Below are 54,554 nucleotides of genomic sequence, written 5' to 3' on the forward strand. Positions count from 1 at the left end.
GCCATTGCACTAAAGGGCATCCCAGGCCGCCCCGGACCTGTGGCTCCAATAGCAAGCAAATCGGCCGAGGTCACCAAAATGACCCAAACACAAAAAAAACATCAAAGGGGGGGCCCCATGCATTTTGGGGGGAAATCCGAAGCTCACCGATTTCATCCAAACTTGCGCCACAAGTACACAGTGGCACAGGATCCACACCACCGTAGACAGCGGAATCCTCACACCAAGGGTGTCCAAGTCAGAGCCACCCAAAGGTCACCCAAATGACGTTTATGCCTCTAAAAGGGATACCGTCCCCCTGACTGCCCGGCCATTGCACTAAAGGGCATCCCAGGCCGCCCCGGACCTGTGGCTCCAATAGCAAGCAAATCGGCCGAGGTCACCAAAATGACCCAAAACCCAAAAAAACATCAAAGGGGGGGCCCCATGCATTTTGGGGGGAAATCCGAAGCTCACCGATTTCATCCAAACTTGCGCCACAAGTACACAGTGGCACAGGATCCACACCACCGTAGACAGCGGAATCCTCACACCAAGGGTGTCCAAGTCAGAGCCACCCAAAGGTCACCCAAATGACGTTTATGCCTCTAAAAGGGATACCGTCCCCCTGACTGCCCGGCCATTGCACTAAAGGGCATCCCAGGCCGCCCCGGACCTGTGGCTCCAATAGCAAGCAAATCGGCCGAGGTCACCAAAATGACCCAAACACAAAAAAACATCAAAGGGGGGGCCCCATGCCATTTTGGGGGGAAATCCGAAGCTCACCGATTTCATCCAAACTTGCGCCACAAGTACACAGTGGCACAGGATCCACACCACCGTAGACAGCGGAATCCTCACACCAAGGGTGTCCAAGTCAGAGCCACCCAAAGGTCACCCAAATGACGTTTATGCCTCTAAAAGGGATACCGTCCCCCTGACTGCCCGGCCATTGCACTAAAGGGCATCCCAGGCCGCCCCGGACCTGTGGCTCCAATAGCAAGCAAATCGGCCGAGGTCACCAAAATGACCCAAACACAAAAAAAACATCAAAGGGGGGGCCCCATGCATTTTGGGGGGAAATCCGAAGCTCACCGATTTCATCCAAACTTGCGCCACAAGTACACAGTGGCACAGGATCCACACCACCGTAGACAGCGGAATCCTCACACCAAGGGTGTCCAAGTCAGAGCCACCCAAAGGTCACCCAAATGACGTTTATGCCTCTAAAAGGGATACCGTCCCCCTGACTGCCCGGCCATTGCACTAAAGGGCATCCCAGGCCGCCCCGGACCTGTGGCTCCAATAGCAAGCAAATCGGCCGAGGTCACCAAAATGACCCAAACACAAAAAAACATCAAAGGGGGGGCCCCATGCATTTTGGGGGGAAATCCGAAGCTCACCGATTTCATCCAAACTTGCGCCACAAGTACACAGTGGCACAGGATCCACACCACCGTAGACAGCGGAATCCTCACACCAAGGGTGTCCAAGTCAGAGCCACCCAAAGGTCACCCAAATGACGTTTATGCCTCTAAAAGGGATACCGTCCCCCTGACTGCCCGGCCATTGCACTAAAGGGCATCCCAGGCCGCCCCGGACCTGTGGCTCCAATAGCAAGCAAATCGGCCGAGGTCACCAAAATGACCCAAAACCAAAAAAACATCAAAGGGGGGGCCCCATGCATTTTGGGGGGAAATCCGAAGCTCACCGATTTCATCCAAACTTGCGCCACAAGTACACAGTGGCACAGGATCCACACCACCGTAGACAGCGGAATCCTCACACCAAGGGTGTCCAAGTCAGAGCCACCCAAAGGTCACCCAAATGACGTTTATGCCTCTAAAAGGGATACCGTCCCCCTGACTGCCCGGCCATTGCACTAAAGGGCATCCCAGGCCGCCCCGGACCTGTGGCTCCAATAGCAAGCAAATCGGCCGAGGTCACCAAAATGACCCAAACACAAAAAAAACATCAAAGGGGGGGCCCCATGCATTTTGGGGGGAAATCCGAAGCTCACCGATTTCATCCAAACTTGCGCCACAAGTACACAGTGGCACAGGATCCACACCACCGTAGACAGCGGAATCCTCACACCAAGGGTGTCCAAGTCAGAGCCACCCAAAGGTCACCCAAATGACGTTTATGCCTCTAAAAGGGATACCGTCCCCCTGACTGCCCGGCCATTGCACTAAAGGGCATCCCAGGCCGCCCCGGACCTGTGGCTCCAATAGCAAGCAAATCGGCCGAGGTCACCAAAATGACCCAAACACCAAAAAAACATCAAAGGGGGGGCCCCATGCATTTTGGGGGGAAATCCGAAGCTCACCGATTTCATCCAAACTTGCGCCACAAGTACACAGTGGCACAGGATCCACACCACCGTAGACAGCGGAATCCTCACACCAAGGGTGTCCAAGTCAGAGCCACCCAAAGGTCACCCAAATGACGTTTATGCCTCTAAAAGGGATACCGTCCCCCTGACTGCCCGGCCATTGCACTAAAGGGCATCCCAGGCCGCCCCGGACCTGTGGCTCCAATAGCAAGCAAATCGGCCGAGGTCACCAAAATGAACCAAAACCAAAAAAACATCAAAGGGGGGCCCCCATGCATTTTGGGGGGAAATCCGAAGCTCACCGATTTCATCCAAACTTGCGCCACAAGTACACAGTGGCACAGGATCCACACCACCGTAGACAGCGGAATCCTCACACCAAGGGTGTCCAAGTCAGAGCCACCCAAAGGTCACCCAAATGACGTTTATGCCTCTAAAAGGGATACCGTCCCCCTGACTGCCCGGCCATTGCACTAAAGGGCATCCCAGGCCGCCCCGGACCTGTGGCTCCAATAGCAAGCAAATCGGCCGAGGTCACCAAAATGACCCAAACACAAAAAAACATCAAAGGGGGGGCCCCATGCATTTTGGGGGGAAATCCGAAGCTCACCGATTTCATCCAAACTTGCGCCACAAGTACACAGTGGCACAGGATCCACACCACCGTAGACAGCGGAATCCTCACACCAAGGGTGTCCAAGTCAGAGCCACCCAAAGGTCACCCAAATGACGTTTATGCCTCTAAAAGGGATACCGTCCCCCTGACTGCCCGGCCATTGCACTAAAGGGCATCCCAGGCCGCCCCGGACCTGTGGCTCCAATAGCAAGCAAATCGGCCGAGGTCACCAAAATGACCCAAAACCAAAAAAACATCAAAGGGGGGGCCCCATGCATTTTGGGGGGAAATCCGAAGCTCACCGATTTCATCCAAACTTGCGCCACAAGTACACAGTGGCACAGGATCCACACCACCGTAGACAGCGGAATCCTCACACCAAGGGTGTCCAAGTCAGAGCCACCCAAAGGTCACCCAAATGACGTTTATGCCTCTAAAAGGGATACCGTCCCCCTGACTGCCCGGCCATTGCACTAAAGGGCATCCCAGGCCGCCCCGGACCTGTGGCTCCAATAGCAAGCAAATCGGCCGAGGTCACCAAAATGACCCAAAACCCAAAAAAACATCAAAGGGGGGGCCCCATGCATTTTGGGGGGAAATCCGAAGCTCACCGATTTCATCCAAACTTGCGCCACAAGTACACAGTGGCACAGGATCCACACCACCGTAGACAGCGGAATCCTCACACCAAGGGTGTCCAAGTCAGAGCCACCCAAAGGTCACCCAAATGACGTTTATGCCTCTAAAAGGGATACCGTCCCCCTGACTGCCCGGCCATTGCACTAAAGGGCATCCCAGGCCGCCCCGGACCTGTGGCTCCAATAGCAAGCAAATCGGCCGAGGTCACCAAAATGACCCAAAACCAAAAAAAACATCAAAGGGGGGGCCCCATGCATTTTGGGGGGAAATCCGAAGCTCACCGATTTCATCCAAACTTGCGCCACAAGTACACAGTGGCACAGGATCCACACCACCGTAGACAGCGGAATCCTCACACCAAGGGTGTCCAAGTCAGAGCCACCCAAAGGTCACCCAAATGACGTTTATGCCTCTAAAACGGATACCGTCCCCTGACTGCCCGGCCATTGCACTAAAGGGCATCCCAGGCCGCCCCGGACCTGTGGCTCCAATAGCAAGCAAATCGGCCGAGGTCACCAAAATGACCCAAACACAAAAAAACATCAAAGGGGGGGCCCCATGCATTTTGGGGGGAAATCCGAAGCTCACCGATTTCATCCAAACTTGCGCCACAAGTACACAGTGGCACAGGATCCACACCACCGTAGACAGCGGAATCCTCACACCAAGGGTTGTCCAAGTCAGAGCCACCCAAAGGTCACCCAAATGACGTTTATGCCTCTAAAAGGGATACCGTCCCCCTGACTGCCCGGCCATTGCACTAAAGGGCATCCCAGGCCGCCCCGGACCTGTGGCTCCAATAGCAAGCAAATCGGCCGAGGTCACCAAAATGACCCAAAACCCAAAAAAACATCAAAGGGGGGCCCCATGCATTTTGGGGGGAAATCCGAAGCTCACCGATTTCATCCAAACTTGCGCCACAAGTACACAGTGGCACAGGATCCACACCACCGTAGACAGCGGAATCCTCACACCAAGGGTGTCCAAGTCAGAGCCACCCAAAGGTCACCCAAATGACGTTTATGCCTCTAAAAGGGATACCGTCCCCCTGACTGCCCGGCCATTGCACTAAAGGGCATCCCAGGCCGCCCCGGACCTGTGGCTCCAATAGCAAGCAAATCGGCCGAGGTCACCAAAATGACCCAAAACCAAAAAAACATCAAAGGGGGGGCCCCATGCATTTTGGGGGGAAATCCGAAGCTCACCGATTTCATCCAAACTTGCGCCACAAGTACACAGTGGCACAGGATCCACACCACCGTAGACAGCGGAATCCTCACACCAAGGGTGTCCAAGTCAGAGCCACCCAAAGGTCACCCAAATGACGTTTATCCCTCTAAAACCCATACAGTCAGCCCGACTGCACGGCCATTTCACCCAAGGGCATCCCAGGCCGCCCCGGACCTGTGGCTCCAATAGCAAGCAAATCGGCCGAGGTCACCAAAATGACCCAAACACAAAAAAAACTCGGATTTTCGGCCGAAATCCGAGGTCACCGATTTCATCCAAACTTGCGCCACTAGTACACGGTGGCACAGGATCCACACCACCGTAGACAGCGGAATCCTCACACCAAGGGTGTCCAAGTCAGAGCCACCCACAGGTCACCCAAATGACGTTGATGCCTCTAAAACCCATACCGTAAGCCGCACGGCCCGGCCCTCGCACCCAAGGGCATCCCAGGCCGCCCCGGACCTGTGGCTCCAATAGCAAGCAAATCGGCCGAGGTCACCAAAATGACCCAAACACAAAAAAAACTCAAAGGGGGGGCCCCATGCATTTTGGGGGGAAATCCGAAGCTCACCGATTTCATCCAAACTTGCGCCACAAGTACACAGTGGCACAGGATCCACACCACCGTAGACAGCGGAATCCTCACACCAAGGGTGTCCAAGTCAGAGCCACCCAAAGGTCACCCAAATGACGTTTATGCCTCTAAAAGGGATACCGTCCCCCTGACTGCCCGGCCATTGCACTAAAGGGCATCCCAGGCCGCCCCGGACCTGTGGCTCCAATAGCAAGCAAATCGGCCGAGGTCACCAAAATGACCCAAACACCAAAAAAACATCAAAGGGGGGGCCCCATGCATTTTGGGGGGAAATCCGAAGCTCACCGATTTCATCCAAACTTGCGCCACAAGTACACAGTGGCACAGGATCCACACCACCGTAGACAGCGGAATCCTCACACCAAGGGTGTCCAAGTCAGAGCCACCCAAAGGTCACCCAAATGACGTTTATGCCTCTAAAAGGGATACCGTCCCCTGACTGCCCGGCCATTGCACTAAAGGGCATCCCAGGCCGCCCCGGACCTGTGGCTCCAATAGCAAGCAAATCGGCCGAGGTCACCAAAATGACCCAAACACAAAAAAAAACATCAAAGGGGGGGCCCCATGCATTTTGGGGGGAAATCCGAAGCTCACCGATTTCATCCAAACTTGCGCCACAAGTACACAGTGGCACAGGATCCACACCACCGTAGACAGCGGAATCCTCACACCAAGGGTGTCCAAGTCAGACCCATCCAAAGTACACCCAAATGACTTTTATGCCTCTACAACCCATACAGTAAGCCGGACTGCGCGGACATTGCACTAAATGGGTTCCCAGGCCGCCCCGGACCTGTGGCTCCAATAGCAAGCAAATCGGCCGAGGTCACCAAAATGACCCAAACACAAAAAAACATCAAAGGGGGGGCCCCATGCATTTTGGGGGGAAATCCGAAGCTCACCGATTTCATCCAAACTTGCGCCACAAGTACACAGTGGCACAGGATCCACACCACCGTAGACAGCGGAATCCTCACACCAAGGGTGTCCAAGTCAGAGCCACCCAAAGGTCACCCAAATGACGTTTATGCCTCTAAAAGGGATACCGTCCCCCTGACTGCCCGGCCATTGCACTAAAGGGCATCCCAGGCCGCCCCGGACCTGTGGCTCCAATAGCAAGCAAATCGGCCGAGGTCACCAAAATGACCCAAACACAAAAAAAACATCAAAGGGGGGGCCCCATGCATTTTGGGGGGAAATCCGAAGCTCACCGATTTCATCCAAACTTGCGCCACAAGTACACAGTGGCACAGGATCCACACCACCGTAGACAGCGGAATCCTCACACCAAGGGTTGTCCAAGTCAGAGCCACCCAAAGGTCACCCAAATGACGTTTATGCCTCTAAAAGGGATACCGTCCCCCTGACTGCCCGGCCATTGCACTAAAGGGCATCCCAGGCCGCCCCGGACCTGTGGCTCCAATAGCAAGCAAATCGGCCGAGGTCACCAAAATGACCCAAAACCAAAAAAACATCAAAGGGGGGCCCCATGCATTTTGGGGGGAAATCCGAAGCTCACCGATTTCATCCAAACTTGCGCCACAAGTACACAGTGGCACAGGATCCACACCACCGTAGACAGCGGAATCCTCACACCAAGGGTTGTCCAAGTCAGAGCCACCCAAAGGTCACCCAAATGACGTTTATGCCTCTAAAAGGGATACCGTCCCCCTGACTGCCCGGCCATTGCACTAAAGGGCATCCCAGGCCGCCCCGGACCTGTGGCTCCAATAGCAAGCAAATCGGCCGAGGTCACCAAAATGACCCAAAACCAAAAAAACATCAAAGGGGGGGCCCCATGCATTTTGGGGGGAAATCCGAAGCTCACCGATTTCATCCAAACTTGCGCCACAAGTACACAGTGGCACAGGATCCACACCACCGTAGACAGCGGAATCCTCACACCAAGGGTGTCCAAGTCAGAGCCACCCAAAGGTCACCCAAATGACGTTTATGCCTCTAAAAGGGATACCGTCCCCCTGACTGCCCGGCCATTGCACTAAAGGGCATCCCAGGCCGCCCCGGACCTGTGGCTCCAATAGCAAGCAAATCGGCCGAGGTCACCAAAATGACCCAAACCCCAAAAAAACATCAAAGGGGGGGCCCCATGCATTTTGGGGGGAAATCCGAAGCTCACCGATTTCATCCAAACTTGCGCCACAAGTACACAGTGGCACAGGATCCACACCACCGTAGACAGCGGAATCCTCACACCAAGGGTGTCCAAGTCAGAGCCACCCAAAGGTCACCCAAATGACGTTTATGCCTCTAAAACCCATACCGTCCCCCTGACTGCCCGGCCATTGCACTAAAGGGCATCCCAGGCCGCCCCGGACCTGTGGCTCCAATAGCAAGCAAATCGGCCGAGGTCACCAAAATGACCCAAAACCAAAAAAACATCAAAGGGGGGGCCCCATGCATTTTGGGGGGAAATCCGAAGCTCACCGATTTCATCCAAACTTGCGCCACAAGTACACAGTGGCACAGGATCCACACCACCGTAGACAGCGGAATCCTCACACCAAGGGTTGTCCAAGTCAGAGCCACCCAAAGGTCACCCAAATGACGTTTATGCCTCTAAAAGGGATACCGTCCCCTGACTGCCCGGCCATTGCACTAAAGGGCATCCCAGGCCGCCCCGGACCTGTGGCTCCAATAGCAAGCAAATCGGCCGAGGTCACCAAAATGACCCAAAACCAAAAAAACATCAAAGGGGGGCCCCATGCATTTTGGGGGGAAATCCGAAGCTCACCGATTTCATCCAAACTTGCGCCACAAGTACACAGTGGCACAGGATCCACACCACCGTAGACAGCGGAATCCTCACACCAAGGGTGTCCAAGTCAGAGCCACCCAAAGGTCCCCCACATGACCTTTATGCCTCTAACACCCAGACCGTATGCCTCACTGCCCGTCGATTGCAGCCACGGGCTTCCCAGTCCGCCCCGGACCTGTGGCTCCAATAGCAAGCAAATCGGCCGAGGTCACCAAAATGACCCAAAACCAAAAAAACATCAAAGGGGGGGCCCCATGCATTTTGGGGGGAAATCCGAAGCTCACCGATTTCATCCAAACTTGCGCCACAAGTACACAGTGGCACAGGATCCACACCACCGTAGACAGCGGAATCCTCACACCAAGGGTGTCCAAGTCAGAGCCACCCAAAGGTCACCCAAATGACGTTTATGCCTCTAAAAGGGATACCGTCCCCCTGACTGCCCGGCCATTGCACTAAAGGGCATCCCAGGCCGCCCCGGACCTGTGGCTCCAATAGCAAGCAAATCGGCCGAGGTCACCAAAATGACCCAAACACAAAAAAACATCAAAGGGGGGGCCCCATGCATTTTGGGGGGAAATCCGAAGCTCACCGATTTCATCCAAACTTGCGCCACAAGTACACAGTGGCACAGGATCCACACCACCGTAGACAGCGGAATCCTCACACCAAGGGTGTCCAAGTCAGAGCCACCCAAAGGTCACCCAAATGACGTTTATGCCTCTAAAAGGGATACCGTCCCCCTGACTGCCCGGCCATTGCACTAAAGGGCATCCCAGGCCGCCCCGGACCTGTGGCTCCAATAGCAAGCAAATCGGCCGAGGTCACCAAAATGACCCAAAACCAAAAAAACATCAAAGGGGGGGCCCCATGCATTTTGGGGGGAAATCCGAAGCTCACCGATTTCATCCAAACTTGCGCCACAAGTACACAGTGGCACAGGATCCACACCACCGTAGACAGCGGAATCCTCACACCAAGGGTGTCCAAGTCAGAGCCACCCAAAGGTCACCCAACTGACGTTTATGCCTCTAAAACCCATACCGTAAGCCGGACTGCCCGGCCTTTTCTCCCTAGGGGATGCGAGGCCGCCCCGGACCTGTGGCTCCAATAGCAAGCAAATCGGCCGAGGTCACCAAAATGACCCAAAACCAAAAAAACATCAAAGGGGGGCCCCATGCATTTTGGGGGGAAATCCGAAGCTCACCGATTTCATCCAAACTTGCGCCACAAGTACACAGTGGCACAGGATCCACACCACCGTAGACAGCGGAATCCTCACACCAAGGGTGTCCAAGTCAGAGCCACCCAAAGGTCACCCAAATGACGTTTATGCCTCTAAAAGGGATACCGTCCCCCTGACTGCCCGGCCATTGCACTAAAGGGCATCCCAGGCCGCCCCGGACCTGTGGCTCCAATAGCAAGCAAATCGGCCGAGGTCACCAAAATGACCCAAAACCAAAAAAACATCAAAGGGGGGGCCCCATGCATTTTGGGGGGAAATCCGAAGCTCACCGATTTCATCCAAACTTGCGCCACAAGTACACAGTGGCACAGGATCCACACCACCGTAGACAGCGGAATCCTCACACCAAGGGTGTCCAAGTCAGAGCCACCCAAAGGTCACCCAAATGACGTTTATGCCTCTAAAAGGGATACCGTCCCCTGACTGCCCGGCCATTGCACTAAAGGGCATCCCAGGCCGCCCCGGACCTGTGGCTCCAATAGCAAGCAAATCGGCCGAGGTCACCAAAATGACCCAAAACCCAAAAAATCCAAAGGACCAAATCGGTGACCTTCGGATTTCCCCAAAAATTGCATGGTGTACCCTTTGAGATTTTTGGCACTATGGGGCATTTTCGTTACCTCCACCGATTTACCCGCTATCACACCCACAGGCCCGGAAAGGCCTGGGATGCCCTGCAGTGCAATGGCACACCAGTTAGGCATACGGTATCCCTGCCACAGGCCAGGTGCAGTTGATCAAAATGTCCCAAAATCCAGAAAATCTCAAAGGATTAACACTACGAATTTCACTGAAAATCTGAAGGTGATCAATTTGGTCTGAAATTTGGATACAGTGCACATCAACCTACACATCAGAAGCCTTAGACCAAGGGTGTCGCGGTGACACCCCTCCAAAGTTGGCTCTTTTCAACCAGTAATCACGATTAGGCCTTTGCCACCCATACCGCTGGCCTGACTGATGTCCAATTGGACTCCACGGCGGCCATGGCCGCTCTCGACCTGTGGGCGTCATAGCGGGTAAATCGGTGCACGTCACCAAAATGACCCAAAATCAAAAGAATCTCAAAGGATAGCCCCAGCAATTTGACCAATAAACCCAAGGTCACCGATTTGGTCCAAACTTGTCCCACAAGGAAAGATTCGGATACACCCCTCCAAACTTGGGCCTTTTCACCAAGTAGTATCAAAAGGAGAGTTTCAGTGCATTTGACATTTCAACCATCCCTCAACCACCAAAATCTACTTTTAATATATCATCAATCTAAGTTTAACATATCATGGTTACATTCAACCACCAAATCTAACTTTAATATATCCTCTTTAAATTCAACCACCAAATCTAACTTCAGTCAAAATAAAAGTAAAAGCGCCCCTTGCCTCCATACTACCCTCTCCAACTGCACATCTTCAACCCGCTTCCAGATTCACAAGGGGTCACAGTGCACCTCAATTCGTTATACCTAGTCACCTGACAGTAATCCATAGTCTTGTGCATGGCCTGTCCAACTAGTACTGAATTGGGGGAGAAGGATAGCATGTGGTTGGTATTAATAGTCATCTTCGTCTGAACATGATTATATGCAATTGCTTAATGCGCACTCGGCAATTGGTAACCATTTTCAAACTCAGATAACCCCTCGAGGGAGCACCTCATTGCAGACTCGAACCCGGACCTTTAGCCATACAAGGTCGAATCGCAGTCCACTTGGCCATGGGTGCCCAAGCTACAAACAATCTAGAACTTAATACCATTGTAGAAAATTAACAATAAGTTCCCTGTAATTTCACTCCACATCAATTTTTGCAACCTTCTCCTTCAATTTATTCATCTCCTCCTTCTCCTCCTCATATTTTTCCCCCTCTACTCATAGATTAATCAAAAATATTCGTACCCAGCATTGGAATCGAACCCAAGTATTATCTCCCTCATTTTCTTTCATTAGTCAATGGGTAATTATATCTTTGACAGGTCACCGAAAAAAATTCAAATTTACAAACAAAAAAGGATTTCAAGAAAATTATATATACAAAAATGGATACAAATATCAACCCTAATACCATGATGAAATCATCAAAACCAGTATGTCTAAAATTCCATTGTCAAATTTGTAACAAGACCATTTTGAACCCCTTAAGACATGAGAAATCAGTCTATCACAACAAACGGTTGAATCCTAATTACAATAGGTTAAATAAGGAGGGGAAATTTCATTGGGAAATTTGCGATAGGAATGTTTTCAACCTCGCTCGTCATGAAAAATGTAAGAAACATTACTATAAGGTTAACCCCCAAGATATTCCTAAAAAATAAAAATAAAAATATTTTCGGAACCTCAAATCGAAAATTACATTAAAATAATAGTCGGGAAGGTTGTGGAGATCAATTACGAGTTTATTGTTATTCCGACATTAGTACAATTGATCCAAAACTCTTTATCATGAGTATGGTGGATGTTATAGAGAAGAGAATCAAAGAGCACAATTGGAAAGGTTTCAAAATTTCTCTTTGTCTCAAAGTTGATTCTACAAAAAGTTAGGAAATGGGAGGAGATCAATTCTAGAACCCTGGTTCAATAGTGGTAAGATGAAGCCGATGACTGATCTTTCAGAAATAAAAAGTGTAGTGCTAGATTTGATTGGTCAATTAGAAAATAAGATTGATCAATTCACCAGAGAGGGCTCAGGTTGGATAATTGAGAAGCTTCTCAATTTTGAAATCAAAATAGCAAAATACGAACTATTGAAAGGGACTAGTTATATTGAACTTCCTAATACAGTGCTTCTTAACCTTTTCATTACCACGCCCCCCCTACGAACTACTATTTTTTCACGCCCCCTTGCATATATAGGTCAATATCATTCTCTAATTTAAAAATAGAATAGAAACGGCAATGTCTTTTTAGTCCATTTATTAAGTATAAATTGCAATAATTTGATATTTGACACTTTCGAATAGGTACATGATTAATGAGATATTTGGCACTGCCTCTTGGCTACCAGATCTAGAATACGCGGTCGAATGCTCGAGAGTGCACAACGCAAGTCGCTTTCAACGTTGAGGCGGTTTTTGTACTTAGTCTTGATAGAAACGAGCGTGGAAAATGCCGTTTCACACATATATGTGGATCCAAACATTGTTACAATCCGAAGAAGCCTGGTGTGAGGTCAAAGGGTAAACATGAAGGTATTTGACCCACAAAGTCTCCAAATCCATATCTTTGAAGTCTTCTTTAGCTGTGGAGTCGAACTTCAACTCTAGGAACTCTTCTTGAACTTCTTCAGCTACATCAGCTAGTTGACATTGAAATGGATTCCTGATGAATTTCCATGCTTCACGCTTGTCGTCTATATCTGGGAAGTATCTGACGAATTCCCATTTCAAGTCACTTAGATGAGTCATTATTTGCTCTTTTAACTCCGAGTTGAGGTTACTGTCAGCGAGAGCCGTATCTAAGTTTCTAAAAGTGGCTACATTTCCCTGTAGAACTCGACATTTCCAAAGATCGAGTTTGGCCATGAAGGTACGAATGGTGTCATGGTGCACGAGGATATTGATGTTTTTTTCCTTGTACTTTGAGGTTCACAGCATTCAATGCCTCAAAAATATCCACCAGATAGGCTAAGGTTGCATGAAAGCCTTCAGACTGAATTTTGTCATAAAGGTCTACTTTCTGCTGTGAATCTAGAAATATTTCTACTTCTTCTCGTAACTCATAAAGCCTTCCAAGCATATTTCCTTTTGACAACCATCGCACCTTCGTGTGAAAAAGCAAGGATTCATGTTCGGATTCCATATCCTTACACAGCACTTTAAAAAGACGACTCTTCAAGGCTCCAGCTTTGACAAAATTGACAATCTTGATAGCCACATTCAAGACGTCCATCATTTCAACAGGCAAAGTTCAGGATGCTAAGGCTTCCCGATGAAGTATGCAGTGTGTACTCATTACGGAAGGATTTCTTTCTACCTTTGTGACAAACCCAGACCGTAAACCACGCATGGCTGGTGCTCCATCAGTACACACTCCTACCAGCGACTCCCAAGAAAGCCGATTTTCTTGGGGAAAAAAATATGATATAACATCGAAAATAGCTTCTGCTGTTGTGAAACTTTCCATCGGGTGACAGAACATAATTTGCTCTCTTATATTATTGCCCGATACAAAACGAGCATACATCAGAAGCTGAGAACACTGAGCGACATCAGTCGTTTCATCACACTGGATGGCAAACACAGGGGAGGCTCTTACTTGGTCGAGAGTCTGAAGTTTGATATCTTGAGATAATTCATCTATCCTTTTCTTGACTATCATTTGACAGAGAAATTTGGCAAAGCTTATTTGCACTATCTTTCCCCAAAACGAGTTCTGCTGCACATAATATACTTGGTTTTATGAGAGACTCTCCAATGTTATGACTCTTCTTGCTGTTTGCAATCAACATAGCGATCCCATAGGAAGCCTCAACAACCTTTGAAGATTGCTGCCGAAATGACCCACTGTCGTCCAGTTTAGCTCGCTTCAAGTTGTCTTTTTTAGTTTCAAAGAATGCCTTCGGCTTGTCAACTAAAGCAGGATGTGATGTCCTCAAGTGGCGTTCCAGGTGTGAAGGCCGCATTCCATCATTGCTCAGTCTTGTAACATATCACACACTGTGGAGAGACACAAATCCAAATCGAATGTAATCTTCAATGTACTTCCGTTTCTTAGCACTCATTGCAAAATACTTGATGTTTTGTATCTATGTAAATATGTAGAACAAATGAGGCCAACACAACAATAAGCAATAATCACACAACGACTGGTGAAATGCAATTGTCTCAGTCACACCGTCCCACACATTGATAGCATCGCGCCAGAATTTACTAGCCAATCAGCTTCCGTCTTATCATGACGTCATCGTACGATTCAACCGACGAAGACAACCTCGGAAGAAACGCTCTGCCTAAACGGGTCTCACTCTAACGGTTCATTAGTAAGAAAGAATTCTGTAATAATTCATATGCTTATGCTTATAGTACTGGCCCATGCTGTTGTAAAAGTAATCACTAACTGGAAAAACTTATACTTTTCACCCGAAAGCTCGCGCCCCCCCCTGGTTAAGAATCAATGTCCTAATAAATATCAAAAGGCAAAATATAAACTAGTGAATATTAAAAATGAGGATCAAGAATGTTTCAAATGGTGCATTGCCCGGTCAGATTGCTTAGAAGAAAACAGAATTAGTAAGACAGTTAAGGCTGCCGCTCAAAATTACCATTGGAGTGGAATAGAATTGCCAGTCAAATTAGATAAGATGACCATATTTGAAAAGAAGAATCCCATCAGTGTTAATGTCTTTGCCTTTGATGATGAAAATAAAAGTCAAAATAAAAGTTCGTATCCTTTAAGAATTGCAAAAGTGAAAAAAGATAAACATGTAAATCTTCTCTATATATCTGAGGAAGAAAATAACCACTATATATTAATGCAAGATTTGAGCCCATTTATTAATAAAAGTCATGATGGACGAGTTTTCCCTTCTTCATAATGTCTGCATCCCTTCTCAAAGAAGGAGCTACTTGATAAACATGAACCTGAATGTTCAGTCCATAAACCTGTACGAATGGAGGTTGTAGAGGGACCTATTGTTTTTAGATCATTCTATAAAAAATTAGAACATCCTTTTGTAACATATAGCGATTTTGAAAGTACTCTTGATACAATAAAAAGAAGACAGCCAAATCCTTAAGGATCTTATACCTTCTATACGCAAAAACATGAGCCTAATTCATTCGCATGTTACACAAAATGCTCGGTGTATAAATATTCATAATATACAGAAGCCCACAGTGGTAGAAATGGGTAAAATCGTGGTCAAAAGTCTAAGGATGTGAAACACAAATTTTCAGTATAGGCAGGTGAAAAAAGAAGGTAAAATGTTTGAAACAGTGCCTCACCATGGAAGATATCATCATTTCATACAGTTAAAATGGAAAATATTGTCAACAGAAAATCCACCATGAAGTTTTTTTTTTTTTACCAAAGTAACAAAATTACTACTAGTGTCATCGCACTGGGGCTATCTTGTCTCGTACAGATTCAAAATTTCGTACCCCTTCGGATTACAGGTACCCCAGGTAGAGAACCACTGTTTTAGAGGGAAATGAAATGTATGAAGGGAGAGGTAGTCTGGCAGAGAAAAGGAGGTCAAGGATGGAGATGGAAAGGTAGGAACACTTGCCGAATTGCTGTGCGATAATGGCAGCATTTTGTGCGAGTGTTGCTTTACAGCCTTTGTCGCACGTTGGGGCGGTATAGTATCCCTCGAGCGGCAATGGCATCGAAGAAGGAAACCGTCGTACAGTAAAGGTAATCGGATTCAGGAAATTGCGTTGTCTGTACCTCGCTCCGGCCAAAAACCGAATTGGTAGTCTCTCAGCACATTCTTGACCTTCAAATACTCGCTAAGGCGACGGCAGAGGACATGCTCGAACACATTACCAACGTACTTTAAAAGGGAGATTGGCCAACAGGAAACGCGGTGAAGATATAGGTTTCTGATTGTATGGGAGGCCTTGAAAAAGGGTGGCAAGTACCCGGAGGCAAGGAATCTATTTTACAATATAACGAAAGCGGGAAGTATGCAATATCCGATAACGTTTGGGGTAGAAAGCGTGATCACTGTACTTCAGTGACGCAGCCTGGAGTTACCGTCAACTCTCACCAGGTAGTGGATGTTGATGACATCCTGAGGCACGTCAAGGATGAGGCACTACAGCAACACTTTACTGGATCAGGGCAGCCAGATGTATATGCACCTGGTGTTGATCCATAAATGTACAAGAGTGTATCAGGTCAACATCGACTTGGTTCTGATCTCGCACATCAGGGTGGCGTGTAGTACTATGTAGCAGTGGCGGATTAACCATAAGGCAAACTAGGCACATGCCTTAGGGCCACAAAAAAATCCAGGCCATTTCTGGCAGTCCAAAAACATTGTCAATATGACAGAGAAAGAGAAAAATGTTACGTGTCAGTTATCGGTAATTAGCCACGTTGTGAAAGGTCTGAAGTTGTTTACTATGAAGTGCTTTGGCTGTAAAACAATAAAATTCTTAAGTTTCGTAATCATCAGAACATCAGACATTTCTTTTGACGTTGTTTACATATTCTACATGTATGTCCTTCTCCGTGTGTACTGTTGGTGGCAGAAACTCTCAGAAAACCGTGAACGGTTATGGCCCATCGTGAGTGACTCAGAGTGCTGAGAGGTTTATTTCTACTCGAATAGTTCATTTTTGCTTCGAGCTTTTGTTCGACACATTTTTGTCAAACGATTCACCGGAAATTCAATTCAGTTCATTCAATTCAATAAGTTTATTGTTGATGTACAACTAAGGAGAGAGTTGGGTCTTGCCAACTAACCCCTATTCATTTTATATTTAGTTTATTACAGTTTTATCAAAATAAATGTTTACATAATTCATCGAAAATTTCATTGTTCTCATATTTTTGTTGTAGTAGTGTTCCTCATTGTTCTATTAATATTTTCTCATTTTTCTCGTTATGTTCCATCATATGTAAATCAGTTTAAAGTTTCTCTCTACCTAGATCTGATCTAGATAGAAAGAAACTTTTCACTGAATGAATGATCTAGTAGATCATTCATTCAGGCTTCGAGGTTTTACTAGAGACGTTTTTGTCAAGCGATTCATTCATATTTTTGTTTACAGAATTGTCCCTCGCTGTTCTATTAACGTTTTCTCATTTCTTTAGACACAGTATATTTAGTTACATATAACATAAGAGTTTTAAGGATCTTTTTTTATTTTTAACGACCAAGAACCAGTTTATTAGTCTGTCTGTAGACTATGTACTGTATGTACTATGTATAATGTTGGGTTCACTGAGTTTTAATCATCATTCGCCAGGTCTCCTGCTTACAGGTAAGAACCTGTGTGTTTTATATTACTTCTTGTGTTTAAAAGATCTGATGATAAGAGTAAACTTCTCGAAACGTAACATTTGAAAATCAAAGATGCTAGCTCAAGTACTACTGTACAATCAAGGTTTTCAATCTGCTCGATTTGGTGACATTCCCTCGGGACATTCATTTACATTCAATTACTTTGTTGTACATCTTTACACACACTTACAAATAGCCGCACGCACGCTCAATATCAAATAGTTGTTCGGTGGCGAATTTTTAACGCGCTGGCCCCGCGAGCTGGAGATCAGGGGTTCGATTCCCCGGCCGGGTAGAGTTAATATTGGTTTGTAAAGCGATCCACAATGAGTCAGCACTGCCTTGGTGTGTTGGCACTTCTGTGTATTGTAAGAGATTTGCTATCCGAAATTGACTTAAGTTTGATGAGTTTGCTACTGTCAACGCAAGAAAAGTGAAAATTTAATAATGTATGCAAGAACACATGTATGTAGTAGTACCTTACCTTAACATATGTAAAATTGATAAGGTTTTGTTTAGAAATAAATGTTTACTAATGGATAGTTGTTTTTGTACAATGATATAAATGTTATCATTATTTCAGGCCATATTTTAAAAAATCTTGAAATTTGCCTTAGGGCCACAAGAGCCTTCATCCGCCACTGCTATGTAGTTATATGCGCCCGTGTTCTCTATACATTTGTCAATGTCGTGTAGGTGTGTGGAGGTATCTATGTGCGTGCGTGTGTGTGTGCATGTGACTTAAAGTTGTTAACCAGCTAGTTCATGCATCTGTGATGTCACAAGTTGAGATAGTACCGTTCGAGGAAAGTGAGGAGGGATTGTCAAGGAGGTTTAGAATCAGTCGACCTCAAACAGGTCAGATACGAATATGAATAGTACAAATTAAATAGAGTAGCACAAACGGGTGTGAGGCTAACAAAAACACTGGTTGTGTTGGCTCACTTTATTGTGCAAACTGCGATTATGTCTCAAAGTCAGACGGGGAAGAGAGGTGGCAATTACTCTTTGTGGAGCAGCAACGCCTTGCTCTTTGTGGAGCAAAAGACGCCGTGACCGGCCTCGTTACCTGCATAGATCTTAATCGGCAGAAATAAAGAAACGACGGGAATACAAAGTGTGGGTGTCCACTACACCACTCCACATAGCAAGCATCTAACACAAGTGTTATAACAATACCCACCTTAATCAATATTCCTTTGTGGCCCATTATTTTCCTCTCCCAAAAAAGTCCTTTTCCTGGCATCTCCTACTGCCTCTCTTTACCCATCTCTTTATTAAACAAATCTCTTAAATACTTTCTCCATATTTCCCATACCGCCTTCCCTTTCATTTGTACCTTTCCATCTCCACCCTTGACCTTTTCTCTGCCAGACAACCTCTCCCTTCATACATTTCATTTCCCTGTAAAACAGTGGTTCTTAACCTGGGGTACCTGTACCCCGAAGGGGTATGAGACAAGATAGCCCCAGTGCAATGACACTGTATATTTACAATGAGCAAGCAAAGCAAGGTTTGTATCACAAATCCTTTTCATATGTTTGCATTGTATCTAAATTGGATGGGGGTATGGGATTTTTTTTTAGAGATGCCAATGGGTACTAAGGGCAGTGAAAAAGGTTAAGAACCACTACTCTAAAACATCTATTCATTCTTTTTAAAATTCTCTGTCAAACGACTGCCCTACATTATACCTCCTCTTTCCTCCCTCACATCTCGTTTTGCTTCTACTCTATTTATGTTGTACTTCTCATATGCTTCCTCATTTCTTCTTCACAACCACTCACCAACGCCATTTTGTGGGAATTTTCCACACATTTGTGTCTGAGAAATTTGCTCACATGGGATGTTTTGTGAGCAAATTATATGTTACAATGAACTTATTTGCGTCTGTATAACCATTACTTCTTTTTGTGGGAAAAAAGTGGAATTCCAGATTTCCTTGTGGGAATTTTGTGGAAAAAATCTCGCTCATTTGTGGGAACTGGCACAGATCACAGTGGCAACACTGCAACCTATATCTATGTGCTTCTTTCTTTATCAACACTGCCATCACCTTTTCATTCCTCAATTCATTGCCTCTACCCTCTCCTTCTATTCCCTCACCTCCTCCTCATTCCACGTACCATCTTTGCGAGCTTTAGCACTTCCTCCTTACAGCATACCCACTGTTCTTGTACTCCTGTTCTTTCTTGATCTTTCACTAAATACTGTATTTTTCTCAGCTTTGCTTGGAAATAGGCAAGAATTGGTTTACTAATAGGGTGGTCGATGAATGGAATAAACTTAGTAACCATGTAGTAAGCGCTGAAACTATCAGTTGTTTAAAAAAAACGATTAGATTACTTTATGGATGGGGATGACAGGTGGTGATGGATACGGAGCTGCGTATTGTAGGCCTTATGGTCTCTTGCAGTCTCCTTTATTCTTATGTTCTATTTTTTTTTCTCCTCTCGTTTCCTCCCTTATCTAGTTTGTTTACCTTTCCCACTTCTCTGCCCACCTAACTTTTCTGACCCTTCTACATAACCTCTACTTCCAATTTCCCTTCTAACAATCCGATGCACTCTCCTTTGAATACGTTAATCCAGAATTCTTCCAATCCTCATTTTGGGCACCGTTTTATAGTTCATTAATGCCTCCTCAACTCATACCTACCACTCTGCCCCACGTATACTTATTCTAGTAGCTCTTTTTCATTACTGCCTTCATTGTCACAATTTTCCTTTCATTGCACATTTTAACAAATCTCCGCTATAAACGTAAATATCCACTCCCCCCCCCCAAAAAAAAAATCAGGCTTGCCACAACTGACAGGGCTTTGACCTCCCAGGGGTTTTTCACTTCCCATTTCGTGGAAGTGGGATGGTGAGTTTATATATATATATATATATATATATATATATATATATATATATATATATATATATATATATATTGTGTGTGTGTACGCATGTATATGTACTCGTATATATTTATGTATGTATATGCGTTGGTATGTGTGCAATGTAGGATTTTAGGTAATCTTTAGTAAACATGATGAGATCATTTACTATCATGCTACTCATGTAACTTACATTAGCCCGTTTCCTAACTGTACCTTTTGCTCTGTTAGGATTTAACATTCAGTCTTTCACGTTCTATTTATACCTTATCTCGTGTGTGAAATCTGTGTTATTTTCTTTCCTGTAGCCTCTGGAAGTATGTTTCTTACAATGATGTTTATGTGAATTTATTTATTTTAAAATATCCAAAATAATTTTCTTTTTCTTCTGTGTATCCTGACCATATGGAGATATTCAGGTTAATTGCTGACATGCACAGCTCAGAACTTTTATTTTAACTTTGTATTTAAATAGTGAATTACCTTTGGGCTTGAAATAACCTGATTGTCTTTTCATATAATCACATTAACCTTTAGGTTCATGTACCAATCTTTTCATTTACAAATTGGTTATATGTGCAATATTACAAATATTTGTTTCCATTCCTTTGCTTGTAGGAGTGTAATCTATATTCATTGCAGATAGACATTGCATATTTTCTTATACAAATGATGAATTTCATCATTTGTATAAGAAAATTGCAATGTCTATCTGCAATGTCTTTTTTAAGGTACGATATCAAACATATCCAATATGAAGTACGCATAGGGTTAAATATATTCACCAAATGTTTGACATGTAATATTATTTTTAAGGAATATTGAAAGAATCGCAACATATTGAATATTGAAAGAATATGCAACAATAATTTAAGGGTTAATTTTTATTTTTATTTTGTGCCCGTACCTACATTGCAGATGACATTGCATATTTTCTTATACAAATGATGAATTTCATCATTTGTATAAGAATATATGCAATGTCTATCTGCAATGTCTTTTTTAAGGTACGATATCAAACATATCCAATATGAAGTACGCATTGGGTTGAATATAATCACTAAATGTTTGACATGTAATATTACTTTTAAGGAATATTGAAAGAATCGCCTTTAGAAGTATCTCTTTTAGGGCCCCTAAACCTATTATTTGGTGATGGAATTACAAAAAAAAAAAAAAAAAAAAAAAAAAAAAAAATGAAAACCGAGTTCTTCGAACGATTTTGCGGTAGTTCAGTGTGCTTGAGCATGCGGAAATACCACGGGCAACTAAATGCCATGATCATCCATTTTACCCATGTGTGTTGAGTGGACCGTAATAAATGTACAGTATTCTAATGATGGCGCTAAAAAAAAGTGTTAAAACTTTACCATCGACAAATAGCATATTTCATTAGTAGTTAAAACAGTTTCATTGTGTCATATGATTTCTCTTATTTTTTCAATCGCAGAGAATGCACATGTGGCTACTAGTTCTGTGGTTTGTGGTGTCAGCTGCTGGAGTGTTACATTATGACATCACTAAAAATCACGTCGTCTCTTCCCAGTTCATCGCCACTAACATGAATGCTCTCCCTCTCGGAGATCAACAGGTTAGACACATATCAATCAACAGGTAAATAGTTGTTACATAATCATTGGAAAAGGAAAATAACATGGCAGCAACTGATATATGAGTGTTGTCAAAAAATTAAAAAAGAAAAAATAGCTTGTATTATGCTGTTTGGGAATATGACCAAATATTTCTTTGAAAGCATGCATTATTGGTGTAAATGCAAAAGATTTGTTTAATTTTTTGTGTGAATATATAACAGGAAGCTTAAGTTCTCAGTGAAATATGCGACTTGGTGATTTTATTTTAATTTTTAGCGTATTGGCATTGTTATACTTGATATAAATGAATGATAGCAATCAGCAAAATAATAGTGATTTTGTTCAGTGTCTTTTATTTAATTCCACTGAAATCACATTTAAACATCTGAACTTCTTTTGGTGAATTGGATTTTCATTATCCTTGGTCTTACAGTTGTACACCCGTAACACTGTACATGGTATTACACCTATCCAGAACTCTGCAATGGTGGGCTAGAACTCTGTTGAGGAGGGATAAGATGAAGTATGTCAAATGAATTGTTGAAGACCTTGGATGAGATATCAGCGTCAATGACCTCAGACCTACTTAATACTGAGACCTGGAGAAATTCTGCTCCAAATATGAGATCCAAGTGATCAAAGTCTGAACAATTGATGGGTAACTAATGAATGCCAGACCTGGATGGGCTTAAAGCTTGCTGGGCCAAGTACTTTTAGCAGTTGCATGTGGTTGACCATACAAGAGGCCAGTATCCTCTGGCTGGTGTATGGGTGATGGTTGCTGATCCACCAATAAATAAGCCTCTACTCTGCAAATAAAGTTGAAGGGTAGAAATGTGGCTGACACTTGCCATGTTAGCAATGAGCTGCTGGAAGCCAAAAACGATGTTATATTCCGTAGGTTGGATGTAGTGCTGTCTGGCATTTTGGTAGTCTGGTAACATTTCCTCTGCATAAAGGGGAAAATAATGAGTGTGGCATTTAATAAATATTTTATCACAGTATTTACATAGGTCTTCTATCATCTCTACAATACAAAAGATAAGTAAATGTTAGGCCCAATTAAAGCCAATAAAGATGTTTTGATAGATTCAGGGAAAATAACGAGTGTGGCATTTAATAAATATTTTATCACAGTATTTACATAGGTTTTTTTTGCAGACATATAGGTTAGGAGGAAAGCTGTTAAGAGCAGTCGAGAGTTTTTATGATAGTAGAAGAGCCTGTATTAGAATTAGAAGTGGAAAGATTGAGTGGTTTGAGGTAAAGGTGGGACCTTGCTAGGGATGTGTCCTGTTGCCATGACTGTTCAATGTGTACATGGATGGGGTGGTGTGGGAGGTAAATGCAAATAAATACAACTTGAGTAATGGGAAGGGGACTGGAGATGGTAAGAAAAAAAAAAAAAATCAAGTTAAGCCACTTCTTGTTTGCTGACAACACTGCTTGTAGGAGGATCAGAGGAGGAATCTTAAAGAAACTAGAGACGGAGTTTGAGAAGGTATGTGAAAGGAAGATGTTGAGGATAAACATGGATAAACGGGTGATGAGATATACATGAGGAAAGGATGGCAGCAAACTGGAAGTGAGTATTAAGGGAGAGGCTGGAGGAAATGGACAACTTTAGACACTTGGGGGCATATGTGGTGTGAGAGTAGAGGTAGAGGTAGAATGTAGATTGAGAGAAGCAAGTAAATGCCTTGGGAGATTAAATAGTATCATGAAAAAATTGATATTAGATACAGTATTTGAGAATGGATCCTAAGAGGCGATTATATGAAGGGTTCATCAAGGGTAGGTCAAATGTAACTAATCAGCTATTTCTTTACACTAATGTCTACAAGGTGTCAGTTAACCATGACAGTTATGACGTTATTTACCTTGACTTTAGCAAAACAATTGTGTTCCATCAGAGGCTCCTAAATAAAGTCAAAGCCCATGGCATTGGAGGAAAAGTGTTTGAATGGTTTAGAGCAGTAGTTCTTAACCTGGGGTACCTGTACCCTGAAGGGATACGAAACCTTGAACCCTGAGGGGGTACATGACAAGATAGCCAGTGCAATGGTACTGTACATTTACCATGAGAAAGCAAAGCAAGGTTCGTATCACTATCCTTTTTATATGTTTGCATTGTATTGAAATTGGGTGGGGGTATGGGAATTTTATTTTTGAGATGTCAAGGGGTACAGGCAGTGAAAAAGGTTAAGAACCACTGGTTTAAAGCATGGATCAGTGGTAGAAAACAGTAGGTCACTATTAACAGCGTAAAATCCAAATGGAGGAGTGTTATTAATTGAGTTCCCCAGGGCTCGGTTTTGGGTCCCTTACTGTTCATGTGTATATAAAGGACTTGGATAATGGGATTAGTAGTGATGTTAGTAAATTTATAAGCAACACTAAAATAAGATGCCAAAATAGGTCAGGAGAAAACGCCAAGATACTGCAAGAAGACATTAATAAATTGTTTGTATGGTTGGTGAAATGGCAAATAAACTTCAATATCTTAAAGTGCAATGTGTTAAAAGTGTGTTTACACGACCCAGAAAGCAGATATAACTTAGATAACACCTTTTTAGAGAAAAATGAATGAGATATTTGGGAGTGCTAGAGAGTCCTGACCTTAAATCCTGGAAACAGTACATTAGCACCAGGAATAGAGCTAACAAAGCATTAGGATTCACTGTTAGGATGGTTACAAATAAAAGTGCAAAGGTATCAAACTATTTGGCATTAGTTTGACCCATCCTTGGTCTCCATCCTATAGAATGGATATTTACTAGAATCAATACAGAAAATGATCAAAATGGGCTCAGGAATTTACCTTATGAGAACTGGCTTAGACACCTTAATCTACACACTCTGGGAAGACATAGAGTGCAGGGTGCTCTAATAGAGGTGTTCAAATGGATCAAGGGCTTTAACAAGGGTAATGTAGACAAGGTCATCATATTAACAGGGCAGGACTCACAGTTATGGATTTAAATTGGATAAATTCAGATCTAAGAAGGAAATTGGCAAGAAATGGTTTACCAATAGTGGGCAACAAATGGAAAAAGAGTTAGTAACCTTGTAAAGAGTGCTGAAACTTGGTTGTTTTAAGAGGTTAGATAGCTTTATGGATGGGGATGATAGGTGGTAATGGACATAGAACTGCCCAGTGTAGGCCTTATGGTCTCCTGTTGTTGTTCTTTTATACCTAAACTGACCCTTTGTACATGCCATCACCAACCATAAAACAGGTAGAAACACTAACATATGGTGCTATATTGGATAATATTTTTGGGGGTTAAAAATGCATACTTAAGCCACCACGACCAGTGACTCAAATTTTACTCTAGCTTTCTCACCTGGTTACGAGATTTGGAAGTGGGGAATCACTCAGCTGGTCACATTCTAATATAACTCCATAACATTCGATGTTTGGGCTTGCTCAACCTGACTCTAAACATGAGCTGTTCTAAGAATTTCTTAAGTTCATTTCATCTAATTCAAATAAGTGATGCAAGTCGCAGAGTTTAAGATACACTGGTAAGTGGTGTAACTATATACCAAGGGCTTCTTCCCTCTTATAAGGGGGCTAGCCAAGTCAAAGGCATGTACCCACTCCCATCCAGCACCCTTTCATCTTAGCCCCTCATGGATGGTCATTCCTGTCTCCTGCCCACTGCCTAGGTCACAAGCAATGCATCAAGACAACTTATACACAGCAGTGCTGCTTCACTTATGCAGTGACCATCCCTCTCTGTTTCATGCAGAGATTAATGAAGATGGGGGGGGAAATCCATTTGGGCTGCATCAAATCATCATTCATATATAACCATCATCCACTCATCCTATCCCCTACACTCTCCCTTTCTTGCTCAACTGAAAGAGAGAAAGGATAAGATGGAGAGAAAAAATCCATTCAGTGGTGTCAAAAATCATCCATACACAAGCATTCTCCACTTGCCCCTATCCCCTGCCTTTTCCTTCCCATGTCCAACAGACATTCTCATGTTCCTCAAAACTCTTTTCACCCCATCCATCTCATCCTCGATCATCCCCTCAAGTTAACTCTATCCACCTCAGCCTTCCACACCACCTCTGCTGATCTTGTTGCACTTATTCTTTCTGTGTCCAAACCATCCCAATACTGAATCAAAATGGCAATTGCTGACAAAGTGATTAATGTAAACACCATGCAAAAATTTTAATTCCTTCCATAGTATGACACCTATATTGGGATCATGAGGCACAAGTGGGTACATAAAGATTCCTACATCAGCATCTTCATTATATTCATTTTGTAGTTGTACCTGAGTGACCCACGAATTCTGTGAACTGGCTTGACCCTATTTTCTGTGGTTAATATTCACTGTGAAAGATTAATACAGCTGTAACTTTATATTTTATAATGTGAGTATTGAGATACATCATCAAAACATTGTACATCAGTCAGCTGATGCTGCTTGCAAGAATTTGACTTGTATTGAAGAGGTTAAAAGTGCAACATTTTGCTTGTTGAAACCTTTTTTTTAACCCCAAATAATTGCACATCATGAGTATGACTGACAAAACCCTATTACACGTTTATCAGGATGATAAGAGGTGACATTAATTCCAGCAGTTCAGCAAAGTTCTTCCTGTATATTCTGTGATAATCATAGAACCCTTCTTAATCTTCTAGACTCATTAGACTCATCTCTCTCAATAAATTATTGAAAGGATTCTTGGATTTTCTAGCCCTCTATGGCTCCATCCAATTGCCTCAATTTCTTCTTTTGAGCATTAGTTAAGGCTACTACATCAATAGTAAGAATGGTCATTTTGGTCACCCGCACCGATTTATCCAGTATCACACCCACAGGTTGAGGGCGGCCAGGGCTGCCGTGAAGTCCAATTTGACATCAGTCAGGCCAAGGGTATGGCTGCCACAGGCCTAAACGTGATTACTGGGTGAAAAACCCCAACTTTGGAGGGTTGTCACCGCCACATCCTTGGTCTCAGGCTTCTCATGTCTACCTTGATGTGCACTGTATCAGACTCTCTCCTTGTGGGACAAGTTTGGACCAAATCGGTCAACCTCGGATTTTCGGTTAAATTCATGGGGTCCTTTGAGATTTTTTGGATTTTGGGTCATTATGGTCACCTGCACCGATTTGCCCACTATCACACCCACAGGTTGAGTGCGGCCAAGGCTGCCGTGAAGTCCAATTTGACATCAGTCAGGCCAAGGGTATGGGTGCCACAGGCCTAACCGTGATTACTGGGTGAAAAGGCCCAACTTTGGAGGGGTGTCACTGCCACACCCTTGATCTCAGGCTTCTCATGTCTACATTGATGTGCACTGTATCAGACTCTCTCCATGTGGTAGTGGCACCCCTCCAAATTTGGGCCTTTTCACCTAGTAATTACCTTTTGTCCTCTGGCACCCATACCGTTGGCCTGAGTGGTGTCAAATTGGACTCCACGGCAGCCCTAGCAAGTGACCAAAATGACCCAAAATCCAAAAAATCTCAAGGGATTAACCCCACGAATTTAGCCGAAACTTCGAAGGTGACCGATTTAATCCAAACTTGCCCCAGAGGAAGAGATTGGGTCAATGTGCACAGCAAGGTAAGCATGAGCAGCCTGAGTCCAAGGGCGTGGCAGTGGCACCCCTCCAAATTTGGGCCTTTTCACCTAGCAATTACCTTTTGTTCTCTGCCACCCATACCGTTGGCCTGAATGGTGTCAAATTGGACTCCACGGCAGCCCTAGCCGCCCTCGACCTGTGGGTAAGATGGCGGGTAAATCGGAGCAAGTGGCAGTGACACCCCTCCCAATTTGGGCCTTTTCACCCAGTAATCACCTTTTGGCCTATAGCACCCATACCGTTGGCCTGAGTGATGTCAAATTGGACTCCACGGCAGCCGTAGCCGTCCTCGACCTGTGGGTGAGATGGCGGGTAAATCGGAGCAAGTGACCAATATGACCCAAAATCCAAAATATCTCAAAGAATTAACCCCATGAATTTAGCTGAAACTTCGAAGGTGACCGATTTGGTCCAAACTTGCCCCACAGGGAAAGAGTCGGTCAAAGTGCACAGCAAGGTAAACATGAGCAGCCTGAGTCCAAGGGTGTGGCAGTGACACCCCTCCAAATTTGGGTCTTTTCACCCAGTAATCACCTTTTGGCCTCGGGCATCCATACCGTTGGCCTGAGTGGTGTCAAATTGGACTCCACGGCAGCCCTAGCCGCCTTCGACCTGTGTGTGAGATGGCGGGTGAATCGGAGCAAGTGACAAATATGACCCAAAATCCAAATAATCTCAAAGGATTAACCCCATGAATTTAGCCGAAAATTCATAGGTAACCGATTTGGTCCAAACTTGCCCCACAGGGAAACAGTCGGTCAAAGTGCACAGCAAGGTAAACATGAGCAGCCTGAGTCCAAGGGCGTGGCAGTGGCACCCCTACAAAATTGGGCCTTTTCACCTAGTAATCCCCTTTTGGCCTCTGGCACCCATACCGTTGGCCTAAGTGGTGTCAAATTGGACTCCACGGCAGCCCTAGCCATCCTCGACCGGTGGGTTAGATCGTGGGTAAATTGGAGCAAGTGACCACAATGACCCAAAATCCAAATAATCTCAGCCGACAATTCGAAGGTGACCGATTTGGTCCAAACTTGCCCCACAGGGAGAAAGAAGGTCAAAGTGCACAGCAAGGTAAGCATGAGCAGCCTGAGTCCAAGGGCGTGACAGTGGCACCCCTCCAAATTTGGGCCTTTTTACCCAGTAGTCACATTTTGGCATCTGGCACCCATACCGTTGGACTGAGTGGTGTCAAATTGGACTCCACAGCATCCCTAGCCACCCTCGACCTGTGGGTGAGATGGCGGGTAATTCGGAGCAGGTAACCAAAAAGACCCGAAATCCAAAAAATCTCAAAGGATTACGGTAACCCCATGAATTTGACCGTAAATTTGAATGTCACCGATTTGGTCCAAACATGCCCCACAGGGAGAGAGTCGGTCAAAGTGCACAGCAAGGTAAATATGAGCGGCCTGAGTCCAAGAGCATGGCAGTGGCACCCCTCGAAATTTGGGCCTTTTCACCCAGTAATCAAGGTTTGGCCTCTGGCACCCATACTGTTGGCCTGAGTGGTGTCAAATATGACTCCATGGCAGCCCTGGCCACCCTCGACCTGTGGGTGAGATGGAGGGTAAATCGGAGCAAGTGACCAAAATTACCCAAAATCCAAAAAATCTCATGTTCATTTCGTCCTGAGTCACAATGAGCGTCGAAAATAATTTTAACATGGTAAAATTCTCGACCACTATGACTGTAGATTAGCTCAAGTTGAATAGGAAAAGTCATGTTCATTTCGTCCTGAGTCACAGTGAGCGTCAAAAATAGTTTTAACATGGTAAAATTCTCGAACACCATGACTGTAGATTAGCCTAAGTTGAATAGGAAACGTCATGTTCATTTTGTCCTGAGTCACAGTGAGCTGTTGAGACAATTTTAACATGGTAAAATTCTCGAATACCATGACTGTAGATTAGCTTAAGTTGAATAGGAAAAGTCATGTTCATTTCGTACTGAGTCACAGTGAGCGTCGAAAATTATTTTAACATGGTAAAATTCTCGACGACCATGACTGTAGATTAGCTTAAGTTGAATAGGAAAAGTAATGTTCATTTCGTCCTGAGTCACAGTCACCATGACTGTAGATTAGCTTAAGTTGAATAGGAAAAGTCATGTTCATTTCATGACATGATTGGAAATGTGCTGTTCTTGCATTCACTTAGTTGTGGGTTTAAGTCCTGCACTTCTCTCTGATTCCCAGAAGCGACTGTTACTTGCTTCAACTATCCAAGCACACAAGGCAAAGGGGATAGCTTTGGCCGGAACTATATGCCTACTGGTATAGGCTCCTCACCACCTGTCTTCTGTGTGGTGATTGCATCCTGAGCACCTAGTGTCTGTTGGCATAGAGTACCATTATAAGGTTTAGTATTTGTGCAAATTTCCAGATGCTTACTTAAATGCCCAGATAGAATGAAGATTCACATATAGAAGGCACACAATGGAAATAAGCATTGAGGAAAACAATGGAAATAAGCTTACATGCTTTTGTGTTATCCTCGGCAATTGTACATACTTTTGTGTGTTATCCTCGGCAATTGTAATTGTTATTTCGAACTATGTGTTCTTTCCATTATCCGCACTTCAAGTATATTGATTCAGTGCCAAAATAAAAGATTATTATTATATTATTATCACCTGAGTGGGTACTCACATGGGAATTCAAATCTCCAAATCAAAAAAATGAAGATACACAAGTGTATTTGTGAGGCTTTTCACTAGTGTGACTTTTTCATATGAAGATTCAGATCACCATCTTGAGAAAATGAAGTCACATGAGATACATTTATGAGAACTATAACCAATGTGATCTCTTGTATGCATCTTCATATTCTTAGGGAAAACCAATGAAGATCATTTGTGCAAGTTCTCTTCAAAGTTGGGGGCCAAGTACTATAACTGGAGACTTAAGAACATAATAAAAACTTACCATCCATGTGAATTCTTGTATGACAATTCAGTTCTTCAGATTGAAAAAATAAGATTCACATAAAGTACACTTATGAGACATATCATCAAAATGGTAGTGAAAGACAAAGAGAAGGCAACACAACCAGCAACCAAACTGGTCCTCAGTCTGGTAGATAAGCCATGAGGAATGATTTAAAGTACTGGGCCTACCAACTTTGAAAGATCAAAGAGAAATAGAGGACATGATTATAGTGTTCAGGTCATTAAAGGGGATAGATTGCATTGATATAAGAGATCTGATTAAAGATGAGAGGGCTTTAAGAGGTCATGGAAGTAAATTGATAAAGGATGTGAAGAGAGATGTATATATATGTGGAATAGCTTAGAAGGTGATATAGCCCAAGCTCAAACAGTACATGAATTCAAAGCTAAATATAATTGGAAATCAAAGATATAGATTAAATTGGAACTGTACATGAATTTGAGTCTAGGGATGTTAGAAAATTAGAAAATAGGAGATGGGACTCAATGAGCGTTGCTCCTTTCCTGTATACTACAATTAAATAAATACAAGACTCTCCCTTATGTTTCCCCCCCACATCTCCACAGAGGCTGGGTTAGACTCCAAAGAACAGACATGTTTGGGTTATGGGAAAAGGAGTGTCCAGATAAATGGTTTGCAATCTTAATGAATATCAACATCACTGGAATCACATGAAATAGAATAGGACCAGGGATACCCCCAGGAAAACACATTAGACTTAAAAGCATTCACTGTATTTACCTAGTTGTATTTTGCGGGAAGGGGAGCTATGCTCGTGTTGTCCCGCCTTTGTATCTTGCAGTGTCTAGTTTGTTTTTAAACTCATGAATGGTTTTTGCGCATACTATTTCATTGTCCAGTTTGTTCCAAGTGTCCAAAACTCTATGAGGAAAACTGTTTTTCTTCAGTTCTCTTCTATAGCTATGTTTTTTTATTTTCTTTCCATGTCCTCTTGTGTTTCTTTTGTCCCAGTTAAGTAAGTTCTCACTATCGAGTACCTCTGTGCCTTTCATGATTCTGTAGATGGTCAATAGGTCACCTCTCTCTCTTCTTTGCTCCAGTGTCGGTAACTCCAGTTTAGCCAATCTCTCCTCGTATGATAGGTTTGCAAGTGCAGGTGCCATTTTTGTAGCTGCTCTTTGGATTCTTTCTATTTTCTTTATATTCTTTTTGGTACTGGGGGACCACAATGTCGCTGCATACTCTAATCTAGGCCTTATCAATGTAACCAATATTTTTTTCATCATGTCTTCGTCCAAGTATGTAAACGCCACTTTTATTGATCTTAGCAAGTTGTAAGTCTCCCCGACAATTTTGTTAATCTGTATATCATAGGACAAGTCGTTCGTGATAATTACTCCCAAATCTTTTTCGGATCCTACTTTCTTTACTTCTTTGGTTCCAATTGTATATTTTCCTGATATTCTGTTTTTGCTTTTTCCAAACTCCATTATGCTACACTTCTTCGTATTAAAGTCCACTTCCCATTTCTGACTCCAGTTCCATACCCTATTTAGGTCTTCTTGCAGTGCTTCACAGTCCTCATCAGTTTCTATTTTCCTTAGCAGTTTGGCGTCATCGGCAAAGAAGCTCATGTAGCAGTTCACGTCCTCATCCATGTCATTCATATAGATAGCAAACATTATTGGTGCCAGCACAGATCCTTGCGGTACTCCACTGATCACCTCTTTCCAGTCTGAATATTTTTCTCTGAGCACTACTCTCATCTTTCTACCAGTCAGAAAGTCCTCTATCCATTTTAGTAGGTTTCCCTGTATTCCTCCTATGTGTTCCAGTTTTTTTAGTAGTTTTCTGTGTGGTACTTTGTCAAAGGCTTTTTGCAAGTCTAGGAATGCACAATCAGCCCATCCATTTCTTTCTTGCACTATGTCTATTAGTCTTGAGTAAAAGCATATTAAGTTTGTGGAGCATGATCTTCCTTGTCTGAATCCGAATTGTCTTGGGTTTAATATGTCATTGTCTTCCAGATGTTTTACCCATCTATTCTTGATTATTTTCTCACAAATTTTGGCAATGGTGCTTGTTAGAGATACTGGCCTATAGTTGGTGGGTTCTTCTTTGTTTCCTCCTTTGTGTATTGGTACAATGTTAGCGTTTTTCCAGTCCTCGGGTATCTTTCCTTCTTTGAGTGAGCTGTTTATTAAGATGTGTTTTGTCTGTTAGTCTTCTTTGCCTTTAGAATCCAATTTGCAATACCGTCCGGGCCATGTGATTTTCTGACATCCAGCCTTGATAAATGTTCTGATATTTCCTTTAGTGATGCTGTAAACTCATTCATGAGGGGAGATTTCTTGTTTTTGTCTATGTCACAATTCGGTATTTTCTCTCTGGTGAAAACAGATTTAAAGTGATTGTTCATGACTTCGGCCATCTCTAAATCTTCTGTGTATTCTATGTTTCCTTGGCATAGTTTCACCAATTCCTGTTTGTTTTTAAGTTTACCATTCACATACCGATAGAATAGTTTGGGTTGCTCTTTGCATTTGTCTATAATATCCTTCTCATGGTTCCTTTTCTCCTCTCTTCTCACATTAACATACTCATTTCTATAGTTAACATAAATTTGCCATTTGCTTTGTTTTTTGTCTTTTCTCCACTTTTTCCAAGCTTTGTCCCTTCTGTCTTTTGCCTCACTGCATCTTTTGTTGAACCAACATTTAATGTACTCTCTCTCTCGCTTTTGTCTTGGTACATGCCTGTTTACCCCTTCATTGTAGTTTTCCATCAATATATTCCATTTCTCTTCCACTGCTGTTTCTTCCCTGTAAAATATTTCCCAGTTTGCACTCCGGAAGAATGTCTTTAGTTTTGTAAAGTCTGTTTTGTTGTACCTCAGTCTTCCTTTCCTATGCTTTTCGTTCCTCTCTATGTCTATTTCTTCCTTTAGTATAGTTTCGATGAGTACATGGTCACTCTTTCCAATTGGTGTCTCATACTGGACTTTATGCACTATTTCAGGCTCTGTTGTAAATATTAGATCTAGTTTCGATGGCTCTTCATTATTTCTGTACCTTGTGTTTTCATGGACCCATTGGGTCATTGTGTACTCCATGGTCATATCTAGCAGTACATTGCCCCACGAGTCATCTCCTCCTTGTACTGTCATGCTGTCCCAACAAATTTCTTTGCAATTGAAGTCCCCCATAACTACCAGATTACCCTTACCCATTAGTATCTCATTGAGTGATTTTCTTGTGTCATCTAGCATTTTTTTATGTTCAATTTCTTTCCAAGCGCTTGTTTTTGGAGGCACATAAGTCACCACAAACTTTCTACTTTTCATATTCTTGCCTTCGACTTTTATCATGATCAATTCAGCATTACCTTTGCCCTCTGCAATTTTTGTCACCTTTAGGTCTTTCTTGGCCAAGAACATGATTCCCCCTCCCTGTTTCTTGTCCCTGTTTTTTATCCAGTAGTTGTATAAACCTTGTCCGATAACAGTGGATGGTATTTCACCTCTTAGTTTAGTCTCTACAATTCCCATTATGTCTGGTTTTGCTTCTAACAGATAATCATTGAGTTCGTTCAGTCCCGAAATTAGTCCGTCAATGTTGGTATAGGCCACTTTTAATTTTCTTCCTTCTCCCTGGTTTCTTCTTCCCTTGTTTTGTTCGTTTTGAAGCGCCATTGTCTTAATCTCAAGTCTATTACTCTCCACTGGAATTCTTTGCATTCTGTCTCTGATCTTTTCAAGTTTTTTTCCTTTGCTTCTTCTCTTAGCGCCCTTTCTTTTTCTAATTCCTCAGTACTCATTTCTCTTTTTATCCATATCTTATTGTATTTTTCACTCTTTGCCAAGTTACCTACTTTTTCAAATATGTCTTCTACTACCACTTGTGACCTTAGTTTTATCTTTAGAGGTCGATTCCTATCCTTAGTATAGCGACCAATTCTGTAAGTCTCTTCTAAGTCTGTGCCTGAATCACTATCTCCCCCCTGAATTTCATTAAGGATTTCTACTGCTGTCTCTTTTTCTTCTTTTTCTCTCATGTACCTCGCCAATCCTTGTTTTTCTTTAAGCCCATAAACCACAATACATTTCTTCCTATCTACTGTGTCCCTGACCCAATTTGCTTTTTCGTTAATCACTTGAATGATTGTGTCTTTTGCATTATCTTGCATTTGCTGCTTGACTATTTCTTTGAAAGCAATTTCTTTATTTTCAATATTTTCTTTCCACTTCTTAATTTCCTGGATACTGTCCCCACCTAAGTTTTCTTCGATCTTTTGTGTCAATTCTTGGAATTTGTTGTTCACTTCCTGCTTTAGATTTTCGCTATTATTATCATTAGTTTTCTTCTTTTCATTATCATTCTTCAGTTCATTTATGTCTCTTTTCATTTCTTTAATTTCGTTTGTAAGATCCAAGTTAGCTTTTTTCAGGTCAGAAATTTCATGGTTAGTCTTAGATAAACAATCAATTAAACCAATGACCTCTTTTCTTAAGTCCATGATTTCATTTTCCCACCGAGTCCTATTTTTGCTCATCTCTCTCTCTATCTCTAATAATCTACTTAAGTTCTTTCTTTCGTACTTACCAAACCCTAAGAAATCATTGTCGTAACACGTGGTGCTTTGTTTATTGTTTACATCGCGGTTCAGTGGATTGCCTCCAGATGGCTCTGATTCGCAACTGGCTTTCGAGTCGTTTTCATTCATTTTTGCTAATTTCGAGTTAACACAATTAACTAGCACTGCATAGATACCATTTCGGGCACTCACGTTCACTCCCCACCCCTACAGTACAAACCAGGTTTTCCTTTTTCGTCGTAAATCCTCTTCTTCTTGGTCGCGCGACGACGAGCGGTGTTGCTTCGATGAGCGTGTGTGTGTGTGTGTGCCTATAGTTCTGCATTATGTCCTCACAGTGTAGCCCTGCACCCCAACCCCCAGGGTTGGCAGGAAGAATGAGTGAAATATCACCAGAATTGCATGAATGAAATCAAAATACTGATTCCTTTCATTTTTGGGTAAGAAATAAATTACCTTACTCAAACCCGACCTAACATATACCCAGGCTTTTTCCCCCTTACAAAGGAGGTAGCCAAAAAGGAAAAGGCATAAAATCATTCTCACCCATTCCATCCCTGAATACACTCCACACCCCTCCACCCTCCCTCTCATCTTAGCACCTCCGGGATGACGGGTCATCCCTGCACCTTGTCCACTGCCCTGGGTCAGAAGCAGTGTCACAAGACACAGCCCATCCACAGCAAGGCCGCTTCATTAAATCGGCGACCCCCTTCTCTGTCCCCCCATGTATAAAAGGAGAAGACGGGGAGAAATCCCTTTGGGCTGCATAAAATTTTGCTCACACATACTGCCTCACTGCATCACAACATCATCCATATACAACCATTCTCCATTCACCCCTATCTTCTGTCCTCTCCCGTCCTTCCTCAACAGACATTCCCCTCTTCCCCAAAGCCCCCTTCACCCCATCCATCCGCCTTATCCTAGGACGTCCCCTAATGTTCACTCTCTCCACATCTGCCTTCCATACCTCTTTTACTAGTCTTTCTTCACTCATTCTTTCCATGTGTCCAAACCATCCTAACACTCTTTCATCAACCCTATCTCCCAACTCCCTTTCCACCCCTGTTCTCCTCCTCAGCTCCTCATTTCTCATAATCTAGGTAAAAGATGAAAAATTTGCATGCATGTATTTTCACTTTTTAATTTTTTGTTTTTTAAAGATATTCTTCAAATAAACTATTTCTTTTTGTTCAAAAGATATTGCCACATATAAATAATAAGAGTACTATTTTTTAACAAAATTAATACACCACACTTACTTCAGCTACTCATCTTTCCACCATCATTAAGTGAAAAAAGGGAGCATACACACATTATGCAACAAAAAATATTTTGTCACAAAAACCATACATTTTTGGAAGATCTTCAATCAACTAAAGTTTGTGTACTTGATGAGGTAAATTCAATTGGAATAGAAAAAATGACAGAGCATATGGTAAAACTCTGCAGAAATAATATGGCATTTAGGAAAATTTCTAATAGTAGAACAGTTCCAACACAGAATAGGCCTGGCCAGAAAATAAAACTGCCCTATGTGTAACCACCACACAAAAGACACAGAGCACTTCATCCCACATTGCCCCACACTAACAATCCCTAAAGAGCAACACAATATTTCTTCCCTGAGTGAATTATGGGCCTTCCTGGTGGCCCAATTCAGATACTCAAGAGCTGTGTGTCTCCTACAAGAGACCTGGGGCAACAGATTGATTGATTGATCAATGTATTGGTTGTGGTCATGTCTACAGTTCTGTTGTTGACGGTACTTATAAATTAGACTACATTAATTTTTTAAATTATTAGAAAACCCTAACAATATTTGGCATTTATCAAGTGACACTTCTCTCTTCAAATACACTTGATGCATTTATGTGAGTCATTTTTTTTTCATTTTGTTGCTATCACAAATATCTAAAATCACATCATCTTTAATTTTATCATCTTTTCATTCATGACCCTTTCACCCCATCCAAGGATGAGATCAATGGATGGGATGAAGGGGTCTTTGAGCAAGATAGGAATGGCTGTTGAGCAAGGAAGGGTGGAGGCAGGTATATGGGTGAGTGGAGGATGGTTGTGTATGAATGATTTTTTTTATGCAACCTAAAGGGATTTCTCCCTGTTTTCTCTATTTTCTGCATGAGGGGACAGGGAGGGGGGTGGGGGGGAGGGTCACTATGTAAAAAAGTTGCCCTGCTGGGGATGTGCTGTAATATTCCAGAAACACATAAATGCAGCTATTTAACCTAACCTATTTTTAGAATAAAATGGCATCATTATTATATATAATTGGTAATATTGTATTGAAAAGAAATTCCACAGAAAAAAATAATCTTTCAAAAAATAAATTAATAAGATACTAATGAAAAAAAATGATTAGTGTGCTACTAGAATAGCACCAGTATCTTATTACAGTTTAATCACTTATTAATTTGATCTTATTACTTCACTACACATGTTTAGGCATGCATAAGCATATAAGCATGTCACTACCGGTATACTTCTCATTTGGAAAATCAACCACAAGGTTGCCAATCTGTGAAATCCTTGTATCAATAATGGGAATGTCTTTCAATACCTCTGTATTGTGATTCTCATCAGTACTCGTACTAGAAAGCTCAGTCAATTTAATATGGGGGCAAATTCAACTATTCATTGCCTCCTGCAGATCATCTACCATCTTAGATAGGTTATTTAACTTGCACAGACTACAGAGTACAGATCCATAACATTTGCTGAATGCTGTATTTTCATAAATCAACCTTCCCAATACATATTTCAAGTCCAAACTTGTAACCAAACCATTTATCAAATTCTCCACTAGTTAAATCTTAGAGCAAGTATCTTTCCTTCCTTCTGCCTTCTCCTCAGAACCTACCATTCCAATCTTCCCCATTCATTAGTAATTGTACTTTAAATTATTGCATCAAACACTATATTACTTAAAACCAATGTAGCTAAAATGCAATCTTGCTCAATCACCTTAAGGCCATCCTTTTGTTCATCTACTACTTGGACAAAATTTACATAAACTTTGTCTTGTTCTAAAAAAATACTCAAACATAAAAATATTATAAAGATATCTCTATAACTAAACCTCCAACTCCTGAATCTGAATCTGAATCTCTAGGAAAGACCACCTCGCTTGCGCGGGATCGGTTTTTGTGGGAGGGGAAGAATGTAGGAAAATGAAAAGATAGTAGCGTATAAAAGAGGGCTATTGCCACCGAGCGAATTGCGAGCGATTAGGGGTTTATTGGTGGTCGTGGCTCGGAAGCAATGGATCGGGAGCTTGGAGGGCAGCGCTGATGCCGGAGTTAGGATTAGGATCACCAACAAAAGTTTAGAAAATGGTAGGAGGCGTAGTAGTAGAGAAAGGTGGAAAAACGGAAAAATCTTTAGTGGGAGGTAAACTGAAATGAGAAGATGTAGTAGAAGAGAAAGTTAGAAAGGAAGCGAATTTTAGTCGAAGAAAAAGTAAGTGTAGATGTTTGTGCGTGTGTTGTGGCACTGTTCGTGAAAGGTGTATGTGTGTATCTTACGGGAAGTGAGTTGAGTTCACTTCCCGCGTGTAGAGGGCGGTCCTGATAAGCCAACTCCTTTCCTAATTTTGTTGGTTGAGGTGACCTCTTCAGTACGGAGTCTACGGACCAAAATTTCACGGGCAGCATTACCTCTCAGACGTACGATGTGTCGTAATAATACTCGCATCATAAAGAATAGTCACCGCTTATATCGATCATTCTCTCTTTCACCCGTGAATATTGATAACCATAGAAAATGTGATGAAGACAGTTTAGAGCAGTGGTTCCCAAACTGGGGGAAATTTCCACCTGGGGGGAAATTTGAAGCTACCAGGGGGAAATAATTACACCACTAAATAAAAAAAAAAATCTGATGGATTTTCTCATGTCAGAGAGAGAGAATGCCTGTTTGTCAGTATATTTGTACATTTGAAAAATAAATTAGTAAATAGTCACAGTGTATTTCAACTACTCTTTCCCTATTACACATGAAGGGGGAAATCTGGATAGTTGACCCGGGTGCAGGGGGAAATGACAGAAAAAAGTTTCGGAACCACTAGTTTAGAGAGTATGTCATTACGCAGGGGCAACTACAATAAATATAATCAAGACGCCGATATGGCAACCTCGCGTATCCACTTGCTCCTCATGCCACCTACGTATGCGGCACCGTATGGAAGGGGTTAACAGCTTTCCTCCTATCCCGTATATCTGCAGTACCTCCCATGGTGCCTTCCTGTCTACCCTGTCATAAGCCTTTTCCAGATCCATAAAAGCCCAAAAAACATCCTTACCTTTTCCTATAGCTTCCTCACATATCTGTCTTACCACAAAAATCTGATCTACACATCCCCTACCTGTCCTAAAACCCCACTGTTCCTCATCAATTACTCCCTCTATTCCTCTCCTAATCCTCCCAATCAAGACCCTCCCATAAGCCTTCCCAACTACACTCAACAATATGATCCCTCTGAAACTACTACACTCACACTTGTCCCCCTTTCCCTTGTAAAGCGGAACTATACAGGCACTCCTCCAGTCCTCCGGCACTCTACCCTCTCTTAAACAAACATTAAATAACCTCACCAGCCAATCAACCATAACTGTACCTCCTTTCTTCAGACATTCTGCATGGCATCCATCCAGACCAGGTGCCTTACCTGCTCTCATCATCTTAATAGCTGCTTTCACTTCATCCTTCCCTATTTCTCCTCCATTTTTCTCACTCATCATGGTCATTTCCTTAGCGCTTCCCACTGCAACTGCCTTTCCCTTCCTATCCTCCTTCACATTTAGCATATCCCTACAATACTCTGCCCACCTTCCTCTCACTGCATTCTCTTCCATTATCATCTCTCTATCTGCACCTTTTACATTTTCTCTACTTGATTTGCCTCCTCTTTCTCTTTTAATTTCCTTCCAAAACATCTTTTTATTACTTTCAAATTTTTCTGTCATACTCTTACCCCATTTCACATCTGCTCTCCTTTGCTTCCTTTATCTTCTGCTTAACTTCCCTTCTCTTTACTTTGTACCTCTCATACAATTCCCTCATCCTAATTTGTAGCCAATCTATGAATGCCTGCTTCTTCTCTTCTACACCTTTCCTTGCTTTCTCATCCCACCACTCACTACCCATCCTTCTACTTCCTCCCGCCCTCCTTGTTCCATACACCATCTTTGCACACCTTATGACTCCCTTCTTGAACCATCCTCATTCCTCCTCCACTCCTAGTTCTACTCTATCCTTTACTCCCTCCCACTCCTCTTTCAGCTTCTTCTTATACTCATTCTCCTTTTTCTCTCATTTAAGTAGTTCACTCTAAGTACCTCCCTACCTTCTGCCCTTTTCCTCTTTCCCCACCTATTTTCCACTCTCAATTTACCTTCCACCAGGAAATGATCTGATATTCCCCCACTCTCTCCCCTTAGAACATGTACATCCTTAACTCTTCCTACCATACTCCTGGTCACCACTATATAGTCCATTAACACTCTATCTGCCACCCTTCCATCCACCACCCTCTCCCATGTGAACTTATGCTTGACTTTCTTCCTAAACACTGTATTTGCTATCATCAACTCTCTTTCAAGACATCTCCACCATCAATTCTCCACTACAATTTTTACCTGGAACTCCATACTTCCCAATCACTCCGTCTATTGGTTCATTTCCTACCCTAGCATTAAGGTCTCCCAATACAACTACATTGAAATTTCTCCCTAATCCCTCTATGCACTCATTTATATCTACCCAAAAAGCCTCCCTTTCCTCTATGCTCTTCTCACTACCAGGCTCATACGCACTTACAAAAACCCATATCTCCCTTCCCAGCTTCACCTTCATCCACATCAACTTTGATGAAACCTCCTTCCACTCCACTACACGCTTACTCATCTCTTCACTTACTAGTATAGCCACCCCTTCTCTCCCTCGTCCCCTCTTCACTCCTGAGTACCTCCCAACTACACTTCCAAACTCACAGTTGCCCTTTCCTTTCATTTTAGTTTCACTCAAAGCCAGTACATCCATCTTTCTTCTCACAAACATACTGCCTATCTCTTTCCTTTTACTCTCATCTGTACCACATCCACGCACATTAAAAGACCCAAACCTTAGGGTACTGGTTGGAAAACTCCCAGACCCTCTTATGCTTTTTTTTTTTTTTTTTTTTTTTTTTTTTTTTTTTTTTTTGGAATGTCCCCTTTTGGGGCTACAGGTAGCAGGAAACCTAATCCAATCCCCCGTCCCATTTTTTGTCGCCTTTTACGACTCAAGTGGAAAGACTTGGTAGGATTCTCTTACCCCACCACAGGGTAGACAAAAAAAGGAAATGAATATTCAGAGAAATGGTACAGGACAGTAACAAGGGTTTGGGGGACATCATAACGGAGGGATAGTCATACTATAAAAGTGTCATCATTTCTCTATGACAGAGTTTTCCTTTATCACAAACAAAATGATGTGTGGTTCTGGTCCTTAGGGGCACCCCATATAGACCCTAAAGTATCAACTGCATGCTACTTTGCCACAGTAACATGCAGCCAATACCCCAGATGCATAAACATATGGTGACATGTTTATTATAACAATATATTACACATAAATCACCTAAATTACATACCAGGGCTTCATTATCCATTTTCATACAAAAGAACCTTCAAATCACCATATCCATTAAGTGTCCAGATGTTCAACACTGCTAATTTCTTTTCTATCTTCCATGGTCCTGCTCTTGCCTTTGTCCTTGCTTCAGTTATTGCTGGACACACTACAAAGGTTAAAAATACTTTTCATGACCTAAGATGTAGATATCCTATTGGCATAGGAGGTACACATGAGGAATGTGGAACCAAGGGTGTGTGTGTGTGGTGACCTGCCAAGCTTGAGCATTTTTTCTGCTTTTTCACATTTCACTGATTTGGCATATACTTACTGCAAAGGGAGGACCCTAGGTCCAAGAGGCCTTGACCTGTGGCTGACATGGTGACTCAATCGGGGCAAGTGACCAAAATGACCCATGAAAAAATAATAATAATAATGAATAAATAAATAAATAAATGGGATAACCCACGGGTTTGGCCCAAAATAGTCAGGTCACCGATTTGGCCCAAACTTACCCCAGAGGTAGGAACCTGTGCCCCAGACCAAGGAGGTATATGTGGCAACCAGCCAAAGTTGAGATTTTTTTGTTTTTTCTCATTTCTGCCTTTGGCGCCCATGCCTATGGCTTGAGTGGCGTCCAAGTGCAATCCACAGGAGGCCTGGTGACCCTTGACCTAAGGGTGACATGGTAACCCAATAGGGGCAAGTGACCAAAATGACCCACAAAACTCAGTTGGGAAACCCACATATTTGACCCAAAATGGTCAGGTCACCAATTTGGCCCAAACTTACCCCAGAGGGAGAAAGTTGAGCACAGGGCACAGTGAGGTGGACAGAAGGAACCTGGACCCAGGGGTATGTATGTGGCTACCAGCCAAATTGATATATATTTTTTCTTTTTCTCATTTCCGCTTCTGGCGCCCATGCCTTTGGCATGAGTGGTGTCCAGGTGCAATCCATAGGAGGCCTGGTGGCCCTCAACCTGTGGTTAATGTGGTGACCCAGTCAGTGCAAGTGACCAAAATGACCCACAAAAAACTTAGTGGGGAACCTGCGCATTTGCCCCAAAATGGTCAGGTCACCAATTTGGCCCAAATTTAACAAAGAGGGAGAGAGTTGTGCACAGAGCATGGTGAGGTAGATGGGAAGAACCTGGGCCAAAGGGCATGTGCGTGGCGACCAGCCTAATTTGAGCAATTTTATTCTTCTCATTTCTGCCTTTGGCCTGAGTGTTGTTCATGTGCAATCCATAGGAGGCCTGGTGGCCCTCTACCTGTGGGTAATGTGGTGACCCAGTTGGGGCAAGTGACCAAAATAACCCCCAAAGAAAAGATAATGTGTTGCTCTCTAGGGATTGTTAGTGTGGGACATTGTAGGATGAGGGTTTATTGATATAAAATTTGGCAGCTTCATATAGATTTAATAATCAGTTCTACTTTATTCTCAAATCACCATGTAAGGTACATTTCAACAATTCTTCCTCCTGCTTACTTGCTTTGTCCTCTTCTTTATATCAGGGAACAGTCCAGTAGAGGACCATTTGGCCAAAGCCCTTACATGCCTAAATGCCATGCTCGGGCAAAGTTCTCAGTGATGCCTCACCCCCCTTCCCCCATCACCACTTCCCATTTCCACCATTCCTTACTGCCTATTATAGCTATTGGCTTGTGAAATAATGAAACTGATTTTAAAAATGCTATTTAATGTCCCTATTGCAGAAAGGATAAGGGAAAAATATTTCATATTCTCTTGATTCTAACGCAAAAATCTTCATGGCTCCTTTGACTTTTTTAATCATAATTTTTTGTCAGCCTTGTGGGCAGCATGTCCAGATTAGAATTGCCGACACCCCCTAAATGTGCCGCTCCAGAGCATATGCCCACCCCCACCATGTGAAGGACCTACATTTGGCTGATGACTGTCTCTTATTTCTTTCCTGTTTTCTATCATTTTCTTTTCCTTGCTTCCCAGTTTTCTTCTTCATGTTAACATTTGAGATGGTATACATACCTCCCTATTCAGTCCAGGTCCATTCCTACAGATTAGATTAATTGGTTGTCAGCATATGTTATGTATCACTAGGAATTAGCAATTCAATATATTAATGCATTCTGATAGCCACATGACGACTTTTCTTCTAGTTAGGAATAAAATCAATATTTTCCAGTACACATTAGTCCTTTTGTAGATATAGACATATTGCTCCTGGTGAAGACAGAGATAACCTTTGGTTAAATCTCCAACTGAAGAATAACCATATAGTAATTCTATAAAAGGAGAATCAGACACTACCTCATGTGACTCACAATCCAAAGAATTTTTTTTATTTTCATCCAACATTCCAAGGATTAGCAGGAAATTTCAATACATACAAAAATAAAAGATAAAAATGGAAAATAGTTTGAAGCAAAACAATAGTAACTACTGATCCTAAACTCCTCTAGAAAAATAACCTCAATAGGAGCAGTAGTTGCGGTGGACCCTGGGGAAATAATAAGTCATGGCGCCTAATCACAATCAACAACAACAACAACAACAACAACAACAACCAAACAAGCAACTGGTAAAAGCATAAAGAAGGAAACCCGAGCACCCGTTCTGCCCAGTCAGCCGTTGCAGGGGTCATGGTCAATTAATGAAAACTCGCTTGTGGTATATCTAATATCAGCAATTTCTAAGAAAAAAATCTTTAAGGTTTAGATGATGCCTGCATTCCTTGGGCAATCAAGTAGTGACAGAATCATAACATAAGGGCTCAAGCATATGACTTCTTTATGAACTTGCTAATCTGGTATCAGTAGAGTTTCCATCGCTCTGGATTTCTTGGATTTCCTCTTTAATTTTGGATTATTGGTCACACTTTGAAGAAGACTAGGAAAAAGTTGCAGGAATAGCCAAAAGAAAAATGCTCATCAGAGAAGAATATTTCAAGACTAAGTGATATCTTTAATTAATAATAAATAGAGAATAAAATTTATAACATGATCAACAGCTATGTACAATGTTGATGATGGAGAAAGGGCATTAGGTAGGGAAATCATGTACATTAGCCTATGTACAAGTTGAACCTAAACCTTTTTGTTATGTTACCTTCCAACCTGTCATGACCCAACATCATCACAGACCTGCATTTTAAGTTTTTAACTGTATGCACAGAGATGATGCAACAGAACTCACTCTTTCCCAAGTTTGATGCCACAACCATGAACCTTGTATTCTTTTATAAGTATTTCAGCAAAGAAAAACTTTGCCTGCTGGTGAGTACAAACTGCAGTCTGCTGTGACAGCAAAGATGTTTAATCTCCTGTGTATTAATACAAAGCTTTACGGTGAACAACCCTCCCCCCACCCACCCCTCCCCAGGACCATGAACACTTGAGAACAGGCTAATGCCAGGCATAATCATTCACACTGGGTCCGTGGACTGAGATATCTATAGAAGAGTAAGGGAGATTAATAAAGATTTGTATTTCAGGGTAGACCTCAATTTGTTGATACTGGTTTGTATAGCTTCTTTATGTCTGAGTGTGTGTGTGTGTGTGTGTTATTTACCTAGTTGTATTTTGCAGGAAGAGAGCTATGCTCATAGTGACCCACGATTGTACCTTTCCGCATCCAGTGTGTGTGTGTGTGTGTGTGTGTATTTACCTAGTCGTATTACACGGGAAGGGGAGCTATGCTCATGGTGACCAGTCTTTGTATCTTGCAACATCTAGTTTGTTCTGAAATTCATGTATGGTGTTTGCACACACTGTTGTGTGTATGTGTGCGTATGTATGTATTTGATTATGTATGAACAAGAAAAGAGATACACTTATGTAGTCCTGTCAATTTGTTTTTAATTTAACTTTCTTCTTTAAATTATTCCACAAGTTCATACATATGTATGGAAAGCAGTTTCTTTATATCCTTTAGGAATAATTATCTTTTTATATATCTATTATCGTAACATCTTGTCACTTTCCCAACCCAAACTGTGATCTTTCCTGTCAATTTTGTCTAGTACTTTCACTATTCCAACTTGGCTATAATTTTACCTCTCTCTCTCTCTCACACTCTTTTTTAACATGGGGAGATTAGATTCTTCTAATCTGTCCTGTCTGCTAGGCTCAGGACAATTTTGGTTGTTGTTATTTATATTGTCTTTATTGTACTTGTATCCTTCATTTTTATGGAGACCACACCATTATTGTCTACTCCAGTCTGGGGAGAGTCACATTCTCTGAAAGTTTCTTTTTCATCATCTCTCCACTCATGAAATGGAAAGTTATTCTTATTTGCATCAGCAGTTTACATGTCTCACCATTCTTTTTTAATGTGATTATGTCCTTTTTTGCTTTTGTAATTAATTTTCCGGCATAAATCACTGTTGGCTTCTTTGTAGTTTTTACCATTTTGAATAACTTGCACACTTCTTGGCATTGAAATTAATTTTTCCACATTCTAGTTTGTACACTGGCGAGATCTTTTTGTAACAATTTACAGTTTCATTCATCTTCTATTCTTCTCATGATTTTTGTGTGACCTGCAAACACATTAATATAGTTTTTTGTTCCTTCCAAATTAAGAACATTATTGGTGCTAATACAGACTCTTAAGGGACTCCACAAGTTACTTACCTCCCTAACAGGCTCAGTCAATGAGCTTCCTTTGTCATTAATAAATTTGTAAATCAATTTAGTTTAATTTTTACATTTACTGATAATACCTTTAAAGGCATACCTTTGCTTTGCTTTTTTTTTAGGAATGTCCCCTTTGGGGCTACAGAGAGTAGGATGCCTAGTCCTATCCTCTGTTCTCTGTGGAAGGCAGAAGTAGAGGGAGTGAACTTGAGGGGATGACCAAGGATGAGATGGATAGATGGGGTAAAGGGGGTGTTGATAAAGAAGGGAATGTCTGTTGAGCAGGGAAGGGAGAAGGCAGAAGATAGGGATGAGTGGAGAATGACTGTGTATGGATGATACTATTACACAAGGAAGGGGGGATGGGGGTAGGGGGTGCTTATGTATGATATTTTGTTGCAGCCCAATGGGATTTCTCCCCATCTCTTTTTCTGCATGAGGGGACAATGAGAGGGAGTCGCTGATTAAGTGAATTGGCCTTGCTGTGGATGTACTTTGTATTACATTTGACCCAGGGCAGTTGGCAGATGGAGGGATGACCTGTCATCCATGAGAAGCTGAGATTGGAGGAGTGGAAAGGGTGGTGGAGGGGAGCGAAATGGATGGGAATAGGTACGTGTCTCTGACTTAGCTACCTCCCTTATAAGGGGGGGAAAAAGCTCTTGGTCTATAGGTAGACCCTCAAAGGTATTCTCATTTTAATTTCTAGCATTTTTGTGTATTCTTCCTTTTCTTTCTACTTGCTTATATATCTTGAATTGATGTCCTGCCTTGCAAATTCTTTTAAATGAACTCTTTTTCAATGTCTTCTTCCATTAACCCTTATCACAAATTTTCCTTCACCATTTTTCTTTGCATTTGTGGATTCCCTCCAATCTATTTCAAAGAATTTCTTCAAACCAACTCTATATTTCCTGTCAACTGAAATTCTGGTGACATATGATTACTTTTTCCTATGAGGCACATGTAATTCATAGAATCAATGGCACTGAACCCAGTGTCATTGATTCTTTAAATTGATTCTCTGATGTGAAATAAATCCAATCTCACTATTGTCGTGTTTTCTCTTGATCTTGGTATAGTTTTAACCCATTGAGTTATTGCATTTTCCATTGTTATATTTAACAGAACATTAACTCTTATGAATCTTCACTTCCAGTTCTCACTTAGTTACCCATCAGGATTATATGGGCCTCTGTTCAATCCTTTCCTGTATTTACCTTATTGTGAGTGAATAGCTGTCTGATAAAATGTCTTGATATCGAGCTTTGTTCTATGCCCTTGTCTTACAGGGGACATAGGCAGCCTTGAAGTCTTTTCTATTTGTTAGTTATAAAGTTGAGATTTATCATCTCAGGCTGACTCTCATGTAGTAGTATATCATCCATAATAGGGGGAAAAAGCACTTGTTATACAGATCAGTATATAGATAGGTAATATCCATTATTATGTCATTCTTCACGGCTATCATTACTCCACCTCCCCTTTTGTCTTTTCTATTTTTTCTCAAAATTCTGTAATTAACATTAGGTAGCCAGGTCTGGCTTTATTTCTTCTTTCTATTGATACAATTTTAATGATTTCTGATTTAAAACTATTCGGAAAAACTTTTTCTAATTTTTCTTCTATTATTCTGTTCTAGGATTGCTCTTTCCTCCAGCTTTACTTATTAACTCTCTCATCTTTGTTCTCCCTTCTTTATTAAAATATTCTTACATTTTTTTCTATATCCACTATTTTCCATGTATGTATCCATATTTACTTAATTGTAATGAACAGGAAAGGAGCTACATTTGTGATGCCCAATCTCTTTTTCTGTGTGTGAATGTATGTCTACATGTACCTTTGTCTGTATCTACATGTTTGGGTGTGTGTTTGTGTTATATATGTTTCTACTTGTATTCGTTTGCTTGTGTTTTTTTTTTTTTTTTTTTTTTTTTTTTATGTCTCCATAATTCATCATAGGAGTGAAGCATGTACTGTACTGGACTCATGACTGACAGCTTTTACCCTTCTGAATGAGAGCTCATACGGAGACCGATATATGGGCAATGCTGGTGTGTTTGTGTTTGAGCATGTTTCTGTGTGTCTATCTGTAACTGTCTGTGTGTCTGTCTGTTTTGCTTGTCTGCATATGTTTGTATCTGTGTCTATTTACTTAACTGTAATATACAGGAAGGGAGCTAGGCTCATGGGGTAGCTCCTTTTCTGTATATTATTATTAAGTGTATACATACACACATACATACAATGGTAGGATTAAAAAAATTTAACGACAGATTCTCTCACTGTGGCAGTAGCAGATAGATATCACTTTGGCTGTATTATAGCCTGTATTAGCCAATTTTCAATAACTGGTTTGTGGAGCTCACGAAATTCCTAGAAGAGGTTAGTACAAACCAGTAAGAACTAGCTGAATCCCACCACTGCACACAAAGATACACAGACACAAATACAGACAGACTAACAGCCACAAACAGACACAAATACAAATGTATGTATCTGTTTGTATTTGTCTGCCTGTGTCTGTGTTTACAAGTGTGTTTGTCTGTATCGTAATTGTTACTCATGAGATCCCATCTCTTTGATCTGTTAATCTTGGCTTTAAATTTACAAATTCATTATGTTTTCTGTGTATGTTTGCATATGCATTTGCATGTATATTCACCTAATTGTAATATACAGGAATGGAGCAATGCTGTGTGTGCATGTATTTGTATATGTGCATGTGTGTTATGGAGAAGACCAGAAATGGTAATACTGGATACAACGAAGACAGTGCCAAACAAGAGAGCACGTCCTGTCCCTCGCTACATAGCAAATGGATAAGATTACAGGCAAAATGGCGTCTAGGAATACCATCCCATGTTTACTTTGAGATCCAGCCTTAAACAATGGCTGTCTGGGGCAGATTTCAAAGCTCAGCTTGTATGGTTGAGTGTGGTTAGCCCAATTGAGGATGCTTCCATGCCTTCTCCCTCAGCCTTCTTAGTATAGGTGGATTCTACATAGCAGGAAGAGTAAACTGGGTTGGTTTGGGAACAGTAGATCAACTCTCAATATCCTATAGAGAACAGGTAAGGAGTAGAAGCTCTTTGAAGGAAAACCTCTTCAGCCAGAGCTAAAGTGGCAGTGAAATAAACTTTCCACATCTAAATTGTAACTATTACATCCACTATTGACTCCAACAGACCTCTATATAGTAATAAGCCACTCGCTAAGCTTAGATTTTGCTAGAGAGGAATAATGGAAAAAAATGGCTAGGATTGATCAAAATATACATGCAAAACACTCGAAGGTACTTAAATCTAAATACTTTCTGAATATACTGTAATGTCTAATAAAAGAAAAGGAAGTTTCCCACAGATACATGACTAAGACACAAGAGAAGAAAAATAAGCTTCAGTCATGAACCTGGGGCAGGGACTCAGAAATAAAAAAGGGGAAAATCTGCCCTATGAATCAAAAAATGCTTAATGCTTCTTTTCTGCTACAGCTTCAACTACGAATGAGAAAAATAGTTGGCTAATTACTAGGCTTCCAAGAATAGCATAGATGAATTGAAAATATCATCCTTTTGTGGGTAAGCATTATGACTTCATGAGGCTCTCAAAGTACAAAAACATTGAGAATAAATGACATACCGATCATCATACTACAAAGTAAAACTAATTGGATAGCAAGTGTAACTTTTTTTTTTTTTTTTCTCTACCTACTTCAGTTAAGCTATTGGTGGATAAAGAAATGAGGACCTGCCTCTACTGCTATAGCTAAGTGTCGTTATGCTCCCAACTTTGATGTACTCTGACCCTGTCTATCCACTTTGAGGTGTTCCTCTGGAGGCTGTCTCTGAATTTGGCTGTATTAACATCCCACCCCAATACCTTCTCCCATCCCTAACCCTGCCACCCTGTCAACAACACATGATACAGCCTTCAGGTTAACTATACATTCGAGCACAGAATTGTTCATCATATTTAGAACCCCTTACACGAAGCACTAGAGCTCTGCCAACAAATGGACAGGCCTGGTCAGTAGTTACCAAGTGCAGAGCAAGAAAGGAGTTGTATGAGGCTGTTTCACATTAAACATAGTATTATCAAATTCTCGTTTCAAAATATAAGAAATGGACATTTTTCACAATGGACAACATATATCAACCACATGAATTTTAAAAATATCTTTCTGCTTGCTCTCAAACAATTACATTGTTTACAAATATTATAGAAGGACTTTTCTCTAAACAAATGCTAAGGCCAAAAGGAATAGTATGGAAGAACACACCCCCACTAATGCATTATATTATGACACAGTAAATATATTATTATTATTATTTATTAATATCATTATCTTTATTATTGTAGCGTCTTCCCAGGTGTGGACTCCATCTTTTTACATGTGAATATTGCAGACATTTGTACCTCGAAAGCATCTTGAACAACACCCTATGCCTTCCATCCACTTGCTGTGTCGTGCCCCATGGTCCTTGTGCTATTAACACGCCAACACAGCATATTTCACAAAGCTCCTCCCCAAAGCCTCAAAGAACAATTTGAGTGCCTTGGCAATAGCAAAGATGCACATGAGTGTACAAACACACTCAAATGTACATTTTAACACACTTGAAGAAACATACACACTTACATACATACATATACACACATGAACAGACGGACACTTTTTCTGTACCCTTGCCTCTTGCAAAAAGATAAAGAGTAGAAAAGAAATAGTTGGAGTGAAAATATCAAAAGACAGCCAATCAAGTTTGATTATTGCTTATGCTTGTCACCACCACAGAACAGTACCAACAAGTCTTGTCCTCATCACCTTGTTGGTACATCATTTTGAAGGCTGGATGGTACAGCTCAAATGAGGGAAAGCCTTTTGGAAAGTCAAGCTTGCAATCCTTAAAAAACTTCAAGGACAGATCTTTATGCAACTTGGTCCGAAGGTCAACACTTCCTTCCACTAATCGCATAGAAGAACTCTATATTCACTTTCCCTGTAAGACTTTGGTCACTGTACATGTATATCTTTCCTCTTTCCATGTGGCATTCTGCTGTCATTCACTGTTTGTATTTTCTTTGTCTTTATCTAAAATACTGACCTAATCACTGGAACACCTTCCTCAGCAGAATACTGCCAAGGCGATCTTAAATCATCACATATCTTACATTGCTTTATAATGCTCTTGGCAACTCGACACCACAAAGTTTTGGTGAGGATGTTATAAGGGTCCTATGGTATTCAACCTTCCACTTGAAGCACCCGTGAGACAACAGCTTACTCAGGTTCTCCATCTTCACCCCTATAAAATAAACATACATTTAGATATGACTCTTGAATGCAACTGGGATTTTATACTTTTTTCATGTTTTATATATATATTCCACTTACTATAAATGACAATCTGTGGACAAGTCTGTTTCCTAGCTTTTGACATTATATTGATCAAATTTTTGTATTTTGACATTTTTGTGTTTTCTTCTTAGGGCGGGCTGGATGAAATAAGTTACAATATCAGATGCCAAACTTACTCCTCAGCTGCAGGGGCTGTGCTGGAGAGTAAAGGGTCGCTGCTGTTGGGGAGGGAGGGCCCCAATGAGAGGACCCCCAGCGCTGTTGGCTGGAGCTGGTGACGCCCGGTTGGTGGTCCCAGTCCCTCCCCCCCCATTGCTGCTGCTGCTGCTGCTGCTGACACTGCTGTTGCTGCTGCTGCTGTTGTTGTTGGCCCCCCCAATGGAATTGCAGTTGTTCCCCCCGACCCCCCCACTGCTTGTGCCAGCTTCTCTCTTTCGGCTGCCAGTGCCCGTTCTCTCTGTAATCTGTAGGGTGAAATTAGGTGTAAGGCTTGGTCCCTCTTTTCAACCAACTGTGGGCAATACTATATAGTCTTCCTTTCTTATGAGTTTTAAAATTTATTTAGGGGGGGGAAAAAGTCTCTCTCAAAGTAGTGAGAAATGTACTCTCCTTTGTTTTGAAAATAAAAATCAAAAGTACTGTGACTTGATAAAAATACACTTTGTGGAAAATTAGTTGATGAAAAGGAAAATATGACATTTGGTTAGTGCTGGACATTTAGATGATGTCATTACTAAACACCTTAGACACAACATCCAAGCTATATTTAGTAGGTTTAACTGTACATACACTTATACATTATTTTACAACTGTGTCATACTTTTTAAATAAAATGGGAACCAAAGAGAACATAAAACTATTATGATAATATAAAGAAAAGATAACACATACTGTAATTCAACACTACAAAACAAATAAGACAGCAGGGGATTTGGATATTTTAGAGTGACAAGAAGGTAGGTTTGTCAAATAAGGATAATAATTAAAGGGGGGGGACATCTAGTACTTAGAATTTACATGACTGAAACCTATAAGCTAGAAAATAAAAGAGAATCTTCACAAACACAACAACAACCAACCACAACATCAACACAGAGAACATAGAAAAAAAAAAATAAAAGAATACTTCCTGTCCCCACCAGTTTGGTGTTAACTAACTCACCGTTTTATCAGTTAGTAAATCCCAAATGCTGCTACAGAAGGGGAGGGAGAACAAGTAAATATAGATCGGGTAGTGGCTTGTTGCACTCCAGCGTACAACAACCACAGGACCAACACCTAGACATTCTATCACATGCCACAAAACAACTTAGGGTATCATAAATGTACAACAACGATAACAACAACAACAAACAACAAAAGTATCAGTAACACCAGCAATGAGGATGGTGATAAATGTGTATCTTAAGATGTTTTGGCATTGGTGGAATTTTGAGAGAGAAAAAAAAAAAAGGCTAGCTGAATGATGGTTTTACTTATGATTAAATATTTTCATCAAAACAAAGTTTCTATATGAATATATATTCATATATTTTATATATAATAATGTATTATCATAAACAATAAAATTATTTTCTCAACTTACGTTTATTTAGAAATACTTGATAAAGGAACAGATTGCAAGCACTGTGGATGTATGTATATATATATGTATATATGCATAAACATGCACATATATACATAGACTGTGAAAAGTGGAGTCCCCATACATGAATAGTTTGCCACATGAACAAAACCGAATTAATTTTTTTTTTTCTGAAGAAAATTGAACTCACGTACACCAAAACTTGAATAATACACTGCAAGCAGATTTTACTGGTAAATCTCCTAGTTTGCTCTAATATGGCCTCAAAGTGGGAATTGCAAAGTAGGAAGCACTGAGAACTTTATATCAAAAGATACATGGGCAACACCTCATCAAGTACCAAGATTTCTTTTCATATATTTTTCTCAACCTCCTCCTATCACTTTAAGCATAATTTAGGCTAGAAAATAAACCTAATCAAGAAAACAAACAAGACAATTCATTAACCTGACTGCTGTAGCTCCAAAGGACCTTTATCCTAAACGTGGCAACAGTGTTATCAAACTTGAATTTGTCAAAGTTACCAGAGTTGCTAAGTACTGCATGTGGGGGTTATTAATTTCATATAATCTTTATCCAACTTCCACACAGCATTTTGACATACCTAAATCAAAGTTTGTATAAATTTGAATATATATATATATATATATATATATATATATATTATACACATCAAGAGTTTTTCCCCCTTTTAAGGGAAGTAGCCAATTCACAGACAAGTACCCACTCCCACCCATTCCACTTCCATCCACCACCCTTTCTTCCCTCTCATCTTAGCTCTTCATGGATATATATATATATATATATATATATGTAATGTATTTGTATATACAAATACATGCTGTGTGTCATTGTGACAAATGGAAATAAGCTACACCACAAGGACTCGAACCTTTGCCTTAGCAACTGCTTACTATGAAGTAAGGACTAGTTTTGAGCCAACTAGACTGTACAAAAGGAATGACCTGGACTATGACCTGGTAGTTCCCCAATGGCACTAGGTTAGCTCAGTCTCTATTCTAATTTCACCGAGTATTATGGTAAGACATTGACAAGGTGTGTCATTGTGACAAATGAAGCTCCACTGCAAGGACTCGAACCTTTGCCTTAGTGACTGCATATTATGAAGCAAGGACGATAGCTTTGTGCCAACCAGACCATACAAAAGGAACAACCTGGACTGCGACCTGGTAGATCCCCAATGGCACTAAGTTAGTTCAGTCTCTATTCTAATAAGGAATCTCTGAGGCAAAGGTTTGAGTCCTTGCGGTGGAGCTTATTTCCATCTGTTACAATGACACACAACTTGTTGGATGGCTTGCCATAATACTTGGTGAAATTAGAATAAAGACTGAGCTAACCTAGTGCCATCAGTGTACTACCAGGTCATT

At 41.9% G+C, this 54,554-nt stretch overlaps 4 protein-coding genes across 10 annotated transcripts in view; all 4 read right to left on the minus strand.

Moving 5' to 3' along the window:
• Positions 1–12,530: 12,530 nt before the first annotated feature.
• Positions 12,531–12,938, minus strand: LOC143021297 (zinc finger BED domain-containing protein 5-like). Its single transcript, XM_076178706.1, has one exon. The coding sequence runs from the start codon at positions 12,936–12,938 to the stop codon at positions 12,531–12,533; it is 408 nt and encodes a 135-aa protein (XP_076034821.1).
• A 16-nt stretch (positions 12,939–12,954) lies between these two features.
• Positions 12,955–13,308, minus strand: LOC143021298 (protein FAM200A-like). Its single transcript, XM_076178707.1, has one exon. The coding sequence runs from the start codon at positions 13,306–13,308 to the stop codon at positions 12,955–12,957; it is 354 nt and encodes a 117-aa protein (XP_076034822.1).
• Positions 13,309–13,323: 15 nt separating this feature from the next.
• On the minus strand, positions 13,324–14,038 carry LOC143021299 (zinc finger BED domain-containing protein 5-like). The gene is made up of 2 exons (XM_076178708.1): positions 13,807–14,038; positions 13,324–13,727 (listed from the first exon to the last, which is right to left on the minus strand). The coding sequence occupies exons 1-2, from the start codon at positions 14,036–14,038 to the stop codon at positions 13,324–13,326; spliced, it is 636 nt and encodes a 211-aa protein (XP_076034823.1).
• Positions 14,039–43,888: 29,850 nt separating this feature from the next.
• Camta (Calmodulin-binding transcription activator) overlaps positions 43,889–54,554 on the minus strand; it is a 404,381-nt gene continuing 393,715 nt past the window's right edge. For 5 of the 7 annotated variants that reach the window (XM_076177798.1, XM_076177799.1, XM_076177797.1 and 2 more), the window contains 2 exons: positions 51,755–52,035; positions 43,889–51,525 (listed from right to left, as the gene is read on the minus strand). In XM_076177798.1, the coding sequence (XP_076033913.1) occupies positions 51,398–51,525; positions 51,755–52,035 (409 nt within the window). In that variant the 3' untranslated portion in view covers positions 43,889–51,397. Of the gene's footprint in view, positions 51,526–51,754; positions 52,043–52,740; positions 52,772–54,554 lie in introns of all 7 variants that reach the window. The other 2 variants (XM_076177794.1, XM_076177795.1) reach the window with 2 other exon arrangements.

Source organism: Oratosquilla oratoria, chromosome 41 (assembly GCF_046742065.1).
Source record: "Oratosquilla oratoria isolate Oo_2021 chromosome 41, ASM4674206v1, whole genome shotgun sequence".
NCBI classification, from domain to species: Eukaryota; Metazoa; Arthropoda; class Malacostraca; order Stomatopoda; family Squillidae; genus Oratosquilla; species Oratosquilla oratoria.

Bases quoted from the DNA above. Each gene is read 5' to 3' on its own strand.
- LOC143021297 (XM_076178706.1), bottom strand. From the start codon at position 12,938: ATGGCCAAACTCGATCTTTGGAAATGTCGAGTTCTACAGGGAAATGTA.
- LOC143021298 (XM_076178707.1), bottom strand. From the start codon at position 13,308: ATGATGGACGTCTTGAATGTGGCTATCAAGATTGTCAATTTTGTCAAA.
- LOC143021299 (XM_076178708.1), bottom strand. From the start codon at position 14,038: ATGCGGCCTTCACACCTGGAACGCCACTTGAGGACATCACATCCTGCT. The intron at 13,728-13,806 runs GTATATTATGTG...GTCAAATGATAG, and splicing joins AGAGTCTCTCATAAAACCAA to TCAAGAAAAGGATAGATGAA.